General features: G+C 45.6%; 3 protein-coding genes across 3 annotated transcripts; 2 read left to right on the top strand and 1 right to left on the bottom strand.

Moving 5' to 3' along the window:
- Window positions 1-21,804: 21,804 nt before the first annotated feature.
- On the bottom strand, window positions 21,805-23,527 carry LOC133900571 (nod factor hydrolase protein 1-like). The gene is made up of 2 exons (XM_062341751.1): window positions 22,120-23,527; window positions 21,805-22,033 (listed from the first exon to the last, which is right to left on the bottom strand). The coding sequence occupies exons 1-2, from the start codon at window positions 23,279-23,281 to the stop codon at window positions 21,861-21,863; spliced, it is 1,335 nt and encodes a 444-aa protein (XP_062197735.1). The 5' UTR covers window positions 23,282-23,527; the 3' UTR covers window positions 21,805-21,860.
- Window positions 23,528-45,215: 21,688 nt separating this feature from the next.
- LOC133900911 (wound-induced basic protein-like) lies at window positions 45,216-48,918 on the top strand. Its single transcript, XM_062342193.1, has 2 exons — window positions 45,216-45,403; window positions 48,631-48,918. The coding sequence occupies exons 1-2, from the start codon at window positions 45,336-45,338 to the stop codon at window positions 48,701-48,703; spliced, it is 141 nt and encodes a 46-aa protein (XP_062198177.1). The 5' UTR covers window positions 45,216-45,335; the 3' UTR covers window positions 48,704-48,918.
- Window positions 48,919-58,785: 9,867 nt separating this feature from the next.
- Window positions 58,786-61,390, top strand: LOC133899879 (uncharacterized). The gene has a single exon (XM_062340910.1). It carries the CDS (start codon window positions 59,053-59,055, stop codon window positions 61,111-61,113), a length of 2,061 nt encoding a protein of 686 aa, XP_062196894.1. The 5' UTR covers window positions 58,786-59,052; the 3' UTR covers window positions 61,114-61,390.
- Window positions 61,391-72,089: the final 10,699 nt, after the last annotated feature.

Raw genomic sequence — 72,089 nt, 5'->3', positions numbered from 1 at the left:
GTGGAAGAAGAACAAAATTACATTCTGGTACTAATAGCAATGGAAGCTAAATTGTCTAAGATGGCTCTCGCCACCTCCTCCTGTGTAGGGGTTAGGCAAAAGAAGAAACATGAGCAAACTAAGGAAAGAAACACTGAACTCATGCTCAAATACCTAGCAGCACATAAGACCATTAAGAAGTTTTATATCAGAAAGAAGAAGCAGTCGATCATGTTAGCAAAGGAAACAACAAACACACTTGCTGGTGGGAATGCAGTTGACCCAATTTTTAAGGCTTATGCTCAGCAACCAAGCTCTCCTTCTTTCAGAAATGATGAGAGCATCGGACTTTGGGCTAAGCACTTTGTCCTAGACAAAGGTAGCTTGACTACTGTTAATACTCCTATGGAATGGTCAAACTTCTCCACTGTTAAGCTACTTGAGCCTAGGTCCTTCTCCTAGGCTTGATATCTATTAAGTTTGAGTGCTTGAGACCTTATTGCTTCTGGTTCTGCTAACAATGCTTTTATCCAGTTTAATATCCCAAGCTTTTGTCCCATGCAATCAAGGAGCCTTGCTTGTTCTTCAACTAATAATATACAAAGCTCGAAAAAAATAAAGGGAAGAGTATCCTAAAAGAAGAGCAAAGCCCCCTTACGGCAACTTGTTACTCCCCTGCTAAGTAAAGCCTCAGGTTCTTTAGTTAGCACTACAGTAGCACATGCTAGAAAGAGAAATGCCATAACCACACCTCTAGTAGAAACAAAAGTCAGATGTAGCCTACGCATTAAAAATCTGAATGCAGGCTACAAAAGAAATCAATGCGATGGTAGAAACTGTTTGATGTGTTCCTCTAATCCACCAACAATTTCTCCTAGTGTTATCAAGAACTTAGGAATAATTTTCTGTAAGGTTACACCTGAGGTGATAATCGAAACAGGCCTTAGCAAGGAAAAAGAATACAATTGCTATTGACACAAAGAAGGAAGAAACAAGTAAGTCCAACAAGGCCTCAATGAAAAACAAAGATTTTGATGATGATAAGTCCAACAAGAGGAACAAGCAGTGAGCTCAATTTTTTGGGCAAGACCACCTTCTCCTATATGTTATGCATATGGGAAATTCTTTTTTGCTCCCATTATTCTTATGGATCAACTAAGTGTCCTTCAGCCTTAGATGCTTTTGCCTTTCTACCCTCTGTTGGAGCCTCAAGTGGTAGTCTTGTAGCTTGGAAAAGTGCTCATTTTGATGGGGAATTAGACTTCCAAAATAAGTTTGCTATTTCAATTGAATTCACTTTTCTTTTCTCTGGAGCGCAATGGATTCTAACCAATGTTTATGGGCTTTGCACAACCAATGAAAAGTTAGCTTTTTATTAATTGGTTTAAAAATATTGACATACCTGATGAGGTCATTTGGTTAGTTCTTGGAGACTTTAATCTGATTAGATACCTGGAGGACAAAAATAAACCAGGAGGAGATGTTAATGAGATGTTCATGTTCAACGATGCAATCAATCACCTAAGATTACTAGAGTTAGCTCTAAAAAGCCACTCCTTCACGTGGACAAACAAGCAACAAAGCTCACACCGTAAGAGGCTCGACTAGTTTTTCTCTTCAAACTCATGGACAATGCACCACTATCTAGGCACAATAGCTATCCATTTATCAAGAGATATTTCGGACCATGTTTCCTGCTTGATACCAATCAATATTGATATTCCTAAAGGAAAGATCTTTAGATTTAAGAATTATTGGATGGAGCATAAATTTTTATAAAAGTTGTTCAACATGGTTGGGTAGTTCTAGTTCAACAAAATGACAAAGTCAAGAGAGTGATGGCAAAATTTAAAAATTTAAGAAGAGTCCTTAGATTCTGGGAAAAAACTTTATCAAATCTGAAAAACACCATTGCCAACACAAAGGTGATCATTCTTTTATTGGATACTATTGAGGAACACATGGATTTGAGTATTGAGGAATGGAATTTTAGAGAAATGCTCCAACAACATCTTGCGGTCCTCCTTAAACAACAAAGAATCTTTTGGAAACAAAGAGTAACTATCACGTGGGTTAAACTCGGGGATGAGAACACGCAATTCTTTCATGCCAATGCCACAATTAAATACAGGAAAAACTTGATCACCGTTCTAAAGGACAAGGAAAGCAATATCCACTCCAATCATGAAGAAAAAGCAGCTCTCTTGTGGGAATCTTATAAAGATATGCTTGGCACTTTTGAATTCATGGAAATTTTCTTTGACCTAAGAAGCCTTATAAATCCTATAGAGGGTTTGGAACAGTTGGAAAAGCCTTTCAAACAGCATGAAATTGACAAAATAATCCAGTCTTTGCCCTCCAATAAATCACCAGGACCGGATGGTTTTAATGGGGACTTTCTCAAGAAATGCTGGAGTATAGTGGCTGAGGATTTTTATGAACTTTGCGATGCTTTTCATCAAGGGGAACTATACTTACAAAGTATTAATGGGTCATACATTACCCTTATCCCTAAAAAAGGATGGTACTTCCAATGTGAACGATTATAGACCCATTTCATTGCTGAATTCCACAATTATATTTCTCAGAATAGGCTTCAAGAGATAATTCTCTTGCTCCTATATCGGAATCAATATGGCTTCATCAAAACAAGGACAATTCAAGATTGCTTAGCCTGGGTGTTTGAATATTTACACATATGCCACAAATCCAAGAAAGAGATAATTATTCTCAAATTGGACTTTGAAAAAGCCTTTGATAAGGTAGAGCACCAGGTGATTCTAGAGATACTGAGGCACAAAGGATTTGGTGATAAATGAGTGATCTGGGTTGAAATAATTCTAAGCATCGAAACCTTGTCAATTCTACTCAATGGGATACCTAGGAAAGTCTTGCATTGCAAAAGAGGAGTGAGGCAAGGAGATCCTCTTTCGCCTCTACTTTTTGTTTTGGCAACAAATCTACTTCAATCAATAGTGAACAGAAAAAAGGAACAAGGATTGTTGAACCTTCCAATCCCCTTGTGTGCATGATTGGATTTCCCTATTACTCAATATTCAATTCGCATGTTTTGTTCCAACCCATTAAGTGTGTGACCCGTTAGGTTCATGTACAAACAGCTACAAGTCGGAAACCCTTTTCAAACCGACTGAACCTTGATATACACATGCACCGATACCTTCTCCTAACGATACCAATCAAGCTCAAGGTGAGATACGTGCCACCCTTTTGATAGCTCAACCATTCACTTGATCAAATAGTAGATTCATCATGATTAATTCCTTAATCATATTGGCATGGCCATGCACTTTCTCAATCCAACTATCTCGAGGGGCACAGAGATATCTCTCCTGTTATCAAGGAGGGGCAAATTCCATCTTGATCGCTCATACCCCACGACATGCTTCATGACAAACCCGAAAACTACCTTTATGACTATCCAGTTACCGAATGGCATTTGATAGCCTCAAAGTACGCCACTACACATTCTGGGAATCAATCATGATCTCAGCTCTAAGGATCCTGCAAGTACACCATTTGAGATAACAACTGATGGCACATCATAAATAACAATTCCAACAGTATCTCAAGGTGGGTCTATCCAACATCATGTTCTCTAACATAAATGTCCACATTATTGACCTGATATTTCTATACCTATGATACATGAAACGTGATCATCAATCAATACATGTGCTGATCTTATGTATCATCACAATGATATGCGACTAGGGATCGACTAAGAATAATATCATGATATAAATAAAGAGTTTCATGAACAAGTCATATACTTGCCAATCAATGCAAATGATAGTCATTCTTAAAATAACACATTATTTGGCAGTACATGAACATAGACGTGTGATACAATTATCTCTATGATTGCCTCTAGGACATATCACCTTCAATCTCCCACTTGCACTAGAGTCAATCATGTAAGTATTTAATACCCATAGCTCTCATATGCGCCTCATGCTTTGGCCGTAGGAGTGGCTTTGTCAACGGATCAAAAATATTCAAATCCATGTGCACCTTGCATATCTTCACGTCACCCCGATCTAAAATCTCTCGAATAAGGTGATAGCGCCGTAGTATGTGCTTGGACTTCTGATGCAACCTAGGTTCTTTGGCTTGCGCAATGGCTCCACTATTGTCACAATAGAGATCCATTGGACTAGAAGCACTAGGCACCACACCTAACTCAGAAACAATATTTCTGATCCAAACAATCTCCTTTACAGCTTCAGAAGCTGTGATATACTCGGTCTCTGTCGTGGAATTGGCCACCGTTTCTTGCTTGGAACTCTTCCAACTCACTGCTCCTCCATTGAGGTAAAATACAAAACCAAATTGTGATCTTGAATCATTCTTGTTGGTTTGGAAGCTAGCATCAGTGTAACCATTTACAACGAGCACCACCTCACCTCCATAGACTAGGAACATATCCATAGTTCTTCTCAAGTACTTGAGGATATTCTTTACTGTTACCCAGTGAGCTTCACCCGGGATTGATTGGTATCTACTCATAACACTTAGAGCACAGTAGACATCTGGGCATGTACAAAGCATGGTATACATCATGGACCCGAGAGCGGAAGCATACGGGATCGCACTCATCCTCTCAAGCTCATCAGCGGTTGAAGGACATTGACTCTTGCTGAGAGTGATGCCATGTGACATTGGAAAGAAACCTTTCTTGGAATCCTGCATATTGAACCTTCTCAATACCTTGTCAATGTAATTACTTTGGCTTAATCTGATCAGCCTTCTCGACCTATCTCTATAGATCTTTATGCCTAATATATATGCTACCTCTCCTAGATCTTTCATTGAAAATCCCTTTTGCAATGAAGATTTGACATCATCAAGCATCGAAATATCTTTCTCGATCAATAATATATCATCTACATATAAGACCAGAAACACAAGTACGCTCCCACTAGCCCTTTTGTAAACACAAGGCTCTTCTTAATTCTTTCTAACACCAAACCCTTTGACCACTTCATCAAAACGAAGATTCCAACTCTGAGAAGCTTGCTTCAACCCATATATGGACTTTTGCATCTTGCATATCTTCCTAGCATGTTTCGGATCAACAAAACCTTCAGGTTGTGTCATGTACATATCCTCACTTAGGTTTCCATTAAGGAAAGTCGTTTTGACATCCATCTGCCATATCTCATGGTCATAATATGCGGCATTTGGTAGGACAATCGGGATAGACTTTAGCATTGCGACAGACGAAAATGTTTCATCATAATCAACACCTTGAATATGTCTTAAACCTTTTGCTACCAATCGTGCTTTATAGATCTGAACATTTTCATGAACGTCTATCTTTTTCTTAAAAACCCATTTGCACTCAACTGCTTTGACACCATCAGGTGGATCAACCAAGTTCCAAACTTGATTCTCGTGCATGGATTCTATCTCGGATCTCATGGCTCCAAGCCATCTCTCAGAGTCCGGTCACCACTACTATCAAGTAAGTCTTAGGCTCATCATTGTCCAACAATAATATATCGTGCTGCTCCGTGGTTAGGAACATAAATCTCTCAGGTGCGCAACTGATCCTTTCCGACCGTCGTGGAGCTGGTGTCTCCACAACATGTTCTGTAATATCCAATTGTGGTTCAGTAAGAGCTGAAACACTTTCTGATGGTTCCCGAATCTCTTTGAATTGCACCATGCTCCCACGGATATTCCTTGAGAGATTCTTTCTCCAGAAAAACACCGTTTCAGGCAACAAACACTTTGCCTTCTTCTTGGTTATAAAAATAATATCCTCTAGTTTCCCTAAGATACCCCACAAAGAAGTATTTATCTGATTTGGGAATGAGCTTGTCTAACGTCAAATATTTTACATAGGCTTCACAACCCCAGATCTTAAGGAAAGACAACTCGGGACGCTTCCCGGTCCATATCTCATATGGTATCTTCTCTACAGCTTTAGATGAACCCTATTTAAAGTAAACGCAGCAGTTTCTAGAGCATATCCCCAGGAGGATAATGGAAGATCAGATTGGCTCATCATGGACTGGACCATGTCCATCAAAGTCATGTTCCTCCGTTCGGACACTTAATTCCATTGAGGCGTCCCCGGTGGAGTCAATTGTGGAATAATTCCACATAGCTTTAGATGATCACTAAACTCATGGCTCCAATATTCACCTTTATGATCAGATCGCAGAAATTTAATTGTCTTGCCAAGATGATTTTGTGCTTTATTCTGAAAGTCCTTGAACTTTTCAAATGACTTAGACTTGTACCTCATTAGATAGATGTAACCATATCTACTAAAGTTATCAGTAAAAGTAATAAAATATTGAATACCACCTCTAGCGATAGAGCTCATTGGTCCATATACATTAGTATGTACCAGGGCCAACAACTCACTCAACCTCTCTCCTTGACGGGAGAAAGGTGCCTTAGTCATCTTGCCAAGTAAAGAAAATTTGCATGTATTAAAGGATTCAAAATCAAATGAATCAAGAAGACCATCTTTATGGAGCCTCTGCACGCGTTTCTCATTTATATGACCTAAGTGACAATGCCAAATAAAAGTGGGATTCAAATTATTAAGCCGAGGCTTCTTCGTATTAATGTTATAGACAAGGGCATCCTCAAGATCTAGAATATATAATCCATTCATGAAGAAGAGATAATGTTTTTGCCTAAGGCAGGAATGTAATAACAATTATTTAATTCCAAAACTAATCCTGAGGGTAACGATAAGGAATAAACACCGTCGACTAATGCAGCAACTTGTTGCACCATTGCCGACACGAGCATCCATCTCACATCTTGCACACTTCCTAGTCCTTTTCAGTCCCTGCAATGATTTGCACGTATGAATCATTGATCCGGTATCAAATACCCATGAATCTTTAGGACGAATAGCAAGATTAATTTTAATAACATTTATACCTGAAGTGGAAGTCTTACTTTCCTTCTTCTTCTTAAGTTCTTCCGATTATAGCTTGCAGTTCCTCCGCCAATGGCCAGGCTTATGGCAGTGGTGGCAAACATCAGAAGCAGCAGGGCCAGCCTTGGAATTTCCAACAGGTTTAGGCTTTGAGCTCGAGATCTCATCTGACGCTTTAGCCTTGACCTTGCACTTTCTCTTTTTGCTATCTTTCTTAACCATCATCACATGACTAGATCTTTTCTTAATGCTTTCCTCAGCAGTCTTAAGCATCCCATGCAATTCAGCCATGCTCTTCTCCATGCTATTCATATGAAAATTCAAAATGAACGGCTCAAAGCTCGCAGGGAGCAACTAGAGAATTACATATGTAGCCAACTCAGAACTAAGAGGAAAACCAAGTTTTTCTAGGCTCTCAATGTAACCAATCATCTTGATAACATGAGGACTAACTGGACTGCCTTCTATTAACCTGCACGCAAACAAGGACTTGGAGGTGTTGAACCTCTCGGCCCTAGTTTGGTTCTCAAACATGCCTCGGAGTCCCATAATCATATCATGAGCATCCGCGTTCTCATATAGCTTCTGAAGCTCAGAGGACATAGTGGCAAGCATGAGACAGCTAACATCGAGTGAATCATTTGTATGCTTCTCGTAAGCCCTCCAATCAGCAGCAGATGCATTATCAGCTGGTTCATCAGGATAGGGAACCTCTAGAACATACTCTTTTTTCTCTTGTTTGAGAATAATTCTCAGATTTCTATACCAATCAATAAATTTTGTTCCAGATAGCTTTTCTTTTTCAAGAATCGAACGCAAATTAAAACTGGAATTGGCGTTAACATTAGGTGCCATGATCTACAATAGAAATAAATATGCAAAGTTTAGCACTACGTTTATGTAAACCTTTCATTAAACAATTTAACAAAAGATACTCCCACTATATATTTTGAAATCGTTTCCCTCTAACGACATATAGTGGATCAAGATCCATATTCAACTAGGTTCTAGTGAGTTTTGGTATCATGGCTAGAAATTTATGTGACTTGGGTAGGCAACATCTTGCTAATCAAATCCCTATGTGACTCTTGGTTGGGTGGCATGGAATGCCCTGACCCCAACACTACGCTCCAAAGCCTAAAACCGTTTTGATAGCTTTGTTCAGTAAACCAACACTATGCGTGTGGATGTCCGACACCCACCCTTACTAGTTAAGACATACCAAACAATGATCAAAACCTAAGTAGGTGTACCTATTGGAAGGGCATCAATTATTCTTATTTTTTTAGGGAAGCTATTCTATCATGTAAACATATCCATCTTATAGAAAACATGAATAAAACAACATGATAGGAACATAAATAAGCATCACAAGTGATCATATTAACTGTGACATAGTATGGCCCCTTGATATACACATGCACCGATCACTTTACCTCACGATACCAGTCAAGCTCAAGGCGAGATACGTGCCGCCCTTGTGATAGCTCGACCATTCACTCGATCAAATAATGGATTCATCATGATTAACTCTTTAATTATATTGGCATGGCCATGCACTTTCTCAATCCAACTACCTCGAGGGGCCCAGAGATATTTCTCCCGTTATCAAGGAGGGGCAAATTCAATCTTGATCGCTCATACCCATGACATGCTTCAAGACAAATCTGAAAACTACCTTTATGACTACCCAGTGACCAAATAGCGATTGACAGTCTCAAAGTATGCCACTACATATTCTGGGAATCAATCACGATGTTAGGTTTAAGGATCCTACAGGTACACCATTTGAGATAACAACTGATGGCACATCATAAATAACAATCCCAGTAGTATCTCAAGGTGGGCCTATCCAACATCATGTTCTCTAACATAAATGTCCACATTATTGACCTGATATTTCTATACCTATGATACATGAAACGTGATCATCAATCAATACATGTGCTGATCTTATGTATCATCACAATGATATGCGACTAGGGATCGACTAAGAATAACATCATGATATAAATAAAGAGTTTCATAAACAAGTCACATACTTGCCAATCAATGTAAATGATAGTCATTCTTGGAATAACATATTATTTGGTAGTACATGAATATAGACTTGTGATACAATCATCTCTATGATTGCCTCTATGGTATATCACCTTCACATCACGTTCTGCTAGGGCTCTGGAACCTTTGGAGCAGGGGCCACAGACGGGTCTATCTCAGTGACCACTGAAACACCTCGAGAACGCAAGTTAGGATCCTGGCACAATGCTACGGCTAGATATAAACCAACGGAATAACGTCTCACCAGGTTCTGTGCTCGATTCATCAGAGGGGCCTGTGACATCCTCGTCGTTTGAATTGATGAACCCCCAATCCATATCAAAATCCAGGGAGGCCTCACCCCCTGTTTAGCTCTGTCCGTGGGTAGATAGGTCTGGAGGGGCTAGACCCTTCCCATCGAGCTGGGTCTCACCTCCAAACACGTTGCAAGCGCCAATGGCGTCTGTGACCTACTTCTGGCGCTTTGCCCTACCCATGTCTGCCTCAGACGATTCAATCACTGAGCTGGCTAGTGAACCTTTAGAATCAGGAGGGAGACATGCCCAAAAAGGGCTTGCGAGGATTTCGGAGGACGTGGCACCAAAAACCTCTCACCCTTGATTCTCGGTGACTCTAGGTGCTACCGGATCTTGACACGCTAGAGCCACTACCCCGAGGTGGAAACAGATGCGGTTATACTGCTTCTAGCTCCCAACTAGATCCATATGCTGTCTCACTCCGTGGAAGTAGGCGGGCCCAATAACTCCTCCATGACTTTGGCCGCTCGCTTCGGGGGAAGGCAATCCTCTGAAAGAAAAAGATGTGTCACCTCCGTGAAGTCAAAGATATACAATGAGGAAGACTCACCTGAACTGATGGTGGGCCTGAAGTACACGTTCGGCTTGTTGTCTCCACCTTGTGTAAAGATGTGCTCCCAGTCCACCCGAAGGGGCCAGATACACAATATCGTGAACTCCTCACGAGATCACGCATGCTCATCCTTAGGGCAACCCTTTAGAGAAGCGCAAATTGCAAAGGGAGCTAGGCATCAGAGATCTCCGCCACTGGGGGTCCAAACATACTCAACATCCCGATTCGTAGAACGAAGGGGGGACTCGACGCCTATATCATAGTAGAACCACCACTCCAACCACCCAAAGTACCACCGGTTATTGATGGCCTTTGTCATTAATGCATCCTGATATTCCATCCAAAGCTGGAAGTTCACGCTATCAAAGTTGAGAGCCTTTGTCACTCCATCCTCCGTCCAAGTCTTCTGTTCTCCCTTCACATCCCTACGCCCACATGGCCCATTCAAAGATAGCCAGGCAGGCAATCGCGTTGACCACAAGCCGTGGTAGCTCTACATAAAAAGGTGAGCGCCCCCTCGAGAAGCAGCACTGCTAGGAAGCCAAGGCCCACGTTGAAAAAGACCTCAAACACCACAGTTTCGTGGCCCTAAGGCTCCAAAACCGCTTCATCCCGCGGTGCCTGGACGACAAACTTAGAGGGGGTCTTCCCATCCTTGGCCATCTGGTCGAGCTCGACCTCACTAATGGCAGATTCCCCTAATGCGCTGGTCTACCTGGGATACTTCCTACTAGCCCGGTGGAGCTGTTGGTGATATGCCCTAGAGGCGATCGAGTTTGCGGATTGGATCTGCTAATGGGCTTTAATGTTGATTAAAGGACCATTAGGGTTTAGAGTCATAATGGGCTTTAATATTGATTAAAGGCCCATTAGCGTGCTCTATATAAGAATAGGCAGGGGCCAAGGCGCATTGAGTTTTTCCAAAAAACAGATCTTGCCACCAAAAACCCTGGCCGCCTCCTATTCCCGAACTCCCTTTGAAACCCTAGCCGGGCGCGCGGTGCTAGCAACCGGCGCATGGCGATTCCATCCTTGTACGTGTGGATACCGTAGAGGCGCTGCTACTATTGCGGTGCTGATCTGCTTGGGGGTACTCGGGACGTGCTCGAGGGTACTCGGGACGTGCTCGGGGTACTCGGGACGTGCTCGGAGTACTCGGGACGTGCTCGGGGGTGCTCGGGACGTGCTCGGGGTACTCGGGACGTGCTTGGGGGTGCTCGGGACGTGCTCGGAGGTACTCGGGTTGTGCTCGGGACGTACTCGTGAGTACTCGGAAGGTGCTCGGGACGAGGTTGACGATCGACTACTTGACGCGCACAACGTTGGATTGGTCTGCTCCAACTCTTCTTCCGCTGCACTGCTCGTCAAGTGGTAATGATTCATGATCCCCTACTCGCATAGCTTCCTGGTTGAATGCGGTAGAGAAAATTTATTTTGTGCTAGCGTAGCCTACCCGTCCCCCAACAGTGGTATCAGAGCCATCCTGCGTAGTTTTCAATCTGGATCAGTCACATATAGAAGATATGTGATAGAAATAGATTAGATCTATTGTTTTTGATCAGTTCATATGATGGATTGATCAATGCACGGTTGGTTAGGTGAATTAGAGATCGGATGAGATGCCAGTCGATGAAACCACATAGCTAAAAAGATTAGCTCGATCTCCCATCTGGTTTTGCGTGCGACTTGCCCCTACCGGCTGGAATCACCATCGGGGCTAACTGCGTGCATCGCGACATGGTCGGGAGAACAGCAGATCGAGGTCATGTGTGCTGTCATCGTTTCTGGAAAAACCTCACGCGATGATCAATGGGATTGATCTAATGGAAATTGAGGCATTATGAATGACTCGGAATTGGCTCGATACGATCGATGTGATGAGATTTTCATAGCGATTTCATACGGGACCGCCGTCGCGTACACGCATAGATTGTTGTAATAACATGATCCCATCGCGACATTAGAATTCGATTCTATGCTTAACTCGTTTTTACAGAGAATGTTGTGACTGGTATGGCCTTGTGATATGTGATGCATGTGTGTATTTTTTCATGGCCTGCGTGTCATGGTTAATTGCAGCCCAAGGCTGTCATGTTATTGTATAACGGCCTGCGTGTCGACTTGTGATGCTTCTTCTCATGTAATTTATCTAGTGCTATTAGGTGTAATAGACTAGAACAAGATCATGAAGATTTGAAGCATGAAGACCCGGAGGACAGGAACCGTGGCGATGAAGATCACCATGTGAAGGGGTCATACTATGTCACAGTTAATATGATTGCATGTGATATTTTTATGTTCCTGTCATACTATTCTTTCATGTTTTATATGTGGTGGATATGATTTTCATGATAAAGTAGTTTCCCTCAGAAAAATTAAGAGTAATTGATGCCCTTCCAATAGCTGCACCTACAAAGGTTTTGATCATTGTGTGGTAGGTCTGCCAAAGCAGGGTGCCATCATTTATCTTAACCAGTTAGAGTGGATGTCGGACATCCACACGCATAGTATTGGTTTACTTGATAAAGCTATCAAAACGGTTTTGGGCTTTGGGGCATGGTGTTGGGCACCGGGGCATTCGATGCCACCCAACAAACAAGAGTCACATAGGGATGTGATTAGCAAGGCGTTGCTTACCTATGTCACTAAGTTTTTAGCAGTGATGCCAAAGCTCACTAGAACTTAGTTGAATATGGATCTTGATCCTCTATATGTTGTTAGAGGGAAAACACATATAGTGGAGTATCTTTTATTAAATTGTTTAATAGAAGATTCACATAGGCATAGTGCTGAACCTGCATTTTCTGTTGTAGATTATGGCACCGGCCACTAGTAACACTTCCAGTTTTAATTTGCGATCGATTCTTGAAAAAGAGAAGCTTTCTGGAACAAACTTTATTGATTAGTATAGAAATCTGAGAATTGTTCTCAAACAAGAGAAAAAAGAATATGTTCTAGAGGTCCCCTATCCTGATGAACCAGCTGATAATGCTCCTGCCGCGGATCGGAGGGCTTATGAGAAGCACACCAACAATTCACTAGATGTTAGCTGCCTCATGCTTGCCTGTATGTCCTCTGAGCTTCAGAAGCAATATGAGAATAGGGATGCCCATGATATGATTGTGGGACTCCGAGGCATGTTTGAGAACCAAGCTCGGACCGAGAGGTACAACACCTCAAAGTCCTTGTTTACGTGCAGGTTAACAGAAGGCAGTCCAGTCAGTTCTCATGTGATCAAAATGATTGGTTACATTGAGAGCCTGGAAAAACTTGGTTTTCCCCTTAGCCCTGAGTTGGCTACGGATGTAATTCTCCAGTCGCTCCCTGCGAGCTTCGAGCCGTTCATTTTGAACTTTCATATGAACAGCATGGAGAAAAGCATGGCTGAATTGCATGGGATGCTAAAAACTGCTGAGGAAAGCATTAAGAAGAGCTCTAGTCATGTGATGATAGTTCAAAAGGATAGCAAGAAGAGAAAGCGCAAGGGCAAGGCTAAAACTTCGGATGAGATCTCGAGTTCTAAGCCTAAACCTGTTGGAAAGCCCAAGGCTAGCCCTGCCACTTCTGACACTTGCCACCACTGCCATAAGACTGGTCATTGGCGGAGGAACTGCAAATTGTACTTGGAAGAACTCAAAAAGAAGAAGGGAAGTAAGACTTCCTCTTCAGGTATAAATGTTATTGAAATTAATCTTGCTACTCGTCCTGATGATTCATGGGTATTTGATACCGGATCAATGATTCATACTTGCAAATCGTTGCAGGGACTGAAAAGGACTAGGAAGTGTGCAAGAGGCGAATTGGATGCTCCCGTCGGTAATGGTGCAAAAGTTGCTGCGTTGGCCATTGGCGTTTACTCCTTATCACTACCCTCAGAATTAATTTTGGAATTAAATAATTGTTATTATATTCCTGCCTTGGGCAAAAACATTATCTCTTCTTCATATTTGGAAGAAGATGGCTATGAATTCATAATAAAGAACAAGTGTTGTTCGATATTTTTGAATGGTATGCTCTATGGTAATTGTCCATTAGTAAATGGATTATATATATTGGATCTTGAGGATATAACTATTTATAACATTGATACAAAGAAGCCTCGGCTTGATGATTTGAATCCCACTTTTGTTTGGCATTGTCGATTAGGTCATATAAATGAGAAGCGTATGCAGAAGCTCCATAAAGATGGTCTTCTACATTCATTTGATTTCGAATCATTTGATACATGCGAGTCTTGTTTACTTGGCAAGATGACTAAGACGCCTTTCACTGGTCGAAGTGAGAGGACAAATGAATTATTGGCCCTAGTACATACAGATGTATGTGGACCGATGAGTTCTACAGCTAGAGGTGGTTTTCAGTATTTCATTACTTTCACCGATGACTTTAGTAGATATGGTTACATCTACCTAATGAGGCACAAGTCTGAATCCTTTGAAAAGTTGAAGGAATTCCAGAATGAAGTACAAAATCATATAGGCAAGACAATTAAATTTCTGCGATCAGATCATGGAGGTGAATATTTGAGCCATGAATTTGGTGATCATCTAAGGCAATGTGGAATCGTTCCACAATTGACTCCACAGGGTACGCCACAATAGAATGGGGTGTCCGAGCGGAGGAACTGAACTTTGTTAGACATGGTCCGGTCGATGATGAGCCAATCTGATCTTCCACTGTCCTTCTGGGGATACACTCTAGAAACTGCTGCTTTCACGTTAAACAGGGTTCCATCTAAGGCTGTAGAGAGGACACCATATGAGATATGGACCGGGAAGCGTCCCGGATTGTCTTTCCTTAAGATATGGGGTTGTGAGGCTTATGTAAAACGTTTGTCGTCTGATAAGCTCACTCCCAAATCTGATAAATTCTTCCTTGTGGGGTATCCTAGGGAAACCAAAGGATATTATTTCTATAACCGGGAAGAAGGCAAAGTGTTTGTCGCCCGGAATGGTGTCTTTCTTGAGAAAGAGTTTCTCGCGAAGACAGTTAGTGGGAGCACGGTGCAACTCGAAGAAATTCGGGAACCACTTGAAAATGTTTCAGCTCCTATTGAACCACAACTCGGTATGCAAGATGTTGCAGAACCTGTTGTCGAGGCACCAGCCCCACGTCGGTCGGAAAGGTTCAATCGTGCACCCGAGCGGTTTATGTTCCTAACCACGGAGCAGCGCGACATATTATTGTTGGACAAGGATGAACCTAAGACTTACTCGGAAGCAATGGTGGGAACAGACTCTGAAAAATGGCTTGAAGCCATGAGATCCGAGTTAGAATCCATGCGAGAAAACCAAGTTTGGAACTTGGTCGATCCACCTGATGGTGTGAAAACTATCGAGTGTAAATGGGTTTTTAAGAAAAAGATAGACGTTGATGGAAATGTTCACATCTATAAGGCACGATTGGTGGCGAAAGGTTTCAAGCAAATTCAAGGTGTTGATTATGATGAAACGTTTTCGCCCGTCGCAATGCTAAAGTCTATTCGGATTCTCCTAGCAATTGCTGCATATTTCGACTATGAGATATGGCAAATGGATGTCAAAATGGCTTTCCTTAATGGAAACCTAAGTGAGGATGTGTACATGACACAGCCTGAAGGTTTTGTCAATCCGAAAAATGCTGGAAAGATTTGCAAGCTGCAAAAGTCCATCTATGGACTAAAGCAAGCTTCTCGGAGTTGGAATCTTCGTTTTGATGAAGTGATCAAAGGGTTTGGTTTCATCAAGAATGAAGAAGAGCCTTGTGTTTATAAAAGGACTAGTGGGAGCGCACTTGTGTTTCTAGTCTTATATGTGGATGACATATTATTGATCGGAAATAATATTCCAATACTCGATGCTGTTAAATCTTCATTGCAAAAGAGTTTTTCAATGAAAGATTTAGGAGAGGCAGCATACATATTGGGCATAAAGATCTATAGAGATAGGTCGAGAAGGCTAATCGGATTAAGCCAGAGCACGTACATTGACAAGGTATTGAATCGGTTCAATATGCAGGATTCCAAGAAAGGTTTCTTGCCAATGTCACATGGCATCACTCTCAGCAAAAATCAATGTCCTTTGACATCTGATGAGCTTGAGAGGATGAGTGCGATCCCGTATGCTTCTGCTATCGGGTCCATCATGTATGCTATGTTTTGTACATGCCCAGATATCTCCTATGCTCTAAGTATTACGAGCAGATATCAATTGAACCTAGGTGAAAGTCACTGGGCTATAGTAAAGAGTATCCTCAAGTACATGAGAAGAACTAAGGATATGTTCCTAGTCTATGGAGGTGAGGAGGAGCTCGTTGTAATTGGTTACACCGATGCTAGCTTCCAAACCGACAAGGATGACTCGAGATCGCAGTCTGGTTTTGTGTTTTGCCTTAATGGAGGTGCGGTGAGTTGGAAGAGTTCCAAGCAAAAAACGGTTGCTGATTCCACGATGGAGGCCGAGTATATCGCAGCTTCGGAAGCTGCAAAAGAGGCTGTTTGGATCAGAAAATTTGTTTCTGAGTTGGGTGTGGTCCCTAGTGCGTCCAGTCCAATGGACCTCTATTGTGACAATAGTGGTGCCATTGCCCAAGCCAAGGAGCCTAGGTCGCACCAGAAGTCCAAGCACATACTTCGACGCTATCACCTCATTCGAGAGATTATTGATAGAGGTGATGTAAAAATATGCAAGGTGCACACAGATTAGAATATTGCTGATCCATTGACGAAGCCTCTCTCACACCCAAGCATGAGGCACACTTGAGCTCTATGGATATTAGATACTTGCGGGATAGACTCTAGTGCATGTGAGAGAATGTGTTCTGTCTATGCTAATGTACTTTTGGATAATTGTTATCTGGTTCCATGAATAATTATCATTTACATTGATCAGCAAGTATGTGACTTGTTTGTGAAACTCTTTATTTTTATGATGTTATTCTAAATAGTCCCTAATCTCATATCATTGTGTGGGACAATAATGATTTATAGATTAGCACATTTGACTGAATGATGATCATGTTTCACGGATCATAGATATGGAGATATCAAATCAGTAATGTGGACACATGTTAGAGAACATGATGTTGGATAGACCCATCCTGAGATACTGCTGGGATTGTTATTTTTAATGTGCCATCAGTTGTTATCTCAAATGGTGTACCTACAGAATCCTTTGACCTGAGATCATCATTGATTCCAGAATGTGTAGTAACACACTTAGGGGCTTCCAAACGCTATTCCGTAACTGGGTAGTTATAAAGGTTGCTTTCGGGTATGTTATGAAACATGTCGTGGGATGTGAGTGATCAAGATGGAATTTACCCCTCCTAAATAACGGGAGAGATATCTCTGGACCCCTCGAGGTAGTTGGATTGGAAAGTGCATGGCCATGCTAATGTGATTAAAGAGTTATTCATGGTAAATCCACTACTTGATCGAGTGAATGGTCGAGCTATCACAAGGGTGGCACGAATCTCGCCTTGAGCTTGACTGGTATCGTGTGGTAAAGGGATTGGTGCATGAGTATATCAAGGTTCAGCCGATATGATCTTTGTGTGCATTCGGGAGTCAATATGTCCTGCTAGGTACCGCTATTGACTTGCAATTCGGAAAAGGGTTTCCGGATAGCGGCCGTTTACACATGAACCTAACGGGTCACACACTTAAGGGGATGGAATATAAAACTTGTACTGACTCTAGTGCAAGTGGGAGATTGTTGGTGATATACCCTAGAGGCGATCAAGTTTGCGGATTGGATCTGCTAATGGGCTTTAATGTTGATTAAAGGACCATTAGGGTTTAGAGTCATAATGGGCTTTAATGTTGATTAAAGGCCCATTAGCGTGCTCTATATAAGAATAGGCAGGGGCCAAGGCGCATTGAGTTTTTCCGAAAAACAGATCTTACCACCAAAAACCCTGGCCGCCTCCTATTCCCGAACTCCCTTCAAAACCCTAGCCAGGCGCGCGGTGTTAGCACACCGGCGCACGGCGATTCCATCCTTGTACGTGTGGATACCGTAGAGGCGCTGCTACTATTGCGGTGCTGATCTGCTCGGGGGTACTCGGGACGTGCTCGGGGTACTCGGGACGTGCTCGGGGGTGCTCGGGACGTGCTCGGGGTACTCAGGACGTGCTCAGGGGTGCTCGGGGTACTCGGGATGTGCTCGGGGGTGATCGGGACGTGCTCGGAGGTACTCGGGTTGTGCTCGGGAGTACTCGGGACGTACTCGCGAGTACTCGGAAGGTGCTCAGGACGAGATTGACGATCGACTACTTGACGCGCACGACGTTGGATTGGTCTGCTCCAACTCTTCTTCCGTTGCACTGCTCGTCAAGTGGTAATGATTCATGATCCCCTACTCGCATGGCTTCCTGGTTGAATGCGGTAGAGAAAATTTATTTTGTGCTAGCGTAGCCTACCCATCCCCCAACAGGAGCTGCACACCCGGTGGTGACCCAAGCAGCTGGGGAGGAATCGCTGCCGCTTGAGCATCTGCTGTCCTGTGCACATCGACAGCCCTGCCCTGAGCACCGAAGCTAACCATGATGGTCCCTAGAAGGCGGCGAGATGCACTGAACGATGATGGAATATGGGAGTGCTATGACCGACCATGCACATCAACTAAAGCAAATGCAGATGGAAGTAGAGGTGTCAAACAGGGCCTCTAGTCAGTCGGGACCCTCACCTTATAAACTAAGGGGGAGTTACTTCCTCCTGGGCATGCGCGCACACCCTGTCTGATGAACCCACAGCTCCTTTGGATACTATCAGTACCGTCAATAATTCTCAAATCATATAAGATCCAATTACAAGAGAACATGCATGACAATTAGACCACCAGGTGAACTCATTTCTCGATGTTCATGCTTCCTTGGATGAATTCCTACTAAATTCTTGTAATGTTTTATTACTTAGGAACGTGGGAGGAGCACCACAACCTTACCCGTACGTTACCCCTTGAAGACTAAGTCTACTCGGACTCGAGGCTGAGCTCTAGTTATGGTCGTGGTCGTGATCGAAGTCGTAGTCGTGATCGAGTCGCAGGACAACATGTCAGTAAAACAAGCATAACTCTCTCATACGAAGTTCGTTTTAGGCTTTCTTGGATATTCTGGAAAAGCTTACAATGAGCCCTTTCCAATGGATATGAGCTCAACAAATATTCCTTGTAGTTTAGTCAGAGCCAAAGAAATGAGGTGTTGTGCCATCGTTTTGGACCTAGCTGGGTCTTGTAATTGTGTTAGGGTCGAAGCCCAGGTTGTGTATGCCTCTTTCTATGGCTGCACAACCCTAGGTCAACCTCCTCACATCCCTCCTATATATACATAGTAGCTGTCATAGTTTAGGCTTGGATTTTGCTTAGATTATTCTGTTTTATACAGTTTCACCGCTTGTTCGGTTTGTGGAACTCCAACTCGAGCACTTCATTGGTAATTAACAATATTCAGATTGCATCTATCTGTTCTTGCTTGTGTTATCGATTCGCTTGCAGGAAAAGCTTTCTTGGCGAGGTCAACCGCGTCTTGGTACGGTTGATAACCACAGAGTAGTAGTGTAGTGGTTGCGAGGGTTCTCGTTCTGTCTTGGTCAGAGCCTTTGGATCATCAATGTCGAAACTCAACCAATCAACTTATCATATTACCTTCGGAAGATCGGGCAAATGCGCATCACCTTCCTTTTGCCCACGTGATCACGGTCATGGGGGAGCAAAACCGCCTCCATGACCCTCCAACGACGAGGGACCGCATGTCCCACAACTACTCGATAAGGTATGACCATGCCGCTAAACGCAGGACGCATTGAATCCCCCCTCACAGGTGTTACCAGATGGTCAGTTCAAATCAATTGGCCTGGGCTTCCAAAACCACTCGAGCAAGACAAAGGACCGTAGGCCGTCAAATGTGGAGCCAGGGACCACTGAAGGCCTTATTCTGAAAATCATGGGGCTGGCTACTCTGCTAGCTGCCCTCGTGAGGGGCTACTATTGGGGGTCGTCATTAAGGACCTCCGACACCCCTTGCTCTGCTAGCCTATGCATGAGGATCATGGATCTCCGAAGGCCCTTCAGGTTGCCAGGCTTTGGGACTCTCTGGAGCCTCTGCCCTCCAAAGCCTGGGCGGGCTCTCCAGAGCCCCTGTCCTCCGAAGGACAGGGCAGCCACCCCGGAGCTCGAGGATGAGCTATCAGGTCTTGGCAAAAGATTAACCAGAGGGGGCCCGCTATGCGTCCTTCGCCTGCAAGTTAGTGACTTGCATTTAATACCCATGCAAGTGAAGGCCATCCTAATATCCAGTGCAAGTGGTGACCAGCCTGACACTCTGGACAATGCGACACCATAATAGGCAGTCAGCCTAGTACATCTCCTTTAGGACCACTTCCATCATTACACTTGCCATAGTAGATAATATCTTCTAAATAGGGGTAAGAGTATTCTGTCTAGACCCAAGCTATGTGATTCAATTGACCCTAGTTCCATGTGGTATAGCGAAAGCTGGTATCGCTATCTCTATAAGGGCAAACTTGTATACAAGCACCCTGACGACACTATAAATACAGACCCCATCAGGCCAAAGAGAGATCTTTCTTATCAATAGCAACAACACATTTGGTTCTCCTTCCTCTCGGCTTCTTCTCCAAGCTTGAATCTCCTCTCTAGAAGAGGCTCTCACCGCACTTGTTCATAGAAGACCTTTTCTTTGACCAACAAGACATTTGCAAATACATGGCTATGGAAATCATCCTGCCAAATGAAGCATAAGCTGGCTGCTTATCAAAGATTGAGCACAAGAAGAATCCTACGAAGGAAGAACATGTTCCTAGACTCTTATGCATGTGAACTTCGCTTATGGTAGGAAGAAGAGACGATTACTCGCCTGTTTCTTCACTGCAGCTTCGCCAAAAGATGTTGGGTTCTACTAGGACTGCTAATCCCAGATTTGGAGCCACTGGACATTGCTCATTTCTTCAAAGTAACTCTGAATGTCCCATTTTTTATGGAAATTATCATTCTTATGGCTTGGTGTATTTGGACAGAGCGAAATGACTGGATTTTCAACGGAAAAGACCCAACAGTGCAAGGATGCCAGACAAAGTTTGTTCAAGAATTCACTATAGTTATCCTTCGAGTGAAATCTAGTTACATTCCAGCAATATCACAATGGACAGAATCTTTTGTTTAATGTTTTTGGCTCTTTTCTAATTTTGTTGATTTTGTTTTTAAAGACTGCTTGTTTTCCTTTCTTAATATATTCTGTAGGGGAGATTTCCCCTCCAGTTTCTTCAAAAAAAAAAAGAAATATGCAGTGGTGAAAATGTCCAGTTCATTTCCTATTGTCTTGTGTTTCTGATGGAATCGGTTGTTTTAACTTCATTGAGTAATTGGTCAATAGAACCTGAAGGAAAGCCTAGCATGGTAGAGATGAAGTACGGCAAAATGAGGATTGAAGTCACCTGATTTTGCCACCCAGTTCACCACAGGAGCGATACATCTGTTCTTTTTATTGCCATCATTATATTGGGAAGAAAAGTGCTTGTTTGGCTAGACAGGCCTTAGACCCAACCCCTTCGGATTGGATTAGAAATTATGTTTCCCTTCTCAATCCAAAAGGATTGGGCCTAATCTCCAAACATGCCATAAGGAGATTACCAATATTTATGCCAAACACATTGACCTGAATTTATTTCATATTTTGTTCGAGTTCTTCTAAGTGGGTTGTTCTTCAGGCCTTTTCTGATATCCATGAACTTAATCTCTCTTCCATTTCAGTTCATTTTCCATTTGCATATGTTCGAAGTAAATATTTTGGGTGCAGTATTTGGCTATAAGACAACTGCATAGTCAGGAAAAAGAAATCATCCATCCTTTTGAATGTAATGGAAAACAGCGTGACTTGAATGATGGTGTTGGATGTCCATATGTTGTAACACTTGTTTTAGAAAAGGACGAAATATTGTCAAGAAGAAACTCGATAAATAGTTAAATACAGTAGAACATATATTAGACATCCACTTTGATGAACATAATCTGAAACTATTTTTACAATTCTGGCCTGTTTACTTATATTCTTAACGAAATAGAATCATCAATAGAAGTACTGAAGAGAACAAATAGCTGAGAGTTTTTGAATACCAGCTACCAAGTGATACTGAAGATGAATTAAATGCAACATGCTGGTTTGGACCTCCTGAACGCATGATTCCAAAACCACCTTGTGCATATTGGTGCCATGATTCGGATGCTGCTCAGACAATGTTTCAACAAAATTTGAAGGATTAGCAGATTGCATTAAGTTACATATGTTAGCAGAATTCAGTAGTTACTGACCTTGCTTGGATATTGTGCTGTTTGAATCATCAAAGCTGATGGTCCAGAGGAAGAAACCAAGCAACCGAGACCTTGCCGCAAACTCTAGCTTCTTCTGCACCGCCTGTGCACTGTCGAAGCTGACCCAGAGGTCACCGTTGTAGAAATACTCTACCACTGACTGGTTGTCATAGGTAACAATAGTGCTGTCAGAATTCAGGTACTCTTCTATCTCTGCATATGCAATTATCCCGGTCTGGTTGCTCTTCCTCTGCTTTGTTCCGGCAGCTGCAGTTGGTGATCCTAGCCCATTCTTGGCCTTGTTTCTGAGGAACCAAGATCTTCCAAACAGAGGTATCCCCATGACCAGCTTGCATGGAGGGGCTCCTGCATCCAACCATGAGATGACCCCGTAGCTCACCGAGAAGTGCGAGGACTTGTCATAGAGGGGTGCATCAGCTGTGGTGATGTTGCTGTTCCCGTGGAAGCCGAAGGTGAGAAGATTTGCCCAGTCGAGGTTGCTTGAGATGTCATCTATGGGGTAGTCGAGGTTGCTGTCAGGCATGCCAAACAGGTGGCTTGAGAAGTAAAGTGTCGCTGTCAGGAGTAGAGGCTCCGACAAGGAGTTCGTGGTGGATTCCTCCACGATTCTCGCCCGCCATTCCGCAAGCAGGACTCCAAGGTTTTCCATGTCCATCTGTGTGGCCGGGAAAATCCACGACAAGTCCAGGCCGTCGAAGCCATTGGCTCGAGCCACTTCCACCGAGGAGTTGATGAAGACTCTCCGGAGGTTCTTGTCCGAAGCCATTCTTGAGAAGGCGGCATTTGACACGTCCACCTTGTACCTATCTGTGCCTATGCACAGTATGGTCTTGACAGACGGGCTCCCCGACTTGACAGTGCTGGAGAACGCAGCAAGCAGGGAGCTCTCATCGGCCGGTGGTGGCGTGACGGCGGAGCTCGTCTCATCGATGGATAGGGAGCTGTAGTAGAGATGAGTGTACAAGGAGGCGTCGATGCTACTGACCGGGTAGTACCGGCTCGAGGATGGTGACCAGTAGCCAGCTCTCACGCCAGCAGGACCGCCACTGTCGTCGCATTGCTGCTGCAACGTTGATGCAGAAACAACTGATAGGAATTCAACGAGGAAGATCAAGGCTAGGATGAAGCTTGCCTGCTCCATCTATGTGGAGGTGGTGATGAAGTGGTTGCAGTGGGAGGTTTGAGTGAGGACGAAGTGGTTACAAAGGTGAATATCGCTTTGAGGGAGCAGGGATTAGGAGGGGAGAATCTCAGAGTTGTTGGGAGCAGATGAATGGTGATCACTGATTGCACTGCTTGGCTGTCTCACTGGCTTCCATCTTCTGCAGCCAGGTAGACATGAGGAGTGCCATGCATCTTTGCTTTGGCTATGGTTTCTCTTGGTTACCTTGCAGGTAAAAAGATTAACACTGTCTTCTGGGGCTTAATCAGCAGTGCCTCTGACTCTGTAGTCTCTACAGGCAATGCATGAATGAATCTGGATTTTCTGCTGGTAGGACATGCTTGGCCGGCGGCCCCCCTGCGGGCATTTTGGAATTCCCTCTGAACCCTTCTGGTTTAATCTATGTATGTTAACTGTCCAAGCTCTGCTTTAGGCTCTGTGCACACCAGCCTGTTACTTCCATGTAACAGCAGTAAACAAACATTTATCAATTTGTTACTTCAAACCTCTTGCATTTTGGTGAAGCGTCAGGCTGCAATTGAGTGTTGGCCGCTTTCATTTGAGCTGCTACCACTTTGATCCTGCAATCTGACGGAGTTGTTGAATGGGGTTGGTATGTGATGGTACTATTTTCTGTTTAGGCAGTGCTGTTCTTTTAGAGGATCAGTAACTACTCCTTGCATTGTTAATGGTTCCTTGTACTACAGACCAGGTACCTACAAGTCATGTGTCCCCAGTGTCAATTATGTTGTCAGAGTTGTGAGGTTGTGTCGTCTTATGTGTCGGTACTACTAGGAGGAGGAACCTTGCAGAGACTTCTCGGGCTGATTGGTTGGGTTGATTGGTGGACGGATACCTATAATTTTAAGATGAATATATTTATTTTTATTATTTTAGTTTGACTCGGTAGATATAAATATATGTCTTTAATTTAATCTAAGAGGAAGTTTGATTCGAGATTTACCTTACAGTTTAGTTCGACGAATACAAACTTCTACACCCGTTCATACATGTAGACCTACTCGTTAGAATCATAAAATCATCTTCATACGAGTAATCAATCACAATTACAACTCTTACATTCGCTCATATAACCTTGTATTCGATCAACCAAACAACAACCAATTAATCACTTTTTTTACAATAAATATAGCTTCACTCAATTTGTACCTCTCAATCTGCGTATATATTAATACCGGTAAGACACGTATAGAAAACCAATCACACCCGCGAATCACTATGGTTGGAGGATGAACCTTTTCCCCTTTTCGCCATGGATCCATGTTGGATACAGCGGTGAAGCCACTTCACGTGCTGTAGCATGGTGCTTGCTTGTACGGGGGACAGAGGTTTGACTAGATCTCCTTGTACCGGCACCAAAATATATTCCATTGCCCATTTTGGTCAAGCAGGAGCAGCTACCGGCGCTCCTGCACATGAACTTCGCGTGTCTACCATGAAATGATTGAAATCCTCGCTCCAAGATCTTGCCCTATGAAAAGGTTGCTAAAGGTTAGTGTCTGATAATATATCTGTAATTAAACAGAGCTTTCTTTGATATTAGGGATTAAACAGAAAACAAGACACACGATATATACCAGATAGGGCTTTTGATTGGAGTAATATCCTACGTTATATTTAAATGCTGCCGTATATTAGTTATCTTAAGCATGAGCAATATATCTAGACCTATTACAACAGAGAGAATTAGATCTAGACTAATCTAGGGTTGAAGTTACCGAGTACTTTCAATTGCTAGAGTCTTGATGTTGCTTGCCTTGAATTACGTATGCGTGGATTGTTCCCTCCTTTCCCTCAGGGGTCCAGGTCCCGATCTTATATAGGGGTTGATGTACCATCTCGAATTTAGCCGTAGTCGATAGAGAGTCATTTGTCTTGTCGGCGAAGGCAAATCAGATGAATCCGACTTGATACTAATCATACTCGAGTCGGTTAACCCGATTGACACCTTCCTAGTATATGTCTTGAAGATCTCTGAGTATATCGGGTCCCGCAGATTCGGGTTTATAATATCTGAAGTTATTATGGTATACTCTTTATGCGCATATACCCTATAGTTAGATATTTGACACGGGTGACACCTTATGGGCTTCACTGATCAGATAATAAAAAATGAGATAACGTGGGATCTCTCTCACATCAACGCTTGATGGGTCCACCCAAAAAGTGTCATCCACTATTCGAGTGAGTCCTTTTGGGTATAAAAACCGACCACGCCGGCCCTACCGACGCCAGCGCCCCATTTGATTCGAACCCAGCTGAGAGAGAAGAAGGAGAGGAGGAGAGGGGAGGGGAGGGAGGAGAAATTAGAGGCAAAGCCTAGCTGGAGGAAAGAGGTATATTTTTTATCTTTTTTTTTACAAACTCGATAGGATAGCCACTAGTGCTAGGTTTTGACATAGGTTAGAGGTTAGATCTAGGATTTTTTTACAAAACCCGGTAGGATAGCCACTAGATGTAAGTTAGAATGTAGATCTAGGTTTAGAATTAGGGTTAAACATAGTTTAGCAATTAGATCATGTTTGTATGTATCTTTTAGCAATTTGATGTAGTATTTAGACATATGATAGGTATTAGATGTAGGATTTAGATATAATGTAGGCATAACTGAGGTAGTAGATGTAGGATTTGAAGGTATTTGATGTAGCGACCTGAGGATATTTTGTTATAATGTAGATTAATTGTTGGGCCATATTTTTAATGAATGTTACATTATTGTAGATATAGTTTTACATAATTTTGTATGCTATGTAAAATGATGTTAGGGTTTTTATCGATGGTAGGCAGATATGTCGGATAAGTGACAGTTTAGGATTTTTTATGGGAGAAGTGAAATATTATATGGTCTCGAAGGGGTAGTATTGCTCCAGATTGCAGAAGAGTGTCTGACACTTGTATGCCTAGTTGATGCGGGGTTTTAAAATAGACCCCAAGGTCCAAGAGATGACCATTAGTATTGTGGGCAATCGTATTATAGATGGTGCGTACTGTGAGGTGTACCCACTTAGGGAAGATCAAGTCTTGAGGACATACCTGTAGGATGTTGTGCAAAGAGGTTGACAATCTTTGTTGCTTGTGCAATGAAAAAATAAGGAGGCAGTTGGGGAGATGCAGGGTGGAGGGTACACGGAGGAGGAAGGTGATGACGATGAGGCTGTCGATCCCAATGTTGCATATTCATCGGATTATCCTATTGAACTGACTGATGAGGCAAACGACGGGGAACATATCCATTCTCTAATTGAACAGAGAGAGATATATGTGTTGGAACAATTTTCCTCAACAATAATCAAAGGGGTTTGTTCCAGGTAAAGATGCTGAGGGGGTTTGGCGAAGGCTGATGCTGAGGCTTCGGCAGATTTGGCTTCAATCGTAGTCGATGAAGCAGAGGTCGAAGGCTATTGTCATGGCTCACCGAAGTTAATGATGTTCTCGCGTCTCTGCTCATGTGCACCTACCAAAATCTTGGGACCCAGGATAGTATTTTAACTCGAGTACCCTCTGTAGCCCCTCTTGACTGGTGTTCATGAGTGGTGAAGGATACCACATGGGTGACATAGTCGAAGTCGGCATGGGCAAAGTCGTTGCGGCCAAAGCCCCTATGGTCGACGGAGGTGAAGTTGAGACGGCCAAAGCGAAGTCATCGCGGCCGAAGCCCCTCTGGTCGACGTAGTTGAAGTCGACAGAGGCGAAGTCGTGACGGCTGAAGAGAAGTCGTTGCGACAGAAGCCCCTCTGGTTGACGTAGTCAGAGTGGACGGAGGCAAAGTCATGATGACCGAAGCAAAGTCATCATGGACGAAAGCCCCTCTGGTCAATGTAGTCGGAGTCGATGGAGGTGAAGTCATGACGGTCGAAGTGAAGATGTCTTGGCCGAAGCCCCTCTGGTCGACGTAGTCGGAGTCGACGGAGGCAAAGTCAGGACAGCTGAAGCCCCTCTAGTCGACGTATTTGGAGTCGACGAAGCGTAATAGTCACAACCGAAGCCCCTCTAGTTGACATAGCAGGGTCAACAAAGGCATAGTCGTCACGACCGAAGACGCTCTGGTCGACGTAGTCAGAGTTGACGAAGGCATATTTGAATCTTTTGAGTCAATGTCAAAGTCCAAGGCAAATGCGACAACAACCCTCCCCAATTTGATGCTGAAGCTAAAGGTGAGGAACGACTCCCTTTGAGTCGATGCTAAAGTCAAAGGCGACAAAAATTCTGACTAGAGCTTTGTCGATGAAGGTGAAACCATAGGCGAGGACGACTCTATTTGAGTAGATGCTGAAGCTGAAGGTCACAGCGAATCCATCTTGTGTCAATGTCGAATGCGAAGATGATGATGGCTCCATCTGGAGTCTCATCGATGTAGTCGAAGCTGAAGGCAATGACGACCCCGTCTGGGTCGACATCGACGTGGTTGAAGGCGACAATGACCCTTTTCGGGTTGATGTTGATGCCGAAGGTGACGATGACTCCATCTTGAGTCGATGTCGTAGGTACCAACATAGCCGAAGGAGTAGCCATTGTCGACGAAGGTTGTCGGCAATGAACCGTGTACAAAGGGACCTTCAACTCCATGAAGTGCAAAGGGCCATGTCTTTAAGACTTACGTTCTGAGGTCCGAGAGGAGCGTTGTTTTTACCTGAAGCTGAGCGATACATCGGTCCTCTTTGGTGGCCCCTTGTTGCCTTTTAAGTTGATTGGTGCATTACCTTTACCTAAGGACCAACGGCACTTTGACTTACTGTATGCTTCAGCACATGCACATGTAACACATGTATGCTTTGGCTTTCCAAAGATTAAGTTTGTCTTCGGTGTGAGGGCAGACACTCTTAGCCCACGTCTTTTGTAACCTGAAGACATGGTTTGTCTTCGGTGCGGTGGCAAACACTCTTAGCCCCCGTCTTATGTAACCCGAAGACATTGTTTGTCTTTGGTGCGGGGGCATGCACTCTTAGCTGCCATCTTTTGTAACCCAAAGACATGGTTTGTCTTCAGTGTGGGGGCGGATACTCTTAACCCCTGTCTTTTGTGCATGCGTTGCATGGAAAGTACAATCGAAGAGTAAATGCTTTATCATAAGGTTAAATGTGGTAGAGAAGGATAAAACCTTCAGTATATGAGGGATAAGCCCCATCCTTCGAGGATTAAAAATTCATGCATACAAGATCTTTTTCTTGCCAAGATTAAAACATGTGCATGTGGAATGAATATTCCCCTGAGCGAAGGGTAAGAACCTGCATATGTGAAAAACAAATGCTTCGATGTATTTATGTAACAAATACATAGAAAGTAGTGCTTCAGCACTCATGCGAAGAATTCGTGCTTCGATGCAAATGCAACGAGAGCACATGAAAAATAAACGCTTCAACATGCAAGCAAAGGGTAAAAAGTTTGATGCATATGTAATGCAACGATATAAAGTAAGGACTCCGACTTATGGATGTGATGTGCGAGTAAAAGTAAATGCTTTGACATACGAGGGTAAACGCGATGCACTCATGTAGAGATAAATACTTCGGTAAAGAGCTCTCATTCATTCGTTCATCCATTCATACATATAAGAATAGATTCATTAATGCGAAGGGTAGATATCCTGCATATGAAAAAAAACAAATGCTTCAATGCATATGTCATGCGAGTGAGTGGAAAATAAACATGCGCGAAGATTAAATACTTCTATGTGTGCACGAAGAGTCAATGCTTCGATGTTTGATACAATGTTAACATGTGAAAAAGGAACATGCCCGTATGAAGAGCAAATGCTTCGACACATACAGAGAAAGAATAAATGCTTTGATGTACGTATGGAAAGCGATTGTTAGTATAATTATGTAGTGCTCATAGAGAATAATGAACACTTCGGTATAAAGAAAAATACTTCAGTGCACATATGGAGATCAAATACTTCGTGTGGTAATGCAATACATGTATGCAAAAATTAAGCGCTTTGGTATGTTTATACTATGTGCGTGTATGAGATGCAAAATTATGTTTAATGCAATCATGCAATAAGCATGGCTAATAAAAATGTGTATTTGCATGTTAAGCTTTTACTTAACATGAGTTAATAACTAAGCCGCACGCTTCAACTTTTTTCATTTTTTTCAAACTTCCACCCTATAGAATATGATGCAAATGACATTATTTTTTAAAAAAAAATCACAGAAGGTCTTAGAATTGTCTATAGTTTTTTAAGATTTTTTGATTTTTTTTTGAATTTTTTGAATTCAAATTCGGTTATCGTTCTGTTTCTGAAACTGGACCAGAACGGTAAGCTCGATAACTGCGAATTTCGACCAATCATCGTCCATAAATTGAACCCTGGTCCTCAGATCGAAGACTACTGACATCACATTTTTTTGCAACAAACAGGTGCAAGGACTCACCTGAGCAGTCCAGTTGCTGGGGAAGGGCTAACTAGCAGGCTCAGCCCAGCATGTAAAGGCCCGACACAGGCCCAAAACGTAGTCGTGGCTTGCCGTGCGAAGGTCCATGGCAAAGGCCCACCACGTGAAGGGGTTGTTAGGGGAGGTCTGAAGGGGTTCTTCGAGACGAAGGCTGCGTGAAGGCCCATGACAAAGACCTGACGTGCTAAGACGCGGACCAGCACGCGAGGAGGAGGGAAGCTTGGCAGCCGAAAGAGTGATCCAGCGTGCATGAAGTCTGGCGTGCGGAGATGGAGGCATGTCCACACGCGCGAAGTCTGGCTCGATGAAAGGTGTTCCCTGGCGAAGGCTCAAGATGAAGGCGTAAATTTTCTACTTCAGCCCTTGGTGGGGTACAAATATTATAAGGAGATCATTGGACCTTTATATGGGCTGGTTTATTATATAGGCCGTAGTCTTTCCCCCAACAGTAGTCTCTCAGCTGTAAGCTCTGATGGGAGAGCGGGGTGAATAGCTACAACTAGGAAAAGACCTAGGTTTAGTGTTGACATGTACGCTTCTTTAAAAACTCCATCTCAAGAAAAAATGCATGGAGAAAAGAGCGTACATGTGTATGTTCTACTTTACATGATTGCTAGACCTAACACTCTTATAACTACGCTTCGTCTTGCTCGGCGAAGGCTGGGGACCTTAGTGCTTGGTGATGGTACTTCTTCCTCCGTAGCGGAAGTTGAAGGTACATCTTTGTCCGGTTCGTCAAAGGGGATTCTGGCGAAGATTGTTGCTGAGGCTTCGGTAGGCACGGCCTCAATGCAGCCGATGTAGCGGAGGTTGAAGGCCACGACGTGGCTTGCCGAAGGTCATGATGTTCTCATGTCTCCACTCAAGTGCGTCGTCCAAACTCTTGGGACCTAGGACGGGATTTTCAGTCGGGTGCCCTTCATAGCCCCTCTTGGCTAGTGATCATGGGTGGTGAAGGATGCCAAGCGGTTGTTGTAGTCAAAGTCAGAGTGAGCAAATTCATCATGGATGAAGCCCCTCTGGTTGACATCAAAGTTGATGAAGGTTAAGTCGTTTATCGAAGCCCCTCTGGTTGACCGAGTCAAAGTCAATGAAGGCAAATTTATCACAGCCGAAGCAAAGTTGTCGCGACCTCATCCCCTCTAGTTGACATAGTCAGAGTTGACGGAGGTGAAGTCTGTGGGGAACCATCCAACTAATATTCTAATTAATCACCAAGAGGATCATTATTCACAATCACAACCTCGATGATTAATCAGAATATTATCCCGGTAGTCCCGGCACGTGTTTTGTGCCCAAGATCGGAACACATGCCTTCCAACCTTTAGCATCACAACATAGCTTAAGAAAGAGCAAGTAACTAACATTTATATTACAAGTCTTTAACATGCAACTATTTCCAACAATTTACATCAAAACGTAACAACATCTACGCAGCGGAAACATAAACCTATACAACAAAAGAGAGTGGAGCCACATGCCCTTAGGCTCCACCCCAAAAGCACGACCTCCAAGAGTATGATGCACTACTCTTGCCCGCTACCCTGATCGGCAGGCACGAAGTAGCCAAACACCAGCTCTTCCTCACCAGCAGCACTTGAAAACGCAGGCATGAGTACGAAGGTACTCGCAAGACTTAAACCATATAGAGCACATATACATAGCTCGACTCTAAGGATTATACATTGAGCCATTAGCAAGGAAAAGCCACATGGTTAAGTTAAACATAAGCGGTAAGCAACTTGGACACATATGTATGAGCAACTAACTTAACCAACAACAATATAACTCTACCCTGCCATAACCAACTGAACATAAATAACTGGAACTATTATGAACATACATGTAACAAAAACCAACTCAACCATCTCACACATATCCAACCATCAACCACAAGCGAAAACTCTACAACCAATGCAGATGGACAGAAGCATGCTCATGACTGAGAGCGTGGCATTTAGAAATATTTTTACACCCTGCAGGGGAATACTCTTGGACCACATGACTTGAGGACCATACGGCTTGCATGACCACACAGATCCATACAAGGGGTACTCATGTTAACCTTTCCCAATAAGCCCTGATCATTTGAAACATGCATCGCTCGACGCGACGGTACTAGAACTACTCCCGGAGCAAACTAGTACCACTACAAGCCCACCCGCTTACACTGTCGATGTTTAGGCCCCAAATGACCACAGCTACAAAGGTATTCAGCTCACCTTACCATTAGATCGGAATGTGGTGAGTACGGTAAGTGCTAAAGCCGACTACACCAACGATCGGTGCTTAAATGACGCAAGTGGTCTACGGTGTCCGGTTTCCTCTTCCGACCTACCCAGGGGAACTCTACATCCAGGCAGGATAAACACCTCCTAGCACCGCCTACGTCTCGTCTCATACTCACCACTTATACAACTATCATCAACAACCCATCAAGGTTAAAATTATTGTGAACAACAATTAAACCTATAGCTCACGAATGATGGAACATTCCACCGCTCGACTTCTACCGGTGACCTATGCATTTCTAAGCATTTCGATTTAACTTGTAATCTAGACACCAACAACATACTCAAGGTGACAAGGAAAGGATGGACAACAATTCAAGGTAGAAGTAATGCATTCAACATAGGATCTACCCACTCGTACCTGATCTCGACTCGACACATGCAAACATACATAAGCATAGTTTATCAATTTTAGATTTCATTCAATTGAATAAAGGTGCAATATACTTAGTTGCTTACCTTGCTACTCAGGTGGCTGCCTATAATTACCAAAACTACACTTGCAGAAATCTGGAAGATTGGAGTCGTCTTCGACCGCGGTAGCCTCCCGCTCCGGCTCCTTGTTCGCTAAATAAGAACGCGTGCAATGATGAGTATGAATGAATGCAACAGGGTATGCCACAATGCTTAACAACATGCTAGAAGTATAAGGCATGCGAATCAAAGCCATACTAAACGATCTAAACAAAATCTGAAAAATAACAACCATCCAGAGTATCTGGATTGGTTCAAAGTATCCGGGTCCGGACCCTCCAGGTGAACCTCTGAAAGAGGCGCTCGGTTACTGCCTTTTGCTTGACTGACCTGGAGTATTCGGGTGAATCCGAAATATCCGGGTTCTGGAGCCTTCGGGCCATCCTCCGGTGAAGGTGCTTGGTTAGCCAGTATTCTAACTTAACCCGAAACCTCCAGGCTGGTCCGAACTATCCGGGCCGTGCCGGACACTCTAGATGAAGCTCCAGGAGAGGCTCTCGGCTAATCATTAACGCAACTACACGGAGTCTCCGGGTTTACCCGGATTATCCGGGTGAGGCAGACTTAGGTTCTTCCACAACTTTTTCCTTGGTCGATTCGAATCACTTTACAAATCTGTGCTACACAAACGTGTATATGCCTTATCTAAAGGATTCTAAACCCATCTTGCACCCTAAACCCTAACAAATTTTGAACACAATTCGACGGACAATTTCTGCTGAACCCGGAGTATCAAGGTGAGGCCGAAATATCCGGGTCAGCCTAGAAAAGCTGCTCTCGAGTGGATTTTTGGTCGATTCAAGTTGCAACCTTCTCCAAACCTAAAGGGAACATGTTAGGGATAGTCTAAGGGTTCTCGAACTCACTCATCAATTAGCAACACGATTCTATAGCTCAAATTTGTCCAAAACTCCACTTTTTTCTTGGTCAGGAAGCTGGAGAAGCGCTTTGACGGCCTGGAGCTGCGGTACATCCCTCGCCGTGACAACGCTCTGGCCGATGACCTCTCCCTCCTGGCCTCCTCCCGTGCGCGCGTCCCTGCCGGAGACTTTGAAGAAAGACTCACACGGCCTTCCGTCCTGCCTGCCGAACAGGATGAAGGGGAAACCTCGAGCTCAATTCGGGGGACCCCGGCGGCGCCCTCAGAGGGAAGCCCTGACAGGGTGCCACCGTCCGGCGAGTGCGCTGCGCTTGCTGGCTGTTCTCAAGATGCCTCATGGATGGACGAGATCCGAGGGTACTTGAAGGAAAAGTTCCTCCCCGGGGATGAGGCTTCTGCCGAAAGAGTTGCTCAGCAGTCCAAACGCTATGCCATAGTAGATGGGGATCTCTACCAACGTAGCGCAGGCGGCATCCTCCTGAAATGCATCACCCGGGCAGAAGGAGCTTCTCGCTGAGCTCCACGAGGGCGAGTGCGGTGGCCATGCATCGTTCCGCACGTTGGTCGGGAAGGCCTTCCGGCAAGATTTCTACTGGCCTACAGCCCTCCAGGATGCTTCCGAGCTGGTTCGGCGCTGCAGGGCGTGCCAGTTCCACGCAAAGCAGATTCACCAGCCGGCTCAGGCTCTTCAAACCATCCCCCTGTCATGGCCTTTCGCGGTCTGGGGGCTGGACATTCTGGGTCCATTCCCCCGAGCAATCGGGGGCTATGAGTACCTCTACGTCGCTATCGACAAATTCACCAAGTGGCCGGAGGCGGTTCCAGTCGTCAAGGTGACCAAGAACACGGTGCTCCAGTTTATCCGCAGTATCACCAGTCGCTTTGGTGTCCCGAACCGGATCATCACCGACAATGGCACTCAGTTCACAAGTGCCCTGTTCGAGGACTACTGCGAAGACCTCAGCACCAAGCTCTGCTTCGCCTCTGTCGCTCATCCTCGAAGCAATGGCCAGGCCGAGTGCGCCAACACGAAGATACTGAAGGGGCTCAAAACCCGAACCTACAATGTGCTCGCAAAGCACGGGAAAGGGTGGATCGATGAGCTGCCTGCCGTGCTATGGGCCAACCAGACCATGCCAAGTCGCGCTACCGGGGAGACTCCTTTCTTCCTTGTGTACGGCGCTGAGGCGGTCCTCCCCTCCGAGCTCACTCTAGGCTCCCCTCGGGTGCATGCCTACTCTGAAGGCGAACAGGAGCGGCAAAGGCGCGATGACGTCGACTATTTGGAAGAGCATCGGTGGCGTGCCGCCGTCCGAGCAGTCCGCTACCAGCAAAGCCTACGGCACTACCATCAGCGTCACGTCCGGGCCCGGTCTCTCGAGGTGGGGGATCTAGTTCTCCGACGCGTCCAATCGCGCGAAGGAAGGAATAAACTGTCCCCTATGTGGGAAGGCCCCTTTACCGTGATCGGTGTCCCGCGAGAAGGCTCCTTCCGGTTGGCTGCAGAAAATGGGCAGCCGCTCCCCAACCCGTGGAACATCGAGCACCTGCACAAGTTCTTCTCGTAGATGGCCATGTTTGCAGGCTCAGGTCAACCAGGCCGGTGGATTCCCCCCGCCCAAGTTGACCGGGGGCTACCACTAACTGGGTAAGTCACCCAACCTTGTAAAAAAAATTGTCAATACAATATGTATATCAATGTGCAATCCTTATGTCAAATTTCATTTTTCTGGATTCCATATGTTTAATCTGTCAGGTGAGATGCTCGATCGTGCGAGAAAAGTTCGCTCTCTCTTTTTCCCCGTTGATAAAAGAATCACGATCGGTATGCGCGCGGGCAGTTGCTGCTGACTTACGTCTGTTGTGGTAGGTTGTGGTGTTCGGTGTCGTGGTAGGCTCCCGGGCACTACCGAGCCCCTGGGGTTCTTGGGTAATCCTATCGCTCGAACCGCTCGAGTAGTCCGAAGCCTAGGCCCCAGGGGCGGGCTGTCAGTGCTCGGTCTGCTCTATCATACCCGGGCGCCACCGAACCATAGGACCTATGGGTTATGCCTCTGCCTGCTCTTGTCCGCCGGTCTGGGCATTCGAGAGGTCTCAGGTCGAAAACGAGAGCAGTCTATAATGAGTACCGCACTAACAGAGCACACCAAGCAAAGAATTTCTCTTTTTTTCTCAAGTCACAGATCGACAATCAAAAGCAAAAGCAGCTCGACCGCGAGGGCCTCGGTGCCCAGGTCGCTGCTCAGCGCTAAGGGTCCTCGGGTGGTCCTACTGCTCAGACGTGAGTGGTCGGGATTGCCTGATCTGGGCCCCCATCGCACCCCCCACTGCTCTGGCGCCCCAGCCGTGGGAACCAAGTTCCCGGGCACCCCGAGCTCAGAGCGCATGCCTCTCCTGGATCGGTTGGCTGAAAAGCTGACAGCTGTCCGGTGAGTGGTTAAATTCAGATGAATTTACATTCAGTAGTATATTGTTCCCGAGTTGTCCTCGGGGGCCGTCGTACTCTAATCTGTTCGGCGAGATGGTCTCCTCGCGCACAAAACCCTGCCACGTGTCCACTTTTTCCTGGAACGACAGAACGGTCAGTAGAAAGGTGTACCGTACGTACGGCAATGTCTGACCGAAGTCTTTCATGGTGGTCGTGGTATTCGGTCCGCTTAAAGGGCCCCGAGCACTACCGAGTCCCTGGGGTTCTCGGGTAATCCTATCGCTCGAGCCGCTCGAGTAGTTCGGAGCCTAGGCCCCAGGGGCGGGCTGTCGGTGCTCGGTCCGGTCCGTCCTAAGCCCGGGCACCACAAAACCGTGGGGACTCTTGATCGCATTCCCGCCCGCACGTGTCTCTAGTCTATTTGCTGAGTGGTCGCAGAGTGGGAAAGTGTTTACTGGTCATGGCGTGCTCTGTGCTGGATCGATCTATCTCCCGAGCAAGGAAGTTCGTGCCTTTGTCTTTTGACTTAGCCGTTGCGGACTCGCGAGGGCTCGGGGGCTGAACGCGCCGAGAAGGCCTCACTGCTCGGGTGACGAGTGGTCGGGGCGACTTCGTTCTCGGGGAAGGAAAGGTCGGGCTCGGTCCGAGTGAGTACTCCTCGAGGCATCAAGTGAAAACAGCAGAAACTTCGTGAAGCATTAAGAAGAATACTGGAGTTGCGACCCCAAAGAAAGGCTTCCATTATATTCACAAAAAAGGACAGCTATTCTGAGGGATCACTCCCATATTTACATCAAGACAAAGAAAAAGAAAAACTACAAAAGCCTACTCTAAGTCGGAGCCCTCGCCACTGCTCCCCGGGTCTGGAGTCGGCGGCGCCTCTCGCGCAAAGCAGGCCGCCACCTCGACGGCGGCGCCCCGAACTGCCTCTCGGGCGACTTCCTCCTCGGCTTCGACCACCCCTTCCTGAGCTGGTTCCAGCGGGAAGTTCGGGTCCCGGCTTCGGTAGCAGGCCAGGACATGCTCAGCCACTGCCTGGGCCAAGCCACGCCCTTCCCGGGCGGCGAGCTCCTGGACGGCGTGGGGGAGCGCCTCGAGGCGCTGGCTGATTCTCTGAAAGCCAAGGGCAACCTAGCTGAGGCCCTCCCCTTCGCCTCCACGTGGACTTGCCCGAGCCCAGCCACCCTCACGGACCTCTGCGTTTGCCGGAGGATGTCTTCCATCATCCGCTTCACACCGGCCCGTTCGGTCTTGGCAGCCTCGAGCTCCTCCGTCACGCTCCGCAGCCGCTCCTCAAGGCCCTATCCCTCGGCCGCGCTGGATGCCTGGGCTTCAGCCTGCTTCACCCGCTCCGCAAGGGCGGAGAGGGCCTGCTCGCGGGTGGTCAGCTCGGACTCCCACTTGGCGGCCCGCTCCTCCCGAGCGGTTGAGGCCAGCACCACCTTGGTAGCCTCCGTCTCCCGGAGGATCAGCAGTTCCTCCCGGGCTTCCAGATCCGCCGTTGTGATGCCGACATCGGTCTCCCTGATCGCGACGTCCTCCTCCCGGCTCTGGAGCTCCTCCTCCTGGTGCTGGAGTTCGGCGCGGATCTAGTCAGCCTCGCCTTTCTGGCGAGCCAATTCAGCCTGGAAGGCCTCCGCCGTCCTCTCGCAGGCCAGGACCGCCTCCTCCCGGGCCTGCGCCTGCCTCTCCCTATCGAGTGCCTCGGCAGCCTGCTGCTGCGATGCCTCGGCTAGGCGGGCAGCTTCTTCATGTTCCTGCACGGCCTCCGTGCGAGTGCCCTCTAGGGCCTTCCGCACCTCCTCGAGAGCGCGCCGCTCGCTCTCGTTGGCGGCGCGCGCCGTGGCGATGTGGGCCTCGAAAAGGCGCCAGCCTGTGACAAGCCGCTCCCTCTCTACGGCAAGGGCAGCGTGGTCCGCCTCAAGCTGCGTCATCTCTCCCGCCACGGCCGCCTCCAGCCACCCGATAACCTCCCGAGCGCTTCCCAGCATGACTAGGAGGGGGTCGGCGGGCCGGCTGGGCGACGGCTTGGCACTGGGTCCCCTGCGAGCCTCCTCCGAGGGGCTCGGGGTCCCTGAAAATTGCCATGCAGGCACCGCCCACGACGAGGTCGACCGCCCCATGCTCGATGCGCTCGGGGTGGACTTAGACGGCGCCGGTTGCTCGGGCACGGCCGCTGCCACCCGCTCGGGGCTGAGCGGCGCCTATGATTCTGTCTCAACCGGCGCGCTCAGCGGCTCCGGCTCCACCGACGCGCTTGGCTCAGGCGCGCTCAGCTCGAGGGCTGGAGCCGGCCTCGGCGCCTCTGGCCGTCCTTGGTCTCCGGCGGTGCCCGTAGGCGGCCTGCAAAAGAAGAACGAAGGTTAGTCTCCAAAGTCGCTCCGGGCAAGGCATGCTTAGGGAAAAAAGAGGGGGGAAACTTACATAGATGTGGGTCTTCGGTATTGCCACCTCGATGCCGGGATCCTGTACCCCCGGGCCCGATGGCGTTGGCCCGGAGTCCTCCCTCCTCCTCTTCCATGGGGGGCTCGGCGGGGCCACCGTGCGGTCTCCGGGCTCCAGACCAGGCCCAAGCAGATCAAAGTCTGGTTCCAGAACCGCAGATGCTGCCCCCGTCGACGGCCCTGCGCTGGATGACTGACCACCCTGGCCTCCCTCCTCGCCAGGCGACGATGACGGCGGGGACGCCGGTGTAGAAACGAAAGTCCGAGGGCGCTTCCCTCTGTCCCCTGGCGCTATCGCAGCCCCGCTGTCAGCGGCGCCTCCTTCTCTAGCCTGGCGGCTGCTGCCCGCAGCAGCCCCACCGCTAGCCTGCGGCTCGCCGCCTGCAGTGCCTGGGCCACCGGTCTGCGCCGGATCGCTCGCGGCCTCCTCGCCGACCGTCTCGTCCATCTCGGGAATCTGGATAGTCCCGGGGTTTCGGCGCCCTGGCCTGTCGACCAGCCCCTCGGCGTCGAACTCCGGCAGCTTCGCCTACAGCGCCACCCAGTCAGGATCGGCACAGAGCTCTAGCTCCTTCCACGGGAGCTCCTCCCGGCTCAGGTCGTCCACCCCGATCACCACCCGGAGCAGGCCCCTCAGTGCCAGCCTGCCCAGGTCCCACTCCTCACCGATCTGGGTCCGGGTGATGTCCTGGGGGCCGGTGTAAAACTAGCAGGGCCAGGCCTGCTCCTGTAGAGGCGCCAGGCGACGATGTAGGTAGTCCGCCGCCACCATCACCGAAGTAAGCCCGGCCTGGCACAGGAAGTCGATGCGCTCCAGGACCGGCGCTATCCGCGCATCCGCTTGCAGCGGCACCTTCCAGGTCGCCTTCTGGGGTTCCGCCGCCATCTCCGGCAGGGTCAAACGGTCATGGGGGCTGACGTCGATGTAGAACCAGTCGCGCCGCTAGTCCTCCCACTTGCTCCGCAGCACCTGGGGAATGTATTGCTCCCCCAGGCCGTCCCGCAGCTGGAAGTTGCAGCAGCCCACGTCGTCCGCGGTGGAGAGGCCCCTCTTCTTCCCGGCCGACCGCAGCACGAAGAAGTGCCGGAAGAGCATCACCAACGGCAGCACCCCCACGAACATCTCGCAGAGGTGGGTGAAGACCGCCAGGATGACGACGAAGTTGGGGCTAAGATGCACCAACTGGATCCCGAACGTTTCCAGGATCTGGAGAAAGAACGTCGAGAATGGCGGCACCAGCCCGGCCACCACGAAGGAAGTAAAAAGAACGATGCACCCCGGCCGGTTCGCCACCGGCGGGAAGCACGCCGGCGCCACCACCGAGGCTCCCCGCTGGCCCTCGAGAACCATCAGCTTCCGAACCTTGTCCGCCGCCTCCTCGTTCACCAGCCGGGACTCCGACAGTATGCTGTCGGGTGCCTGGTCGCGGCGGCTTCCTCCTGCTCTCGCCATCTTGTCAGGGTGGGGGATGATCTGGACGGTGGGGGAAGAAGAGTGCTCTGATCGCCTAAGGAAAGTTTAGGGCTCAGGAGTGCAAAGAAGGTAAGAGCTCGATCGCAAGATGGCGTAAAGAGGGGGGCGGTTCGCTCCCCTCCTCCTTTTATACCCCCAAGAAATTCAAACGTCGCCTGTCGCGGCGCGCTCGGCGGGACGGTTTCCTCGGCCAGCGCAACCGCCAGACGAATCTCCCTCAGGCCGTGCGGTGTCAGCAGTTGCCAGGTGTATTTTTCTCGATTTACATGGTTGCCACGCGTGCCGCCTGCCTCGTTATCACGCGCCGCCCGTCCTGTTATCACACGCCTCTGGAGTCGGTTGGACGCGCGTCTGTTCTGCTCCCCGTTGGGTCATACTAGAGGCCCGGACCGGAAGGACCACCATCTAAAAGCTCACCGTGTGGCGTCAGTACTGGCTTCGGCCTCGTTGACGACGAAGGGCCCATCCGCAGTCTCTGGGTCATCGCCTGCCAATGGGCCCGGGGGCTGCTGTCGGTGAATCAGGAACCGCGGGTCCTCGAATCCCGAGGCCAGGCCAGCAATCCGCCACATGGCGCCATCCCGCGGAGTCTCATCCGCAAGGTAAAAAAAATTAAGTCCCAGGAGAGGTCGCTCGGGGCCACAGTCGGTGGTTACCGAGTACCCCAGTTCCCCGATGATCCACGAAGTTTAAGTCCCAGGAGAGGGCTTTCGGGGCCACAGTCGGTGGTCCCCGAGTACCCCAGTTCCCCGATGATCCACGAAGTCTAAGTACCGGGAAGAAAGTGCTCGGGAAGGTGTACGGTGACCCCCGAGCACCCGAGTCCCCCGACGACCAGGAAGGCTAAGTACCGGGAGAAGTGTGCCCGGGGCCGCGAGCGGTGGCTCCCTGGGCGCTCAAGTATCCCAAGGACCCACTGAAGGAAGTTCCGGGAGAGAGTGCTCGGGGCTGTGTGCAGCAGCCCCCGAGCACTCGGTCCCCTGAGGATCCGTACAAAGTGTGCCCGGGAGAGAGTGCTCGGGGAGGTGAACAGTACCCTCGAGCACTCGGTTCCCCAAGGATCAAGAAAGGGCATTCTCAGAAGAGAGTGCTCGGGGAGGTGTACAGTGACCCCCGAGCACTCGGTTCCCCGACGACCCAGAGAGCCCCCTAACAGTGGCCCCCGAGGGGCTCACCAATGAGGTGTTAACCAGTCAAAAGGCCCAAGGCCGCATTTAAAGAGCACGCGTGGCTTGTCACCTCCAACTGCTCCCGCCACGCTCGGTGTCAGTTCCTGCCACATTCTGGCAGAAGGGCGTGGGGTCATTGAATGCACGGGTCCCATCCAGTGCCATCCGGCCTGTCTCGGGATAACGTCGTAAGGGCCGAGGCGTTCTGTCTGCCGCGCTGCTGTGGCAGGGGAACAAGACAGGGCGGGCACGCCGGGTCACTCTGCGGCTGCCTGGTGGGCTCTCTCCACGGCGCCCGTTGCCAGTGCATTTATGGTGACGGACGACCGGGCGTGGGACGCATTTTCCACCCCTGGTCACTTTGCCCAGAGGTAATGATGACTCCTTTTCCATTTATGGTGTCTCGGAACTCGTGCCCCCCTCCCGTTCGGGGCACGCTACTGCCGGCGGGTATTTAAAGCCGGTAGAACGGACGAAAAAGAAAGAAAGGAGGAAACAATTGCTCACAAGCAGAGAAGAGAAGATCGAGAGCACCCAAAGCCGGCGGCTACACGCAGACCGAAGAACAAGGAGCCCCAGGCTCTAAGATAGACAAACATTCTTGTAACTAGCAACATCCTTGAGGGACTTTCTCGGGGCATTTATAGTATCCATACAGGAGTAGGGTGTTACGCCCCCGTACAGCCCGAACCTGTCTAAACACCGGTGCATTTACTCCGTTCCACACTAGGTCACTCCACCCCACCGGCCATCGCATTCATACCCATTTATTTCCCCAGCGAACATATTCGACAGCAGCAGGGAGCCATAAGGATCCCTGCGACAGGGGTTAATCCTCCGACAGCTGCCGAGCTGGCCTGCGAACCTTCGATAGCAGCAGGGAGCCATGCCTGGAGAGGGCTCACAGGGATCACGATGGCCGCGACACCAGAAACCCCATGCCTTCGATTCCCGGTGACCCTGGGCTCTACCGGAGCCACTACCTTGTGGTGGAAGCAGATGCTGTTGTACCACTCCTAGCTCACAACCAGATTCATACACCGGTCCCGCTGCTCGGCAGTAGGCGGGCCCAAGAACTCCTCCACGACTTTAGCTGCTCGCTCCAACGGAAGGCAACCCTCTGAAAGAAAAAGACATGTCACCTCCATGAAGTCAAAGCTATACAACGAGGAAGACTCACCCAAACTGATGGTGGACCCGGAGTATACGTGCACCTAGTCCACCCGAAGGGGTTGAATTTAAAGCATCGTGAACTCCTCCATGAGATCACGCATGCTCATCCAGTAGGCCACCTTCTGGAGCAGCGCCAATCGCGACGTGAGCTAGGCATTGGAGATCTTTGCCACTGGGGTCCGTACATACTCAATATCCCAATTCGTAGAATGGAGGGGGGACCCGACATCTATATCGTAGTAGAACCATCTCTCTGACCACCCAGAGTACCACCGGTTGTTGATGGCCTTCGCTAGAAACAAATCCTGATATTCCAACCAGAGCTGGAAGTTCACACTGCCAAAGCCGAGGACCTTCGTCACTCCATACTCCATTTAGGTCTTCGGTTGGCAACTCGCCTCATGGATGGAGGCAAAAAGTTTTGCTCTCTCTTCACATCCCTCCGCCCTCATGGCCCATTTGAAGATAAAAGGTAGGCAATCGCATTGATCGTGAGTTATAGTAGCTCTACGTAAAAAAAGGCAAAGCACACCCTTGAGAAGTGACACTGCTGCGAAGTCGAGGTCCACGTCAAAAAAGGCCTCGAACACCACGGTCTCGTGGCCCTGAGGCTCCGGAACCACTTCATCCCGCGGTGCCCAAGCGACAGACTTAGATCAACATGTGGTTAGTATGGAAAATGCTAGAGCTAACTGCAACAACGAATGGTGCTTAAACGATACAAGCGGCCTATTATATCCGGGTTCCTCTCCTGAACTACACTGAGGAACTCCTCTGGTGCAAAAGATACACCTAACACTTCCCACATCTCGCCTCATTCTCACATCTCATACAACCCACATTATTGTCATTGTGTTTGTAAACAATAACCCATAAGCTCGCGAACAACGGTTGAACCATTAGTTGACTTCTACCAAGGACCTATGCACCAACAATGTTATCAAGGCTACAAAGATGTGGATAATCAACAACTCAAGGTAGAGGTAATGCAACCCCTCAACCTAGGTTCTACCCATCAAAACTCCACAATGGCCCACTACTCATGCAAACATATATAAAGCATAATTTATTAGGTTATACAATATGATATCCAAAGTAGTAAGTTGAGTATACTTAGATGCTTGCCTTACTACTCTAGCGGTTGCCTGATACTCCCGACGCAACACTCACAGAACTCAGGTAGCTCAGCGGCGCCTTTACTTGCTTGGACCGTTGGCGTAATGCTCTCTAAACGAATCAAGAATGCATTGCAAACATAATCAAACGATGGAAAAGTGTGCATATGATGCATTCTTGATAATTAATAGAGCGACGTAAATTGAAAACATTTACAAAAGACCACCAAATAATTAGGGTTTTAAAGTTTGAAACCCCGAGCAGGGTAGCCTAAGAACACACAGCCTTGCATGACTGGCGGTCAGACCGACGTGGAGGTGGTGGTCTGACCGTCAGCCTGCAGAAGGTTTTGGCACCAAACGGTTAGACTGACGGTATGTCAGTGGTCAGACCATCATCTGGTAGTCTGACCACGAGACCCTACCGGCGCCACTTTGCGAGGCCATCGGCGAAGGCTCTGGTGAAACTTTCGACCACAAAGGGTACCAAAATGCTCTATGGGACTAGTAGACTGCTTCTAAAGTGATTTGGATAATATTCATCGAGCTAAACTTATGATACCCCAAGGATAATCTCTAGGCTAGGGTTAAGCTTGGGTGTAAATGACATGGGGATCAACTCGAGCTTGGGAATGATAGAGAATTGGTAGGGGATGCCTCACCTTAGTGTAAGGAAGCTTTCTATTAGAGGAGTTCACTCCGAAGAAGGTCTGATTTTTGTAGATTGGTTTCCATGGTGGTCTAGAGGCTTGAGGTGGATGAACTCACGTTGAAACTTCACCGACGATGAGGGTGAAGGGGATGAGCTCGAGGAAGCCTTCGAGGAGCTCGAGGAAGCTCCCTCCATTGATCTCTGGTCCTCATGGACGTCGAGGTGATCCCTCCCTCTCTCTTGGTGTGGGTGAAGAAGTGAGTGAGAGTGAGAGTGTGAGAGAGAGTGAGTGTGAGAGAGTTGATTGATTTCCTTAAGTGGAGCCTCTATGCTATGGCGGTCAGACTGCGGGATGGGTAGGTGCCACAGCGGGAAGTCCATGTGGCTGCCCCTGGCGGTCAGACCGTGGGAATCCCAGTTAGACCGCTAAAAGGGTCTTTTGCTGAATTTTTCTAATTTTTTTCTTTTTCTATTCTTTCTCTTCTCCAAAGTATTTGGGGCTTCCTAAGGAGTTCTAGACTATCTTCAAAGTATTTTTGAAACATGTTTAAACTAAAGTTATCAAACGAATACGTATAAACATAATGTCATGATGATTATGGATGCTTAATCGCGTGATTAGCTTTTTGGGACGTGACAGACCATGAGGAGGAGAGTGAGATGAAACGCGAGAGGGCACGTCAGGCAGGACTAGAAGCGGCGAGAAAATGAAACTACCCATGTTGTACTCAGTAGACGAGATGTTGTAATCTTGTTGTTTACATTTTCTAAGACATGTTAGATTTAGATACGATACTTATTTATGTTATAATGACCGTGTACCGTACATACTACCATCCGTGAATGTCGTAGTTCCCATTAAAATCACTATGTTTAACTTTTTGTTTTTGTTAAGTCCGGGTATCCAAAATACCGCACAAATGTCTAATGTCACTAGACGAAACAACAACAAAAAAGTTACGACTAACATGCGCCTATTCTACCGCAAATAAAATTAAATTCGGTCACAACAAGGTATCATCTATTCATTGGACAACACCTTGCTATCGCTTGTTCATTAGGCAACACTAATGTGTCGCTTGTTCACTGGGCAACATCAAGGTCTCGTTCAGTGAACGAGTGACACATGGTATGTCGTCGTATTTTTTAATATCTAACTGGTGGGGCTCACAAGGTGCCACTCATTCATAGGGCGAGACCTTGCTCTCTCTCGATGAACGGACGATGATAGTCTATTATTGCAATTTTTTAAACCACCATATAATTTTGCAAATGTTGAAACAAATATATATAAAAATTCACCCATTTAGGGCGGTCAGCCCAACAAATTTCTATTCTCTTTTAGCCCAATCTTGGCCCGTTTTGGAGCATATAACAAAAAGCCCAACTCGCCCACCCTTGCTCTTACCATTCCAGTTCTGTCCCAATCCTGGACGCCTCGCCCGAGCGCTCGCCGGACAGGAGAACGGAAGAAACCCTACCCTGCGGCGGCTTCGGCGGAGGAGGAGGAGAAGATGATCTACGACGTGAACTCGCCTCTCTTCCGCTCCTTCCTCAGCCAGAAGGGCGGCGCCGACAAGAGGTCTCCACTGCTCAGTCCATCTCCACCCTCTCGAAAACCCTAGCGTAGCCACCCTCCTCGCTTTCCTGTACTGCAGTGGCGCTGTCATCTTCTTGTTCCTTCCTCGTTCTAGGGTGTTGAATTCATGGGTGATTGCTTGCGGGATATTGCGCGGTTTAAGAGATTGAGGTTCTTTGAGCGGGCCGAATTTGGGTGTTGCGGGTGTGAACGGTAGTGGTGGTGGTGTAAGCTGGGAGCGTTAGTCCTGTTGTCCGACATGTGTCTTCGTGATTGCCGCTCCTTGACCGCAGGAAATCCCTTGTTTTAGTTTAACTGAATTGAGTGGTATGTGAATTTCTGGTAGCTTTGTCTTCCCGGCCCAAGCGAGAATCCTAACTTCTTGAATTTGGGCAGAGGGCGTTCTAGGATCAGGGAACCATGGAGGCTGGGGATGTCACATTTTGGGGTGTTTCCTGAGCGCTAGCGTTAGTGATAATATGTTTCGAGATACTTCCATTTGTGTTTGTCACATTTTGATGTTGGAGCGGGAATGGTACTGCTATGGGTTGCAGTGGAGAAGAGTAGATGATAAGATATTTAGATGTCAACATGGTTCTTTTGTGTTGATGTTTCCTTACCAGAAGAAATGCCCCTTTTTGTCAAACTACGGTGTGTTTCTTTCGTTGAACAAAGTGGTGTGTGAAGTGCCCCTTTCATTATGTATAAAGGATAAGGAAACAATGGATGTCGAGGAAAAGGACTAGCGTTGCCATACTCTGTGATTTCACTTATTCTGCAATGATAATCTATTAGGAGGATAGAGGTATGGGCCGTGGGGTGGGGGTTCCAGAGATATTGGGCACTGTCTAAGTCTAGGCTTTCTGGCAAGGAGGCCAGTTTAGCCCTCTTAACATGGCCAAGGTTTTTTGCATATGATAAGTGACTACTATTGTTGCATCCGTGATGTGGTTTTTGTGTCCTTTCTGTATTTTTCACTTTCACCAAGTGCCATGGTACTCTTTTTTAATACTCCAAGCACCCAACTTACGAATATTGACATCAAATCTAGAACACCAAATGTGTAGCTTGAGAAAATGAGTCAAGTTTACCCACTTTAGATACAGTTGAGATGAGCAAAATATCCAAACAGCTTCATTTTTGCCCAATGTTTGATACAACAACAACAGCAGCCTTTGTCCCAAGCAAGTTGGGGTAGGCTATGTTTTACCCAATGTTTGATATAGAAATTTAATCTTAGTACTGACATGCTGACAATGTTAGATGCAGATAGGGAACATCAAGACGGATCTTTATATTTTATAACTCTCACATTGTTGCCAAAGTTTGAACTAAGACCATCTCCAACAGCTACCTTAAATTTTCATCCTCAAAAACACTATACAGCATCTTTTATTTTTTTCATCTCCAGCAGCTACCCTATTTTCTACCTTCTACTGCTCTTTTTCTCCCTCCGATCCCGCTGTCAGCCTTTTGTGAGCAGTACTTCTACAGTAACCGGTAGGGTATCTGCTGGAGACCGATTTCCAGTGCTACAGTACTTTGCGGGATACTGTAGCACTGAGCTGTAAATCTTCTGCCAAATCGGTCCTACCAAATCTATATGGGCTTGAACTGTCCCCCTTGCAATAGATGGCACCTATTTATTGTAGAAGATATCATGCCTTATAAGTTATTATGGAGCTATTGTGTGCATATTGGTGTGGTTGCTTTATGTCAACATCTTGCATTGTCTATTGTTCTGTGAAACCCTTCTACTATTAATGGCTGGTGGAATTATACATGTATTTTGATTTGTGGGAACACATTTATATGGCATGATGTTGGCATACTTATGTAGCTTTGCTGATTTACATTTATGATAAGCACCATAGGGTCCAGCTTTGCATTGAATAGAGCTGTCTGTTATCCGCAGACATCTGATAGCCCAAGTAGTAAATTCAGTGGTTTCATTTAGCTGTGGTGAAGTATTTTCGAGCTAGTATCATTTCTTTTTCAGTAATAGATAGATATTTTTCTATATTTTTCTGTGTTATCTTATATCTTATCAACTTTATACCAGGTCAAAGAAGTTTTTTTTGTCTTTTCTTTTTTTTAATTATTTACCATAGATACATATTTTTTGTTTATGTGTTGCTTTTTCCAACTGTTCTGGGACAAGAACTTCTGGTATCTACATTTTATTTTTTTAATATGGTCTGTATTTTTTTTGTACATTCCGCAATACACCCCTTTCTAATAAACTCTTGGCTGCAATTGTCACATATGATGTACTTAAATTGTGAAGGATTTGGAAATGCAACTAGCGGCTAGGAATGTTTATTGTTTAAGTTGGAATTGCCAAACAATGCAGTTAAATGTGTTTGCAGCACGGACAAGGTAGGGACAATTTATAGGTAGTCCAATAGGAACTGCAGGGAAGAGAATAAGCGTGCGTGTCATAAAATCTTATTTTAATCATTTAGTAGATTAGAGACTATTTTTGGACTGCGAATGTTCAAATACCAAGTTACTGCTAGGAGAACCTTTTAGTTTTGCGCTGTCTTATACAGGGTTTTCCAGACAGAGAAAATGCTCTCTTACGAGTAATAAGTGGATGGATGGTAATCATTTAAATGTTTATGTCAAAGTAATTGGTTGATTCATTTATGTAGCTTAAGTGCAAAGAAATCGTTGTGCAGTGAAACAACTGTTTTCATTAACATAGAACAGATGCATCCCAAAGCAAATCTCAATGAGTGATGTAGTTCTTGAAAGATATGTCAGAGCATTGCTGACACTTCTGCAGCATTAATAGGAATACCACCTCTCGTCCAAAATAGACACTGTCCTATAGTGTTGCATTTCAGTCAACCTTTTAGAACTCCAACCACCAATATTTATCATAAAAATTACTTTTTCCCTGGTGTATATAATTAGAAGTATTGATCAAAAGCTTGTGAGATCATGTTGAAAGAGACTGGTACACCTAGTTGGTTTCATGCTGCCATTCTGTTTATACAATTGATTTAGCATCTAACACCATGCACTGTTAAGGTTTTTTTTTTTTTTTTTTTTTTTTTTTTTTGGAGACTTGAGAGATCAATGTGCGTGTCAAACTCATATCCAATAAACAAAACTGTAGTCCTGGAGTGTGCATGTTTACATTTAAAAGTTCTGCATTTATTATTCTTATGATTTGCTTTCCTGTAAACTGCGGTTTGTGACTTGCTTGGCCCTGCTGATGACAGGAAAATGGAAGAGCAAAAACCGAAGGAGCAGAGGCCCAAGGCCAGCGAGAACAAACCTGTGATGAATGAATGAACTTCTTCCGAAGCATTCTATGCTCAGCAAATTTGATGCCCCTTTGCTTTGATTAGCTTGAAATGAACTTTTCCTGAAACATTATCATGCTTTAGTTTCTCCTTAGTCTTAATTGCTCTGGTTGAACGTGGTGACAGTGCGATGGATATGAAACCACAACTACCTATGAAACTATGATCAATGTGAGGCGCCCATGATTCAGAACTTTTCAGCCATCCTCCTGTTACTGGTTGGTACAATTGTGGGGTGCCACCATGTTCATGTCTGCTTTTCCACCTCTCCGGTCTCTACCCTCCAACTTTATAGTATCTAGAGGCAGGAAAGCGGAAAGTGGGTCTTAGGCCGGTTCTTCGTCCGTTGCGTTGCATGGCATCCAAAGTCTTGATTTGCTCATGATATTATTGTCTGATTTGTTGTGGCCTCCATAATTTTGCTCGCTCGCTGTCGTTTTCAACGTCGTGGCTCGCTGTGCCGCATGTAGGAGTGAACCCGAAGGTGTTGTTTCCTCCCATGTTTGGCTGTTCCTCTAAGGTGTGTAGCTACTGTTTGTTGGGCAGCCGGTTGCTTTGGCTTGATCTGTTTGGTACTATTTTCCTTGCAAGCTAAGTTGAATAGCTGGACTGATAGGTGAAAACTGAAAGCTATGTCAAAACTAGGAGTCAGAGTTACCATTTGGGTTCGGAAATCAAATGCTCTGTTGTACTACGTCGATCGATGCTGTGGTACTGTACTTTCGCTGCATTGACAGTGGTAAGTGACATACTAACAGTAGAAACATTTCAGCTACATGTGAACATAATGTCGAGGTGACCTTATGGCCTGTCCTCTCAAGTCTTAATTCATTCACAGAAGAAGTTTAGAGGCTGTTTGGTTGTTTGGTGATCGAACCCATTAGAGTAGACCACCCATCATCCCTACATTGTTCTGGTCAGGTAAATTATGAGTTGGTTTACAAACTCTATGATTGAATCAATCACCGACAGTTGGAGCTATCGTCCCCCCAATCCATTTCATAACCTTACCGGCTGCGGTGGCGGCGTAACAGCACGCTCCAGGACTGCTTATCTGTCAAATTCGATAGCACGTACAAGCACTCATTCATTGTACTCAGCAAGCTCACAGAATGCACATGTTCTGCATTTGCCTTGGACCGTCAGGTACCTACGGTTGAAGGGTGAAGGAAGAGGCGCCAGCGAGTGGTCACGGCACGGGGCCTGCCTGGCTGCCTCTGCAGGAGAAGCTGCAGGAGGAACAGGCACAGGCGCAGGCAGACAGCAGCGATACAGCAATGGCATTTGGAGCTTTGCGAGTAGGCAATGCCCGCCGGCTCTGCGTGCAGGAGAGGCCGTCAATTTCTGCAGACCTAAGCTGGGCCATGCTTGGCGTTTACTGTTAAAGTACGGACCGAAGCAAGCATCCACATATATAGGAAGCCTGTACATACATTATTTAATGGGTGTTTAAAAAGAGTATTTACAGACTAGTTTTATAGTAATTAGTCTATACTTCTGATATATACAGTTTTTATAAGTGAAATATATATTTTCTGAGATATATATACTACTTTTTAAGATGTACATACTCTTCTCTGAATATCCATTAAAGAGAAAATATGTATATCGGGGAGTAAAGAAAAGGCTTCACATGATATATATATACACATGTGATACTCCTGGGAGTATGTGTATCTCATAACATAGGAAATATTTAATATGATAAATGGTATGTATATGGAGCATATAAGTATATAAGATTATCTAAGTGGTATGTATATTTTGTATGTGGTTTTTATATATATTTTTAGTATAATATATTTTATGTACAAATATGAAGGTATTATTAAAATCTATTAAAATTGATAGATTTTTTTTCAATTTTTTTAATTTATATTAAAGTATCTTAAAATGAGTATATAAATATAGTCATAGTGATAAAGTAGTATATTCAATTCATTTATATGATATATTATAGTAGGAAGTATGTACTCTCGGAAGTACGGACTAATTTATATATATATATATATATATATATATATATCGAAAACAATTTTTATCCATAAAAAATGTGCACATATAACAAACAGTACCCTCAGATATGTAAACATCTGTAAACATGTTACACGCCCAACAACCCAGATTTGATTTAGGCTTGTAATTCCATCCAAAGACGATGTCCATTCCCTTTCAAATCACTACGTGCACCCATGTAGTTGGTATTTCCTTCCTCATTCGATCCAAATCAACTAGGGGGCAAAAATCATGCAAGCTAATTAGCATAGCACAATTAAAGACGTCTTGTCGATGATTAGTACATTACATATCTTACCAATACCTGATTAAAATAAAGGATGCTTTCTCTTGCGGAATCGAGCATCAGAAGATAGGAATTTATACAAGTTCAGATCTTTCGAAGGATAATAGCTTTACATTATGTATTTTTTTATTAATCTTCGAGACAGATTACAGAGGGTTTTGGCTAATCTAGATGGGGCATAAACCTAGTCAAAGACTACTCGTGTGTAGTCTTGGTGAGATGTCGATGTAGATTGCAATTGCAGACAACTCATGGCTTGTTACGAGTTGTTCTACTCTTGTTGTCTCTTATTCTTCAAGGGATCTCCTAGCTTTATATATATTTAGTCGTTGTCATGTAGTCTTCTAACTTTTTTCTAAGTAGAATTCTATCATCCTTAAACTTATAGATTCTCTTATTTAACGGATATTCTGTCACATTAGAGCAGTTTTCATACATCCAAAAACTCATTTCGCAGATACAATAGTATGCTATGAGAATACAGATAATCTAAAGATCCGTATACATATAGAATGATAATATATAGTAGTTTTATATTTACTCATCGTCACGTGATTTCTCCATCCAAATTAACACGTGATTAATTTAGAAACCCGAACGATCGAAACGGTAATCACGAGCTGATTTCTCACCTTCCTTTTTCACAACCGCTCCTGCCATCCGCCCTCCTGCCGCCTAACGCCGCACAGTCGTCACCCTTTCATCCTCAATTCGCATGGTCGTCGATCCTCATCCTCAATTCGCTCGGGGGGTGCGTCCACTGCCGTCGCCCGTGCTGCCAGACACTCAGCCTCTCCTTCATGCTCCCGCCGCAGAACGAGTTTCTCCCCGCGGGAATGGAAGCCCCATGACCGCCGTCGCCTCGCGCACGCACGTATCCCCTACGGCAGCCGACCGCGAAGGAGCCATCCGCCGTCAGGGGCCGAACGTGACTCGCGCACGCACGTATCCCCTACGGAAGACTAGGATTCACTCGTTGCACCTGTGCGAGCGGCGGCCGCATCGACCACCTTGGCTTCTCCGGTAACTGCCCCATCCTCTTTAGTCTTTACCTGCACCGATGCCACCTCCTCCATGCGCGCCACAGCGCCGCAGTGATGCGATACCCTATCCTCTGGCTCCACTCCTCCACCTTCGTTGTCTCCAACGAGCCCTCGTACCGTCGTAGCGTCTCCGACGCCCGGGTATCCCTTAGTGGCGCCAGCGACAGCTTCTCCGCACCGGTCTCTTCCCTGGTGGAGGCTGCCGCGCCCAGATGGTGGTTTCCATGTGCAGCGTCCGCACGGACGTCATGTCCCTAATGCTCTGCTAGGCAGAGTGCGCCGCCGACAGAAATGACGTGACGTGACCTGAAAGTCCTTCACCTTGATGTTGCTGTTGGCTACCATGGAGGCTAGGGGGCAATGCAGGTTCACACACTAGAAGAGGGTGGAGGGCATCGGGTGTGATTTCAATTGTGGTTCATCACGTTTCTCCTCCAGAGCCTTGCCAACCTTGTCAAGGGCAACCCTTTGTGTAAAAAGAAAAATAAAAAAAAATCATGATAAAACCTACATGATCTGCTCTGTGTAAAAAGTTAGCACAACTTCCACCAACAACCCAATATTCACTCATCGCACGAGAAACCAAATTAACATACCTAAACCCAACAGATAATAGCATTCTACAACCACCACGTTCGGAGACCTAACAGATAATGCGGTTGGACAGCCCTAGGAGTACGCAATGGGATGTTTGTTTGTAGTTCTTTACATTTTAGTTCTTGATTTTATATGTGATATCTAAATGTCCATCTTCCAATTCAGATATTTAATTTTCAAGACAAATGCGAATTTAAAGAGTTGTATCTAAGCCAGCAATGTATCAAAGCCGTCAAGCAATGCAGGAAATCTTTAAGTTAAAAGAGGAGGAGCAACTGAACGCAGTTTCCACTTTATGGCTGTAGTGGCATGAATGAAACAAGAATTTTTTTAATATTAGTTTTTTACGGCAATTTCAAAAATATTATACTGTCGCAGGACCGTTGAGCGAAAATAAACTTTCGCACAGCAGTAAAGCGAAAATAATAAAAGTCACGCGACCGTTCTTAAAAAATAGAAGTTTTCGCGCTACGGAACAACAAAAATATTTTGGTAGCTTGGATGTCTTCTCAGCTGTACATAAACTTCTCAGAACTCAAGTGACATCAAATGACTGAGTTGAGAGGTATTTATAGCCCCAACCCTGCAGACTAGTTGTTAACCTAATGGTTCAGAAAAGTTGTTAACACCAGATGATCCAGTGAGTACACTCTCACAAACTAGCTATTAGAACATCCACTTAAGCCTCTGTGAACACCGGATACTCTAGTGTATACCGCAACTCTATCACCGAAATATCCGGTGAGTTATCTAAGCCTCTTGCATCTCCTCTGCACAAATTACTTCGGTGAAGACTCCGGTGTGCACATCTTCATCACCGGACTATCTGGTGGGTCTTCTTCGGCCAACCAAGCCAATGCAACTCTCTCTAGAAATATTACTCCGGTGAGATAATCTTCAGAGCATCGGACCTTCCGGTGAGGTCACTGCATTATCCCCTTTTTCAACAATACTTCGATGCTTGTCTCCGGTGTGTTCAAATCAATCACCAGACTATCCGGTGAGGTCAAATACCTCTGAACATAATGCTCTGGTGTGTTCAACTATATGAACACCAGACCATCCGGTGAGTTCATTTCTCTTAAGACTTTTTTTTTAATTCAATCAAACTTTATTTCAGCTATGGTGGTTTCTTCATATATTGCATCTATGAGACCTACTAACATATATTCTTGACAAACATGTTAGTCCAATTGACTATATTATCATTAATCACTAAAATCACAATCATAGTCTAATAGGGCTATTTTCGTTACATCGCGATACGTGGCGCCAAGGACGGCTAAACCCTAGGATACTTGAGGAACGTCGTCGACATTTGCGTCAGCAATAGCCCGAGCATAGGCTATCCAACATGCGTCAACGGTGTTGCTGTGGGTGAAGGTGAGCATCATCCAACCGAACAACCACAACAAGTAAGCCTCCAGATTTCGGGCAACCTGATGTTCCGTTGGATCCTGTGCCATCCTCTCCACCTGCATAATTCAATTGATTGTTACTACTGATAATAAATGCACAAACCACTTGCAATATAAAATTGACGAAGCAACAAAAAATATTATTAACCCTAAACTGCTCCAACCACTGTTTCTTGGGCATGTACTTCTGATCCACCTAAATGGGCAAGAAGCACCCTTGTAGTGCCTCCGGTAGAACTACCTGAAACCTCTCCTTCCCGGGCGCTCAGTGACAGTGTCAAAGATGTCGACCGATAGAGAGAAGGAGGCGCGGGCTTCACGGACGAACTTTATGGCAATTTTCGTTGGACGGTTCAGCAAAAATTATAATTTTTGCAATCCGGTCTAGCAAAAATTATTTTCCTGCAATGGTCCTTCGAAAACTAATTTTGTGATATGGTCATGCAAAAACTTTTCTATTTTTGCTATATGGTCCTGCAAAAACATTTTTTGCGCAACCGTAGTGTGCAAACTCTATTTTTCACGCTACGGTTTTTATATATATTTTTTCGCTAAACGGTCACACGAATATGTGATATTTTTGAAATTTCATGATTTTCTGTATTATTTCTAAAATTTCTATAAAAATAAATATTAAAAAAAAAATCAATGAAACAAGGTGGGAGATGGAGAAAAGAGAAGAGATACAGAAGACTCGGCTTATGGTATTCAGGTACATGCCACTAAGTTTGCTAAGAATTTTCACCTAGAATTGCATCGCCATAAATTACTTTATAGTTATGATGTTATTTTTTTAAGTCACTATGTATTTAACTATATATTACTTGTTGTATCGCTTATTTTTCTCCTTGACATCATAAAAATTATCTTATTATATGTTAGTTTATCAAAACATATATCATCATATCGGTTACTTAATTTGCATTTAATTCGATTATAATATGTGTCTATAAAATTTGAAAACCATAGTTTACTTCCAAACGTGGTGGTCTTAGAGTTGCATGTGTGTGTCACACTTTGCACTGCTACAAGTCTGCTAAAAGGGTGGTGGCAGATGGCTGTCTCTGAGCAAACCAATCTTTCGCTGAAAGATGTGTTAGCTTTAGAGTGATGGTTGGATGGTTTAGGGGCCGTTCGGTTTAGGGCCTCGGCTAAGGTTAAGCATACGCCAACGTTGTGGCACATAGGGGCCATGTGACTGATGTTGTCTGCGATGCAGGGCAAGCGATGACTTCGCGAATTTTTTTGAGTGAAGTAATTTTGAGTGGGTGCAAAATATAATTTTTCAAATAATAGTAGTTGTAAAGTATAATTATCATAAAAATTCGGTATATAGGTTACAAACGCTGATAAATATTACACGAGACATATAGCTTTTTATCGTACCACGAATGAATCATAACCATATAGAGATGATGACAACAAATATTGATATGTACGGTACATCAAAAAACTAATCTAATAGCGTACTGATACTAAACCTAATATGTCTTAGAGAATAAAAATAACTCGGATTACAATAGATACTATCTACTGAGTACACCTAGTATATTTACTCTTTTTTAGGACATCAGGCTCCTGTCTTAGAGCGACGAATCCTCTCATACTTCCTTTTCTCTTTATAAAATCATTTTTTATATATTAGCTTATCAAAACCTACATCGTCATATCAGTTACGGGATTTGCGTTTAATTCAATTATAATATGTGTCTCTAAAATTCAAAAGCCTTAGTTTACTTCCAAACGTAGTGACCGTAGAGTTGCACGTGTTTAGTGACCGTAGAGTTGCACGTGTGTGCAACACTTGCATTTCTACTAGTCTGCTAAAAGGGTGGTGGCAGATAGCTTTCTCTGAGGAAACCAATCTTTCGCTGACAGATGTGTTAGCTTTAGAGTGATGGTTGGATGGTTTAGTGGCTGTCCGGTTTAAGGCCGCGGCTAAGGTCAAGCATACGTCAACGCTGTGGCACATAGGGGCCATGTGACTGATGTTGTCCGCGATGCAGGGCAAGCACGATGACTTCGCGAAATGCTTGATCTGAACGGTCGGATTAATCGCTTCCGACGAGTTGCTTGAATCCTTGCTGACTTTCACCCGAATCGTTTCCCGATTCGACGGACAATTCTAGGCAATCAGAGTGAGATAAAACTCTGATCCCTTTGTTGCAATTGAAAACTGCGCACCTAAGTGGAATTACCTTTCATGTTCAGAAAATCAAATTCTTACATTGTCGTTCGATCTGTTGCAGGGTAAATTCTGTGGAAATAAGACAATGGCTTTCTCTGAAAACATAGTATTGAGATGAGAGCTGATGGCCTGTCCTGTTGATTCAACCATGGAATTTTACAGGCTGTTTGGTTGGCGAATGAATCCATCGACCCTTCCATCCCTACACCATTGTTTGGTCTGGTAAATGATGAGTAGGGTTTAGAACTCCATGAATAATCACCGACGGTTCATGCATAACCGGACCGGCCGCGGCGGCGGCGTAACCGCATGCCCCATGGATGCATGTTCGTCGTATGACCCGATCGCATCTACAAGCATGAAGCATGCATGCATGCACGCATTTTCTTCCCCGTTGTACCCAGCATCCAGCAAGCTCATCGAATCCGCGAGTTATACGTTGACTATAGCTAGGTATGCAGACGTCCAAGCTAGAATTAGGCCGTCGGATGCCTGTGATCGGAGTGGACGGACGGCGGCGAGTGGTCCTCGGGGACTGCCTCTGCAGGAACAGCTACAGGCAGCACCGCAGCGGCAATACAGCCATGACTTTTGGAGCGCTATGAGCAAGCCTCTGCCGGCCCGTACTGCATGCAGGAGAAACCATAAAATCAGTACGAACGGACGTAAACATCGAAAGAAAATTTACTCCGACGTCCTGCAGAATTTGTTTCGTTTGGTTGGGTGCCGCGGATTGCCACGACGAAGGTTGTGGCATGGCTAATTTTGTGGGGCTGAGCAGGTGGCCGGCGTTCTCTGATGCATATTTCTATTTGTGAAACAATTGATCTGAATGGCCGGATTAATCGCCACCGATGAATCGCTTGAACCCGCGCCGATCTTCATCCGAATTGTCTGTTTTCTGATTCGACCAAACTGCTTTGCATTACCCGATCCAATCGAATGAGGTCATTACCGATTGCTTCATAACGCCGACACTAAAAGTTACAAATCCACGAGGCGAAAGTTGATAACATGTAAACCTATCGACTCTAGCCTCCGCTTTCGGTTGCCCCTAATCTTGTCACGCGGCGCTAAGGAGCTGATGACGCTTATTATGGCGTTGATTGTGCTGTCTTCACAAGTTGATGCTGCTCTCTCCAACTTCAGTTGTTTTCATCCTGCACAAAGTAGCTGGGTATTGTAAATCGTGAACAATTCGCCAATGCAAATGCTAGGACTAGGACGGCTCATATACTTCCATGGTACTGGACTACAGTACTAGACTAGATTGCTCTCTCTTCTGTTTCTACCATGTACTACCGGTGTGATGGCACACAGTGATGTAGCTTCACTGCCCCTGACCGGCTCGATCGCTTTGAAGGGATACTGTGATGACCTAGGTGAAAGGACAGAGCTTCTGTTGACTTGAAAAGCCGGTGTCTGCCAACATTTGGGCCCACCTGTATGTGGCAGTTCGTGAAATGAGCTGTAACCATCTTGGCCTATTAGATATATTCGTTATACCAATGGGGCCTCTTTGGCAACCGAGGAAAGAGAGGTGGGTAGAGAAAGGAAAACGAAAGGCGGGTTAAAATAGAGAGGTGAAAATGAATACATAGTTATGATTAAATTTTAAATGTTTATTTCTTTTTCACACCTCTCATATAGAAATCCAAATATGAACTCGTGCCATGAAGGAACTAAGAAGTGGTCTGCCAGAGCTTTTTGCCTTGGAGCTAAAGATGGTTAAATGGACGGTTCAGTTCGGTACGGGTTTATTGAGTACGGTCTGTTATCTAAATGGATCGTGTCGTGTCGGCTCACGTGTGGTGACTCCGTTCAGGTATGGCTCATTTAAAATCGGATCATGCCGTGCTGGTGCACGGCACGGTAGGCCCGATGATGTTTTTTTTCCCGCCAGTCCATCAGCCCGTGAAAAATTAGAAAAAAAATCACAAAAACTTGCTTTCACTCGGAATCGAACACACGACCTTTTATTTAAGAGTCAAACACACTATTATTGCATCACATATCATATATAGTATTATATCTAAATAAGTTATATCAAATACTAAAAAGTATGAACAGTAAAACTGGTCGTGCCGTGCCAGCCAATCGTGCCATGGCTCCGACCCGGACACATCCCAAATCATCGTACTGTGCCAACCTAATCTGTTAGCCGTCGTGCTGTACCGTGCCTGAGCTAAACTAAAATAGTCGTGACTCGTGCCTACTCATTTAACACGACCTATTTGACCATTTTTACTCGGAGTTACGCGAAAAGGAAGGCAACCTGAAGCATGGCGAAAGAAAAAGTCGGAAAGCAAAAATCAAGTAAAAGGCAAAGTAAAAATGCACGCTCGCCTTGCTCCCCTTTTCTGATCCACCTCACTCGATTGTCGTAATATCGTAATAATACAAATTTATGCATTCGCTACGATGGTCGAATAATGGATCCGTGGTCTGAATTACGGACAATAGAGAAGTTGACGGTAATCACAACCGTCGATTTCACGAATCAATTGCTACAGAAATCCATATCACCTGGAAATCCCTCTCTACTTTACCCAGCTCTCATCTCTCTTCCCAGCTTACTTTACCACCCCCATCCTCCCTCTCCCTCTCTCTGTGTTAGAGTCCCATTGCTTCTTCTTCCCCTGACCACAGCCTCTCACTCAATGCCAAACACCACCACTGCAGATCACACCAAGCCATGCGGCCTCCTCCCGGATCCATCCAACGCCGGAGCACGCGTTCGCACGGGTAGCTAGCGAACAAACGCAACAACGCGGCCGTCGCCAAGCGATAATGGCAGAGCATGCAAGCAACGAGAGGAAGACGACAATGGCCGCGGCCCGCCTCTGCGCCACCGACAGCGGTTACGGCGCCTTGGCAGTTTCTCTCTGCCTCCTACACGACCTGCTCGCCGTCGCGGCGTTCCTCGCCTCCCACCCGCTCCACGCCGTGTACCTCCTCCTCTTCGTTCGACACCTCCTCTCCGTCGCCGCATTCTTCTGGCCCCTCCTCGTCTCCACGTCGCTCCTCCTCGCCGTTCTCGTCACCGTCGGGCCCTACCTCGGCGGCGCGGAGTGGCCGGGGGTCAGGTCCCTTGGGCGGACCTGCTGCATTGCCGTCGCCGTGCTCTGCACCGAGCTCAGGCCTGACTGCGCCGGCTGCAGCGGAGGTATTGCTGGGCTGGTCGAGCAGCTCTGCTCCTTCGTCCTCGGCCCCGACGACGCTGCCGCCATCCTCCGCGTCGAGGAGATCATGGGTGAGCTCTGTGACATTTCTGGTTCTTGCTTTGTGTTGGACTTGGACGAGGAGAAGAGCTTGTTGTTGCTAGATGGTGATGAGTGCAATGAACTTGCATTTGAGCTCCCATTAATCGATGATACCATTTGTGAGAAAAGCATCTTGAATCATGAGAATTTTGGTGAGATTAAGGATGAAATTGATGATAAAGTTGTGATTTCCGAGGAATCGAAGAGCCCTAATTCTTTAGCAGAGCAATGTTGCCCAAGTGTGACAATGCTTGTTCAAGAAATGAAAGCAGAGGAAGAAGTGAATGTCATTCAGGAGCAGGGGTTGGTTCTGTCAGATAAGGATGAAGTCAGTGATGGTGTCAAGGAGAAAAGGTTGGAGTGTGATCCTGTGTCAGTAGAGATTAAGAAACCTGAGACAATGGAATCTATGGAGATCAAGAAATTTGAGCATGTGGAACCAATGGAGATCGATAAATACAAGCCAGTGGAATCAATGAAGATCAAGAAATTGGAGCCAGTGGAATCAATGGAGATCAAGAAATTGGAGCCAGTGGAGCCAATGGAGGTCAAGAGATGTGAACTGGCAAAACGGCGTTCTTCGGTTGCTAGTCGCATCAAACTATGGGAGGCACAAGTATCTAGCAATATCAAGCCAGTTGTTGAGGACAAGGAGGACAATTCAGTGGAGTTCAGTTTGGATAATCAGTCATTCAAGGATGTGAAGAAATGTGAACAATATGAGGCTGATCCTTGTGACACAAAATGCGGCAGCGAGCAGCATGCTCAAGAAGTTGCTTCTGTTGAACAACCTGTCGAACAAGAGCAAGGACAAGAATTCAAGGATGTCAGGGAATACATGCACTCGGAGGCTGAATTTTTTAGTGAAAAATGCAGCCAAGACGTGCAAACTGAAGAAAGTGTCCCTGATGTTGCACAGGCTGAACAAGAACTACAGGGACAAGACTGCCAAGATGTGCAGCCTGAACCAGTGTTACAGGAGCAGGTGTACAAAATTCTGCAATCTGAACAAGATCTGCAAGAAAGGGAGGAGTACAAGGATGTGACGCAATCTCCAGTCATGTGCAATGAGAGGGAGAATCCTCTGAAGTCGACATCGATCGCTGGCCGAGTGCACTCGAGAACCTCGTCGGATAACCTTGTCAGCGAGGGGTCACCGCTGCAGAAGGAGAAGGAATGGAAGAGGACGCTGGCGTGCAAGCTCTACGAGGAGCGCATGCAGCTCAGGCTCTGCCGGGACCGTGCCGTGGTAGAGGGCAGCGACAACATGGATATGCTCTGGGAGGCCTACGAGGTAGGCAGCGGCAGCAACGGCATTGGCAAGGGCGCAAAGCGTGGCAGCGGCAAGGCGAAAGGCGGTGCCATCAAGCAAGATGAATTGGTTGAGGAAGGCAAGGAAGAGGAGGAAGAAGCCGATGATAATGAAGAAGGTTCTGTAAGGCAGCTGTGCTGCCTGCAGGCTCTGAAGTTCTCCACCAAGAAGATGAACTTTGGAGGTGGCAAGCCTAGTTTGGCCAAGATCTCAAAGGTACTGAAGAGGATGACTGCGCTGTCAAGGGTCGGATCGCGGCGCAGCCAGAAGAGCTGAAGGCCGGCAATGGTGATCAATGGATGGGTGATCTTGTCGAATTTAGAGCTGTGTAATTTCTCTGTACTCGTTGTGCTCCTTTTAATCGCGTGTTTTTTTTTTTCAGTTTGTGTATATGGTATATATACCCAACGGTTTCAGAGAGATTTGGGTAATTACAGGGTTGTTACTTGACCTGCAGAATGTAATAAACCTTAATCTGGTGTGTGTATTTTTCTATGCTTTGAGTAAATGTTGAGTCTCTATTGGCAGTTAAAATGCATTTTTTAAAGACCAACCTGAAATGCATTTGTGTGATGTTGAATTCTCAAGGAAGCCAAATGCAGCGTATAAATTTTTCTTCCTCTGGTTTCATGATTTGACGTTTGAGCCATTACCAGAAAAGACAACTACTGACCAGAATGCCCAACCTTTTGCTCATGATTTGCTCAGATTCAGTGCTAGAATAGCCATTTTTCTAATCTCACTGCAAGGACAATGACACCAGTATCTAATTCAATTGGTACTAAAACCAGTGAGTCACAATGTTATCGTCCTGATGGGTAGGGGTGGAAATGGATGGCAGGAAATCCGAATTATCCGATTCCGTATCCGTTAAAATGCGAATATGGATATCCGTATCCGTATTCGTTTCTGAAATGGATACTAAAATGGATATATCCGAATTCGTTTTCGAGATTCGGATTCAAATGTGGATATCCGAATTCGAGATATATCCGATTCGTATCCGTATCCGCCAACCAGGGAACTAAATTTTGCTAAATTTTTAGAAATTTCAGATATGAACGAAATTCCAACCCAATCAAATTGGAACAATTTCAGTCAAATTTCATCAAATTTCAGTTAAATTTGATCAAAAATTTAAATTTCCAACATGAATTTTGAACAAAATTTGTAAAATTCCGGCCCAATCAAAGTAGAACAAATTTCATTCGAATTTTATCAAATTTCAGTCAAAAGTTTTCAAAAATTTAAATTTCCAACCTGAATTTCGAAGATCGAGTAGATATCCGAATGCGGATTCGTATTCGAACTATCCGATTCGTATTCGTATTCGAAGATATCCGGATCCGTATTCGTATTCGGATTAAAATGTGGTAAATCGTACTATCCGAATTCGATTCCATGCGTATCCGATCCGTTTCCATCCCTACTGATGGGGCTGCAGATTTCAGGTCCTTCGGCAGAAGACATTTTGGTTGTCCTGCAATCTTACACTTCAGAACCACAACATTGACTTTTATGTGTCATACACAGGCAGTGATTTTGGTTCTCGAACAAAAAAAATGCAGTGATTCTGCTTGCTAGACGACTTGGGGGCCATTCTGCATCGATGTCCAATTGCAATAATTCTGCAGCAGCAAAAGGGAGCATGGCACAAAACAGGCCACAGAGGGCCCCTTAGGGACCAGTTTTGTTCTTCCTCGTGGTGCCTTACTGTCCTGCTTCCTGGAGATTTTTTATACATATTTTTTGCTTAATATTTTGAAGAATATATACCTGTTTAACAAATGAGAACAAGATCTCATCTATTGAACGGGCGAGAACTTATATCTCTCGACGCTCCGTACATTAAATAACCGAAAAGAGGAAGTTCTCGCTTATTCAATGGACGAGAACTTGGTCCCACCCACTGAACGGGCGAGACCTTTGTCTCGCCCGATAAATAGGTGATATGACAAAAAAATTTTAGTCGCTTACTATAATTATTTTTTCTAATATAATTTTTTATACGATAATTTGAAAATATTACACATTCATTCGGCGAAAAATACTAGTTATGCAAATTGTTGTTTAAATGGCATTACAGAGTGATTCATTCTATCCTTAATTTTGGTTCAATGTTATTTTGTTGACAATTATTTATTTAGTTGATGTAAAAGTATGTGAGTTAATTTTTTAGTGAAGTAACCATGGGAGGTGTAAAATATAATTTTGTAAACAATAGTAGTTGTGAAACATAATTATCGTAAAACCGGGATTGAGGTTACGTACGCTGATAAACATTACATGGGACATAGGGTTTTCCTTCGTAACGCGAAAGGACCCTAACCATATAGAGATGACAACAACAAACGTTGGCATATATGACACACCTAAAGACTAAGCTAATAGCATGCCGCTGCTAAATCTAAAATGTCTTAAGAATGAAAATAGACTGGGTTACAATAGATGCTCTCTACTGAGTGCACCTAGGATATTTGCCCTTTCGCAGGGCATCGAGCCCTGCACCTTAGCGCGACGGGCCCTCTCCCACTTCTTTTCCCTCTCTGCTTCGTGTGCCTCAGCCGCATCACACTCCTTCATTGCCTTCCTAATGCACTCCTCCTCCTGACGCTTGAGCCGTAGTTCCTCCTGTTGTTGCTCGTACTCTCGGTGTTCATAAGTTTGCTTCCTTTACCGCATGCTCATGTTGACCTACCGCTTCTAGTCCTCAATTTGCTCCATGTCCAGCCATCCCATGAAGTCACATATAGGTGGAGGAGACTGGAGAAATAAAACAAGAGGGGAGATTAGTAAGACAATGCATGAAATCACATGGAAAGTGTCACAGGAGTGATCTATATCACTATACCAGTGGGTACTCGTATGGTCTTTGTTGAGGCATGTCGTACTAGTAGTTGACACACATGAAGAAGCGTCTGTCATAAGAGTGGGAGATTTCCTGTGACTAATGAAGCCTACAAGGGTCGCCATAGAAACACATCGGCAATTCGACCCTCTGAGGGATGAAAATCCCCCAGTGTTTCTTGGGTGAGTTTGGTGGAGCTAAGGAAGATATTGCAGTTGAGAGAGTTGAGGAAGGAGTGGTATCCATGGTTGAGGGTGGGGTTATTTATGGTGGCTAAGGGCTGGTGCGTGAACTGAGTGCATGGGTATGGTTGGGGGTTGAAGCATGGGAGTATTATGCATAAGGACAAATGACATGGGATTCACTGTGAAAGCTGAAAATATTATGGCATTAATACTTGTAAGAGATTCCTTGTGAAAGCTATTTCTTGGTGTGGTCATTTCATTATGGAGAAGTTCAGCAATGAATTATTGTTGCTTTAGCACGGAAGATAGAGAATCCTATGCAAGCATTGGGCTTAGAAAAAGCGTATTGGCAGAATGATAAATCTCTGCCATTGCATTGATAAAAGTAAAGTATATCACATGTAGTACACAATCTACGATCAGTTACAATGGCATATAGTACTCATCGTTAAATGAAGCATGGTTGATGGAAAGACATATTGTCGGTGCAAGAGAACATCTACTGGGTTGGTGGAAAAGATGAAGGCTTCTTATCTAGATAACCCAGTGGGTCTTTTGGAAGTTGCACCTAGCGAATAGGTCGGTACAGTCTAGCGAATAGACTTTTCGGTGCTACCCCTAATAGGCCGGTGCAGTCTAGGCAATAGGCTTTTTAGTGCTACCACATCTATCCACTACCACAGGGACTTCTTGTATATAAACAAAACCCAATCGATTCTCCACTCACATATCTCCTAACCTTGAATTGAATTGAGACAATCGTGTATCCTCATCCTCCATTTGGCCCCATCCATCCATCGCCTCCACACCCCCATTTAGACGTATATGGTAGATATTACTAAAAAAACCACAATGCTCTTCCTTGCTCATTTTGGCTGATATGTTGGCATGGAGATGGCACTATAGTCCAAGTTTATGAGCATTTTGGTGACGTAGGCCGTTGATAGTTTCGTTGTCCACATTTCAGAGTACGAACAAATAACACTCACTTTATTTTCTATTATATCAACACCATTTACGTATCTCATCTATCACTTTTTTTCAGATGGATGATTGTGGGTTCCAGTACTGGATTGACTCACGGATAGAACTACAAATTCAAGAATACATTCGTTACCTCCATGTCATCATCAAGGAACTACATGAACAATTGCACCAAGAGAGAGCCAGGAATGTTAGAAGATGCTATATCCTATCTTGCATGGTAGATCGGAGGAACAACTAGGAGTAATATCAATGTGTTCTAGCTATTGGTGGAGGATTTGATTTTGTATTTGACTTGTACTATTTTTCATTCCCTAAGGCATATTACGTGAAGCGCCGGTACACCACTACGGCTATTGTATATGCCATCATTCATTCGTTCAACATGTTTATTATGATTGTTGTGGAATGGTCATTGTACAAGTCAATAGTCCGGATATAATTAAAAAACAAAAACACAATACATGAAAGCTATTATGCCAGTAACAATAACATATTAGAATGAAGAAAGACAATAACATAACACCATTAAACTAATAATGACATAGCTGCCTACAGGTTACGTCCCCTCTTAGGGATGAGGCCCCTGGTCGCATCCGTCGTCGGGACCTTGCGGCTCCTCGCTCTCTCCTGGTTAGCTTAGTACGTCCGGGGGTCCAGTCGAACGATCTGCCACTCAAGCCGTCCAGTGGGTGGCGGAGTGGTGTACTCATCCTGGGAGGGCTGTGTCCCGGGGAGTGGCATGCTAGGTAGATGCAACACACCAAGCTCGTTGCTCTGTCTAAAGATGAAGTCATACCCAGTGACCTGAGTAACGTCCCTAGCTACCCTACACCACGACCTCCCAAAGATCGTCGATCTCTATACATGAAACAATGAAGAAAACATGTTAGCATCGATAAATTGTGACATACATAATAATTTGTTATGCATGAAACGAGTGCCGTGCCTAAGCCAGGGATGCGAGAACTCAAAGGACCTAGGTCCATGGAGGAAGGGTGCGTCGCCCTACTCATGGCGTTGAAGCGGTCACCACCACCAGTGAAAGGTGACCTAGATGTTGTGACGCCATAGTGGGAGTCACCGGTGCCGAAGAACGAAAGTTGAGGCAACATGCCACTTACTAGGGGTGTCCAGCCCTGGTGAAGGATTGCCTCGCTATAGTAGGGGTTGAAGAGGAAGTCAGGGTTGAAGACGCCCTCGACGGCTCGACAATGAAGGTCGGGCATACCGATGGGTGCGACGGCTAGGTGAACGTGGTGGACATGCATGTTGAAAGATGAGACGATGCTTGTGGTCCTATAGTAACATCTGAGGATGAACTACAACTCATCAATTGAAAGACTTTTTCCACGTTCCAGTTAATCCAGCCAAACACCATGCTCATCTCGCCCTTGGGGACCTCGCCGCCACTATTGAGTCGTAGCTTCGACGCACATGCCTCGGCATCAATCTGGTGCAGTATGTCCCTTTGCAAAGGAAAGCTTCATTTAATTGCACAATGTTTTTTGCAATCTATTGTAGTAAATGAGGACTCACGTAGTGTTATTCGTACCTCAAGGGAACACGCATGTTCCATGTGCGTTGAATACGTGTTGCACACGTCCACCACATGTCTTGGAAGCTCGGTCGGTGTGTACGTGAGCCAGATCCACGTCCAAGGCATGAACCACAAGAGGTACTCCACGTACGCCTCCTCAGAGTGTGGCCAATCCTTGTCCACAAGGTGATCGACAGATTGGTCCCATTCGTCAACCCATCGCTGCACAAACGACGCAAAGATGCTCGTGGAATGAGCCCCCTTCCGTGTCAACCTATAAAATCATATATACGTGAAAACAGGTGTAGACGTGGGTTGTATGAAATTGTAATTACAACATTATATACATGTGTATGTTGATAGGCACTAACCTAGTCACCTATAGTGGGAATGTCTGTAACTTCACAAACTGTCGCATCAAGTGATGCGGTGATTACTCCTCGATGTAGATGTCAACGATGAGGATGCAAGTCGTGATCCAGTACTCTCGATCACGTAAGCAGAGCACCGAAAGTCCTAGCAGAGTGCGTTGATGTACCTCGGCCTCCGTGTATGCCCTCCAGCAGACACAGTCCACCATCAGCTCATTGAACTGGTGAACGAAGTCTGGGTATGCGCAATGTGTCTGTACGCTGGACCAACTCAGCTGTGCAACTAAACTAAGTTAGAGAAATAAAAAAGGAACTAATGAACATATACGCACACTAGTAGCATAGCACTTACCCTACGTCTGCACCACAAGGACCCCATGGTCAGGCCATCGACACCGTCCACAGCGAAATGGTACGCACTATTGTTGACAACATGCCTGCTAATGGTGATGCGCTCGTATGACCACATCTGAATTAGCAGGGGACACCAGGTGAGGATCGCGTTGATGTCAATCTTCATGTAGCCATTGCAGAGGTTGCGGTACGTCGTAGCGAGCACAGTTGAAGCCTAGCTATATCGCGAGACCTCCCCCGAGTCAGTGTCCGCAACCTCTCCTATGTAGGGGATCATGCTCCTCGAGACTGTGCTGTCATGGGTCTCGGTGAACATGACCCACCCGAACAACCACAGAAGGTAAGCCTCTAGGTGGTGGGAGACGTCCTCGTCGCTAGCCTGTGGGTGGATGTTGTCTGCGTACAAAAAAAGGAACAAGTACCAATATCCTCATTTGTTATTAATGTAAAGGAGATGAGAATACAATACAAGACATACACACAACAAATTGAATGAGAAAGGCATCCGTCGGGCCGTGCTTCTTGGTCCCTAGAAAAGGCCTAAACGGGGCTACGCTGCCCTTCCGTTCAACAATGGAGAAGCGGGCCAGCATTTCGTCGTGCCAGCTCATGCCCACGTCCATAGCCCCAATAGCAGCACCCGTGCAAGGCAGACCCATCAGGAGTGAAACGTTCTCGAGCGTGGACGCCATCTCGCCGCACGGGAGGTGGAACGTGTGTGTCTCGGGATGCCACCTATCGATGAGGGCCGTGAGGAGTGCCCTGTCATAGCTGAACCACATCTTTGCCTCTGAGCAACCCCCCAATGTGTCCACCTCCACCAGCCGGCACAACAGAAGTAGGCCAGCAACACGTAACCTGCAAACATAATACAGTTAGAGATGAATAATGATAAAGATCGGTATGAAACGTTAAATTCAAAATGGACAAACCTCGAGATTTAGCGCTCGTTAATCCTCATGAGCTCATCTGGCACACGAGGTCGTAGTACCAGGAGCTCCTTAGCCTGCACCACGGTGCGGTATGAACAGTGCCTAACATCGAGCTAAAAGTCAAGTAGCTCCAGGTGTGCCATACTTGCATGTTCACAAGTTATTTGCATTTGTATATGCAAAATAAATACAGAGTAAGAAGTGTTGACCACTCTAGACCTGATCTAAACTGGTCTTTATTTATGGGAACTGAACAAGTAAACATCCAACATATAACATAACACAATAGATTGTTCAAATCTTACAAAAATCACAACCTAACACGTTACAACCTCGTACATAGTGACATTCTCAGTACTAAAACAGTAAAATACAATGTTGTGCATATGAATATCCATCACACCACAAATTACAACATTAATCAATCTCAATGAGCCGACCTGGCCTACATCGACGACCCCGAGGACATCTCCCATCTGCACCAGACCCAGAAGGACCTTCTTCTGCGGGGTTCACACTTGGGACACCAACAGTGCATTTCTAAGTGTGTCATGTTCTGTTGCACTTGCTGTACAATTTCACGCGATGCCCAACTTCTGCTTCATCAATGTCATAATGGAGCCTCGTAGTCCTGGGCCATCCCTTATTCTGCTTCATCTTGTTGGGATCAGGGATGAATACAAAATCGGGCCCAGGTTCCCATGTGAAAGAACCATAAATCCTGAAACCATAGACCTCATGGTTCTAGGTGTCAAACGGAGCTTCCTTCTTGAAGTACTTAGAGACGTACCTCCGAGTCCTCATACCTGTAACAGCACACACAACAATCACATGGGAGCATGGCTTCTGTAGTAGAAACCTCTTGTAGCAGGTGCAAATGCACCTGTCATCGAAGATGGTGCACTCGTGGATAACTCTTTCATGCTTGCCCCCTCTCCTTCCTTTATCCCTGCATAGAATTTCGTATATGTGTTGTGCAGTTTCCATGGTCTTCACCTGCTGTATCTTTGCCTTGTTCGCCTTATCTTCCATGTACTTAGTCATCTTCGTCCTATAAATCAGATGAGCATTATTTAGCGCCATGTGCACTACCTCATAGCGGTCCCTGAAATACTTGCAAGTCCCTTGAAGTATGAACTCTACAATCCCCACTAGTGGCAACCCCCTCACACATTTCATCACCCAGTTGTAAATCTTTGCTAAATTTGTAGTCATAATGCCGTACCTAGTGCCATTTGTGTCGTAGAAAAGAGTTCATTTTTGCTTCGGCTCATTCTCAATCCACTTGCTAAATGATCTGGTAAATGACCCGATCCAACGTGTGATGCCAGATTCATTGTCCATTGGTAGGGACTCAAGAAGTACTGGTTCATCCTCTGGTCTGCTCATGGTACTCCGTGCATGCTTATGTGTTTGCTTCTTCATTAGCTCATCCAGTGTTTTCCAAAGAGTATCAAACTTCTGCTATAGGTTCTGATTGCACAACCTCTTGAACATGTTCATGAGTTTCTTGTTCTTGAATTGGCAGAATAAGTTTGTATCAAATGCCTCATGCACCACCTACTTTGCAGATCTGGCCACACAAGTCCAATCAAGCCACCATCTATTCCATTTTGCAGATCCTTAATTGCCACGAGCATCCCAGCATGTCGGTCATGTATAGGGCACATATTTGACTGAGCACCAACAATTATCATCCTCATACAGTACAAGAACCAATACTAATTGTTGGTATTCTCACTCTCCACAAATGCAAAGGCTAATGATAGAACTTGGTTGTTCCCATTAACTCTAATAACAATCAGGATATGTCCTGTGTACTTGTCGGCAAGAAAAGTGCCATCGATGCACAGGATATGTCGGCAATGCTTGAAAGCTTCGATACATGCTCATAATGCAAAGAAAGATTACTTCATGATGTACTTGCTAGGTTTGGACAATAATGCGTACTTATGAATGTCATAATACGTCCCATGGTTCCTTCGAGCAGTGGTCTTCAACACATGTGGCAGATTATCATATGACTCTTCATAGGTCCCGAACCTCATCTCAATTTCCTTCCTCTTCACCCTCCATGCCTTGTTGTAGCTAATAGTGTACTTAAACTCCTCCTCAATTTGCCTGATTATGGACCTTGGTTCGTAGTTCAAGTTGTTCACAATCTGGACATACGTCACATTGACGACAAAGACTGAGGTGATGTTCTTGTGGCTGGGTTCATGTTTGTCCATCTTGCAAGTGTGGTTGACCACAATCGACACCTCCCAATAGTCAACCCACTTCCCCTTGAAGCTGTGCACCCACCACGGGCAACCTGCCTTTATGCACTTGATATCATATTCCTTTTTTCTTTGCTTCACAATATAAAATTGTCATCAAAGTGATGTCGCCCATTGAGTCACTACATCTTTCATGGCCTGATTAGTAGGATACCTAGCACCTTGGGTCACCTCATTCTGCGTACACTCCTAGGCCACTTGATTCCCCTCATTCACCACAAGATTGTTGAAGTTGGGATTATTCCAGTCCGCGAGAACATGAGCATCGTCCTCATCATCTGAAATGTCATACTCAGGAGATTCGTCAGCCTGAAGATCATCCCGCTCCATCTGTTCAATTAGAGAAGGGATTCGTTCCCCTTTGTCTACCTCAACGGTCGGTTCAGTCGGATACTCCGATGAATGTGCGTCATCTGGATCGATATCATCCTCATGCTCTTCCTCATCACCTCCTCCTCCGTGTACCCCCCATCCTGCATCTCCCCCACTGTTTCCTTATTCTTCCACTTCACAAGAAACATAGGAGGCCAATATTTGTGCGCAACATCCTACAAGTACCTATTCCACACTGAATCTTCCAAAAGCGGGTACACCTTCTAGTATACACCATCTCTCACTCGGCTGCCCACAATGCTAATGGTCATCTCTTGAACCTTGGGGTCTATTTTGAAACCCCGCATCAACTAGGCGTACAAGTGTTCGATATTTTTGTGCACAGGTCTCGAGATACCCTTGTCCATTGAGTGAAATATGGACAGTAATACCCCTTTCAAACTATATAATATTCACTATCCCTATAAAAAATTCTAAACTGCCACATATCTGACATACCTGGTAACCATAGATGAAAACACTAATATTATTGCGACAGGACATAAATAATTATGTAAAACTACATCTACAATGAAAAATTGATTACAAACATATCCTAGCAAGGAGAGGCATGCCTCCAACATACAACTAGGCTCCTATGATACAATCATATAACAAAACGACTAAGAGTCGTCAAACTGGCATCACAACATAACTAAACAAAATTGTTGGGACCTTAATCACAACACGAGGAACAATGCTCACATAGTAAACTAGCAATTAATGGGATATAGTCTGTTCCTTCCGTCACATTAGTTGGGTATGGGTATTTATAGCCATATTTCAATCACTCCAGTCATAATTATATTAATACCCTTATTCTTTGGAATATTTCTAGAATATCCCAGGACTATTACAACCCTTACACTATTACAATGGTTACATCAACCCAGACGTGACACGTATTCTCAACTGTGCGTGTAGACCAACCCTTGAGCCTAATGGCAGACTACTTTCGGGCATCCCTTTAGTTGATGGTTGATCTCCTTCGGGCTTCCCTTGGGGTCCTTCACTTCGTGATTGGTGACCTTTTTCCATGCTCTTTGTCCATGTCTCCCGATGGGGAACCTTCAGCCTCTGAGCCTTCATCCTCTGCCTAGTATCCCTTCACCCCCCCCCCCCCCCAATCCTTCGGCATGCCCTCCGAGACCTCCAGCTTATGTACTTAGTGTTGGCCTTTCCCTTCGGCTCCATCTCTACAAGACAACTTCCAAAACGACCTCTTTATTATGTTAGCATTGTCCACTCTAATATGAGATTTCCTAAGGATGACCGAAAACCAAATGGGTCAGAGAATCAGCGCGATACCATTCCCCCAACAAAAATGTAGAGGTGTTTGTGCAAAAGACATGATGCTTCCCATCCCACATGCTTGCCATCACCACAA

The sequence above is a fragment of the Phragmites australis genome, chromosome 19 (assembly GCF_958298935.1).
Source record: "Phragmites australis chromosome 19, lpPhrAust1.1, whole genome shotgun sequence".
Lineage (NCBI taxonomy): Eukaryota > Viridiplantae > Streptophyta > Magnoliopsida > Poales > Poaceae > Phragmites > Phragmites australis.
Note: the sequence above shows the minus strand (reverse complement) of the source record. Positions and strands in the feature narration are given on the sequence as shown.

Bases quoted from the DNA above. Each gene is read 5' to 3' on its own strand.
- LOC133900571 (XM_062341751.1), bottom strand. From the start codon at position 23,281: ATGGAGCAGGCAAGCTTCATCCTAGCCTTGATCTTCCTCGTTGAATTC. The intron at 22,034-22,119 runs GTCAGTAACTAC...TTGTCTGAGCAG, and splicing joins CAGCACAATATCCAAGCAAG to CATCCGAATCATGGCACCAA.
- LOC133900911 (XM_062342193.1), top strand. From the start codon at position 45,336: ATGATCTACGACGTGAACTCGCCTCTCTTCCGCTCCTTCCTCAGCCAG. The intron at 45,404-48,630 runs GTCTCCACTGCT...TGCTGATGACAG, and splicing joins AAGGGCGGCGCCGACAAGAG to GAAAATGGAAGAGCAAAAAC.
- LOC133899879 (XM_062340910.1), top strand. From the start codon at position 59,053: ATGGCAGAGCATGCAAGCAACGAGAGGAAGACGACAATGGCCGCGGCC.